Consider the following 72,089-nt stretch of genomic DNA (forward strand, 5'->3'; position numbering starts at 1 on the left):
GTTTATGTCTATGTATTAGGTAGAACTGCTGGTCTCCCAGTCTTGATAGAGTGGCCTTATGTCATAGGTTTTCTGTGTTTCCTGTGGGGCCCAGTGGTGCGGTCTCCCTAATCACCTGAGCCAGGTGCTCCAGGTATGACCCTTGTGTGGGATATATGTGCCCTCGTGTCATAGTTGAGGGATTGCTGTTGGCATGTCAATGGGAGGGGTTGACCCTCAGGATGATTGCTTGTGAGAACTGGCTTCCGTGGAGTAGCTGTTGTGCAGGGACTGACTACAGAGCAGGATTTGCCGTAGCGGAGCTCTAGTACCTGCCAAGTCTGCCTTTTGAACGTACTGTTTGTGGAGGTGGTTGAGTGGCACTAGTGTGGTCTGAAGCTGGCCATCAGGTATATTGGTTCAGGGGAGGTACAGGCCAAGGTCAGAAACTGCCTGTGCCGGGCTCAGGGTCCCTTGGTGCCACTTGTGCTGGGCTGCAGATGCCGGGAGAGAACTGAGACTGGCCACCTCTAGTGCCAGGCTTGGGCTGCTTAGCGAGAGGTACAGGGCACCTCACCAAGGCCCGATGCTGCTAGTTTGGGGTTTGTGAACCTCTGAGTGATTTTAGGAAAGTTCACAGTATGAACCAAGACAGGCTGTTTGTATGGAAAAGCCACTGGAATTGGCTTGAGTGGGCCCAAAAGTTAGGCGGCCTTGGTGAACAGTGTTAGCCAGGTTGATGGAGACTCGGATATGGCACCTGCCTGCCGGCTCTGTGCAGGGGAAGGTAGCTACGCAAAGGAACAACGGCCTCTGCCAGCACTTGTGTCTGGGAGGAAGCTGCTGGTCTAGCTGCCCCTGATGCCGGACTCCTCAGTTTCTTCCTGTAGGTCCTTTTGTGCTGCTGTCTGTGTTGAGCTGAGAGCCAGTGAGTCTGTGGGTGGGCTTTTAAGAATGCCTGGGACTCCGGCATCCCTCTGTCCCACTCAGCCACAATTCCCTCTGGCTTTCACAGCCAGGAGTTATGGCGACTTCTCTTCCCAGCACTGGAAGCTGGGCTGGGGGAGGGGGGTGGGGGTGGGATGGGGTTGGGAATCGTTGCTCCTCAGCGGGGACCTATGCAGCTGAGATATCCTCCCGGTTTTTAATGGCCACATGTGGGTGTGGGACCAGCCCGTCATGCGTCTCTGCCCCTCCTACCAGCCTGGAAGTGGCTTATGTATATCCTTAGTTTTACATAATCTGTTCATCTAGATTTCAGATGGTTTTCAATGTTGGTTGTTCTGCACTTTAGTTGTCATTTTGATGTCGCTGTGGGGTGGGAGGAGGTGAGTATAGTGTTTTCCTACTCTGCCATCTTGACCAGAAGCCCAGACTGTTTAAAATAACGATCTCAAGTGATTTAGTGTTCATAAAAATTTTAATAAAATACCAATTTCATCTCCTTATGTACCTCTTTGCAAATGTAAGACAAAGCAGAGTGTTATAATCTTTTAATAACTTGTGAACAACTGTGGTATTGGTGTATTTCAGAGGTGGAATTCTTTTAAATTATAAAGGATTTTGAGTGCTTGAAATCCTATGAAAAGAAAGAAAAACCAAGTTTAAATATACAGTATTAATTTATATTTAAAGAAATACATAAATCTTATGTGTATCAGAATCTTATAGGTTCAAACCAGCACAAAGTGAATTAAATCTATTTTATGGTGAATTAAATAAATACTAGGAGACACTGTCTTTGAAACTGTTCCTAAACAGTAAGGCAATAGGAGTGGGAATTGGAGCAGGGTAACTCTTATTTACGAGGGGGGGGTGCTACAGCATCTAGTGGGTAAAGGTCAGGGGTGCTGCTAAGCATTATCCATTGCACAGGGCAGCCTTCCCCCCCAAAAAAATAGAATTATGTGAAATTATAAGAATTCATTATATATGAATTATAACACCCGGCCGGTGTGGCTCAATGCTTGAGCATTGACCTCTGAACTAGGAGGTCACGGTTCGATTTCTGGTCAGGGCACATGCCTGGGTTGCAGGCTCGATCCCCAGTGTGGGATGTGCAGGAGACAGCCAATCAATGATTCTCTCTCATCACTGATGTTTCCATTTCTCTCCCCGTCTCCCTTCCTCTCTGAAATCAATAAAAATAAATTGAAAAGTAAATAAATAAATAATTTAACAGTAAAAAAATCTTTGGATGGAAAAAAACTCTACAGAGCAGTTTGTGGGTGTTCAACATTAGTGTCCAGCAGGATCACCCAAGTGTTTAAAATACTAATGCCCATGCCCCACCCCAAGCTCCAGTGAGAGGAAATGTAAGAGAATCCCTGCCATAGAGGACTAAGGAGTTCAGAGAACCAGTGCTCTATTTCTCTAGAAAGGGCTTAGGCTTCTAAAAGCATTGGAACACACACACACACACACACACACACACACACACACACACACACACACACACTGTGTTCTTGGAAAATAACATGGAGAGTTGAATATACACCCAAAGAGCTACGAAATCTGAGCAATGGATTTACGGCTTTGCTGTTGGGTTTCCAAATGCAGAAGTACACCAGGGTCCAAATGTCTAAATTACGTTCCCTGAGCCATCTCAGTGAGAGGATCATTGCATCTTCTCAAGGATTTCCGAGATTCTCCTTTCAGCAATAGCAGAGGATATTCTACATCCTTAAAATTTCTCAGTGCTTTTCACTAACCCAAGGAGTGTCTTGGGACCACAGCTGTGCGGAAGTGAGCTGCTTGGTCAAGCTGACACACTCGAGGTGCCTGGTTCCCAGCTCAGCCACTGTAATCCTCTGAGAACTTGTGTCTTAATCTCTTCATCTATAAAATGAAGTGGATAATGCCAGCCCTAAGGCTGACTAATAATAGAAAACACCACAAGAAAAAATAATGGTGTGATAAAGTCTCCTTGCTCTACAAATACCAGGCAACTGCATCATGCCACTGCAGACATGGATGGAAGCTAACATTCATTCAGCTCCTTCGAAAGGCCATGGCTGACACTAGTACAAAGTATATTAAAAGTGAAAATCCACCGGTCGGCATGGCTCAGTGGTCAAGCATTGACCTATGAACCAGAGGTCATGGTTCAATTCCCAGTCAGGGCACCTGCCTGGGTTGCGAGCTCGATCCTCAATGTGGGGTCGGGGTTGGGGGTGGAGGGTTTGCAGGAGGCAGCCGATCAATGATTCTCTCATCATTGATGTTTCTATCTCTGTGTCCCTCTCCCTTCCTCTCTGAAATCAATAAAAATATATTAAATAAATAAAGAAATAAAAGTGCAAACCCATTACTTCTATATAATTACTTCCTTCCCTCGCCTTATTCCCTAAACACATCCATTCCATAAATACGCGTTAACAATACTCACATTTTGACCCATTGGAGTGGCTTTAGATGCAGAGTTACTCTTCCTGTTTGTGGAATATAAAAGACGTTTAGTACAACGGTCACTTCCAAGTCTGACACACATACCCTCATTCAGTCAATGTTACCTCCATGCATTTTCTCAATAGGAAGATGAACACTTGTAGCCAGGTACAAGAAAAAGCCAGAAATCCCAACTGAAGTCCTTTATTCATAGGCAGCATCCACAGAGAAAGCCATGCAACACAATATTAGTGTGTGTGTGTGTGTGTGTGTGTGTGAGAGAGAGAGAGAGAGAGAGAGAGAGAGAGAGAAGCCCTGTGTATCTGGTTGTAGCCTAGGGCTAGTATACTAAGGATTTTTGTGGAATATGCAAAACAGAGACTTGCAGACATTTAACATTTTGAAGGCTTGAGATTATAATCTCAAGTTTCATTTTTCCCCAGTAAAGAAAGTTTTTTATGTGGTGACTGTGGTTATGGGGTGACGTGTGTCCCCCCGTTTTGTTCGCTACTGTGTCACCACAAGTCCCTAGGACAGTGTTGGGCAAAGAATCAGTATTTAATTAAATGTAAACATGACTGTTAAATAAAATTTTACATTTTACTTGGAAAATTTCTATTTAGCAAATGACGGCAAATCTATTTTTTATAGTAGTACTATGGAAATGCCTATGCAGTCAAATTAACAAATGTGTTTCGTCTCTAGGTAGTCAAACATCATTGACAAGTAGGCATGAGGTGGGATATATTTCTTGATGAACTTGAGTCACAGTCACTTCCCATAGGATTAAAAACCTTCACAGATTAACTCAACTTTCCACATTTGGCTTTGAACAGATGACTAACAGAAAATTAGTTGGTTTGGAAGAAAAGCATGCATTTTAAGAAAGTATACTTACTGGAAGGTTTCCTCTACAAAAGAATAAGTATATATCATTAGTACAAGAGTTAAAATGGCACGATACAGGTCCATATAAACATTAAGTTTAAGCTTCATTTCTTTTTCTCAATCTTGATTCTCACTTGCTGACATTTGCACCTTCTAAATCAAGAGTTGGCAGACTTTTTCTGTGAAGGGTTACATGCAAATATTTTTGACTTTGTGGGCCAAGAGATGAAATTGAGGTTATCACATAGGTAATTATATAGCAAGAAAAAACAAACTTCCAAAAACTTTTATTGTTTAAAATTTTAAATATAATAATAAATTCTTGTGTTAACAGAATAATGGAATTCTCCTTTGGGGAAGATAACATTTCTCTTAATTAAGGTTCAAAGTTAATGTTCCCTATTTTCAAATAGATTGCCAGTGTTCATCTGTAAAAACCATTCTTAGCTCATGGGCCATAAAAAAACAAGTGGCAGGCCAGAGTTGGTCCACAGGTTGTAGTTTGCCCAACCCTGCCTGAAATGCAAGTTCAAGAAAATGGTTCCCTTAGATTTTCTGCCAGACAAAAATGGAGTAACATTCTTAGTTAATGAACTACCAACTCCCAAATCAATTCTTTAATTCATTATTTTAAGAAAAAATGTTTACCAAATCTTCAAAAAAATACTTATATATTCTTTGCAAGTAGAGATAAAGATGACAAGAATTTTGAGCAATCTTTTGTCTGTTCTTTCACTGGTGACCAGCAGGGGGACTCAGCCGATTCCATTCATAAAGTTACACAGGACTAGTTTGTAGTCACATGCAAAAGAACAAGTATTATTCATTCACAGAACAGTTCTTAACTATAAAAAATATCCTTGAGACCACGTTCATGGAAACATTTTATGACAATATCTACTTATAGGTGTTATTAGAAACCCCTCTTAAATTTAAGTTTTATTTTTGTTTAGAATATTTTTTTTAAACCTAAACTCCAAAATTAATGTTCACTGTGAGACAGTGGATATAAAACTAGTTTATGCTGCTAATTTATGTATTATTCCGTTAAAAATTCTACTTCATACTCTATTCCCAATGGACTTGATGGGGGAGTTCTACAGCTTTTGAGCTCTCGGGTAATTTTAAAGACTAAGGAAAAAGGAAATGCATTAAGAGAATAAAACAGATTCATTTTAAATCTCACACATTTACATCAAACCTATCACCAAATTGGGGTTTAGCATCACCAGAGGTCTAAACACGAAGAACTAAAAACCTTGTTCAGAAGCAACTGCAGTATAACAGGTTGCTAGTTTTTACTGAATAATTCTCTTCTACATACAGTTGTGCTAACTTTGACATTCAACATTCCACTGTTATCCATTGATAAAACAGTTGACAGATTTCAATGAAATATCTCATCATAAAACCAGAAATCAATTTACCGCTTGCGATATACAATTCCTAACTGAAAAGGATCTTCAGTGCATGTAAATGTGTGGTGAACACCCAGGCACGTTGACTATCTCTTGGTATCGCTGCACGAGGCCACGCCAGGAGCCTCCTGCGTGTCCAGTGGTGCCTCCCGGAACGCTTGGCTGAGGCAGCTCTGCCTTTGCTCCCTATGTTTGCCAAGGGGCTTCATGACCCACCTGCAGGTCATCTTGGATATCCTCTACTACAGAAAAAGCAACGAAAAATAGCCTCCAGAAAAATGTTCTCGCTTCTTAAGAGAACGGTGTCGCATAGGAAAACTCTCTCCCCACGGGATTCTGTCTAGTCAAGGGTGAAACCACTTACTTGAAAAGTAGCCTTTCCTCTGGGCATAGCACACACCAAGGCCGCAGATGGAAACCACTAAGGCCACTCCCACCACGGCCGCTATGATGCCACTCACGTTGAGATCATCTGGAATGCAACATGAACCAGGAGTGAATTCATGACCAGTAGGAGGACAGATGCAGTCCTTCAACTGAAAAAGTGCCAACAGCTTCTGTGTGCAGCTGTACCACAGACATGGGTAGTTTCATGCTTTTGAAGTCTGAGCAAATAACTCACTTTTAGGACATGGTTCAAAAGATAATTTGCTGATTACCTATACTTCAGAAAGAACTTCTTTAGAACAGTTCACAGGTTCTGCTTTTGGTTATGTTATTCATCAGGGGTCCTCAAACTTTTTAAACAGGGGGCCAGTTCACTGTCCCTCAGACCGTTGGAAGGCCGGACTATAGTTTAAAAAAAAACTATGAACAAATTCCTATGCACACTGCACATATCTTATTTTGAAGTAAAAAAACAAAACGGGAACAAATACAATATTTGTATTTGCATGTGGCCCGCGGGCCGTAGTTTGAGGGCCCCTGTTATTAATGATAATTCAAAAAGAAAACTGAACATGAGATTTCAGGAATTCTTGTGTATTTCAAATTATATAAATTCCAAACCAAGGGCATGAAATACCTAGGAACAATGGATGAGCATTTAACAAACTAATTTTAACTTTTAAACTAACTTATACCAGAAAGAGTACATATGTGGAAATCATGTGTAACTTAAAGCGGTACTACTAACAAAACACAAACTATTAAATTTATCTGTTATGTATTTTATCTGTTCTGTATCTGCTAGAAAAATGTAACTAGAATGTAAAAACCATAATATCACAGATATTACTTCTTAAGAGGTGGGTAAATTAGGCATTAAGATTAAACACGACCATTTAAAGAAAAAATAAATAGTAATAATATAGGTGGTACAGGTTATGGTAAAAACCTTGAGGACAATATATGAATGAATGAAGTTAGGAAAACACTGGATCGTGTTAATTTTTATAACAGATTGTGATGAAATTTCCTAATGATAACTCCAAAGCAGCATTGAGAGAGATAGTTTCTAATAATTAATCAAATGCTCCTGTTTGACTATCAATATCAACACCTGAATGAATTTGGTGGGTAACATGTATCCCTGAATTAAAAAAAATAAAATAAAAACACTGGAAATTCAAACTTGCTTGTGGAAATTAAAATGTGCTATTGAATATCTTATACTTTAGGATATCCTGAAATCTAACAAGATTATATTTTCTTTAAAAAATAGTGCTGAATTTAACCATACTTAGACAATACACATTACTGCACACATATCTGCATACTCCTAAGCACATTGGAAAAATGAATTTCTGACCCCAAAATGCTGAGGACAAGCTCCTGAACCAAGGGGACCCTCAGTCTTCTGCTTCCGGGTGCAGCCCTCCGGAATGACCTTTAACCCCTTGGGGTACCATCTCAGCTCAGCCCTCTCTATTACACTCCATTTTCAAAACACACAGTTTTCACACAGGAAGAATGAAGCCAAGTTATTAAAACTAAAATGAAAAAACAATATGCTTGTTCTGAAACGCTTACAATCTGAGAAGATTCCTGAGCCCGAATTTTACTGGATTTTAAGAAGCTCATTTTGTGTAACATAATATACAGCAGCTACTTTTTATAGCAACCTGGATCCGTAATTATATTCAACATCTTTTTTGAGAGCCTCCTTTGCAGTAAGTCTAGCAGTATTTCCCAAGATCAACAAAATTAACAACAATAACCTGGTACCAAGTAAAACAGACAACATGCATATAGTGTTCGCGATATGCCAGCGCTGCTCTAACACTTTCAAATATTATTTCCATCTTCATAACAGCCCTGTGAGGATGGCGTATTATTACTTCCATTTTGGGGAGACTGAGGCACAGAGGTCAAATGACTCGCCGCAGAGTGTGTAGCTAGTGCATGGCAGAGCCAGAATTGGATGCAAGGAGCAAAGGTGCTGTTTTTCATCCATCTCCCAAACAAGCCAAGAGTACTTAGCATTGTCTATGGATTTTAAAAAAGCAACTTTGCTCCTTACATCAAGCTGGTTTTAAACTTTCCCTCCAGACTATCCTCCCAACCACTCAGCCCTTTCCCACCCCTTGCTCCTTCCCCCCGACTCCTTACACCTCCTAAGTGCAAGCCATCTGTTCCTCCCAGTAGTTCATGCTTACCTACTTGCATTCGTTTCTCACGGCACCTGCGAAATCCAACAGAGTTACGAGCTTCGCAGTAATACTCTCCGCTGTCCAGTTTTGAAACAGTGTTAAATTGCTGAAATTTTGTGGAAGGGAGAAAAATCAATGTATTTTGTTAAGCAATAAATCTGCGAGTAGGCTCCTAAAATAACCATGTCGCTTGAACTTTTGCGGTAAGTTGGTCTGTCCTTTTCAATGACTTTAAGACTTTGAATTTTTACTATGAACTCAAAAATCTTCCACAGCTTCAAGGAGTAAATAGCTAGGCCTCCTGCTTAATTTGACAGGGAAAGATTTGTGGAGAAGTATCTTTTTGTGTGTGAAACTGGGAAAGTAGTACAGTTAGAAAGCAATGGGCATTTTTTAAAGTTCTTAGTACATTGTATTCTAGGTACTTCTAATTCTCCTAGTTAACCCGCTTTGCAAGGGAAGGCCTTCTTGGCCTGAAAGGGCTGGTACACTCTCCAAAGCCACATTGAGTTCAATGCAGCAGCACATATGAACACTTCTAAAGAGCCAGCTCTACCACCAGGAGGGAATGTGGAGCCTGGGAAAATCATAATCGATGTGGTTCATAGGATTACAAATTCTATCAGTTGTAGAATTTTTGAAAATTCTAAAACCGTGAAGTCCAACCCTTGCTCCTTCCACTCCCTGCTAAAGTAACTGAAAGGTAAGACTTTGATATAGGTTTCATACTTGCTATTGGTAGTTTTATCCCCTTGGGAATTTTAGATAGGGAAGGAGGGAGGGAGAGGAGGAGGGAGAGAGGGAGGGAGGGAGGAAGGAAGGAAGGAAGGAAGAAAGGAAGGAAGGAAGGAAGGAGGGAGGGGGAGAGAGAGGGAGGGAGGGAGAGAGGGTAGAAGGGAAGGAGGGAAGGGAGGAGATAGGGAGGGAGGTAGAAATATAGAAAGGAAGATTTCAAGGAAGAGAGAAAGTCAGGCAGACAGATAGGAAGACAGGAAGGAGGGAAGGTAGGAGGCTGGAAGGAAGAGAGAGTGGGCGGGAGGAAGGAGGGAAGGAAGGAAGGAGGGAAGGAAGGACGGAAAGAAGGAAGGAAGGCAGGAAGGAAGGAAGGAAGGAAGGAAGGCAGGCAGGCAGGCAGGAAGGAAGGAAGGAAAGAAGGAAGGAAGGAAGGAAGGAAGGAAGGAAGAAAGAGGGAGTGAATGTAGTGGTGCCTGGACTCGGTAGAGGACCCCCCAGGTCCAGCACAGAGGGGAAGAGGGTGCTCGGAATCATTCCTTCATGTCACACCTCAGTCCGGCAGTGGTCACTGCTTAGCCATGAGAGCCAAGAACCTTTAAGAAGCACCTGCTCCTGGCCTTTGCTCTTCATGCAACGTATGTTCCTAAAAATAGCCAAGGATCTTATTAACCCTTTTCCTCTCTCACTTTTCTTTACTCACTACCCACCCACTCTCCCTTTCTGTAGACTTCAGCGTGGTGGGATGAAAGTGTTTCCTCGTTTATTTTAACTCTACGGAAGCATCTCTCACTCCCCCTAAAGTCAGACTACTTCAACAATATTCGCCATGAGCTCAAGGCCGAGGGTGCGTCTAAACAATCAGTTAGACTAAAACAATGATCTCCCAACACATGACAACTGGTCATTAAAAGGAAGTCACCATCACCCGTACACTGGTATCTTGCTACTCATTTCTCAAAAACTAAGCCGGTTCTGCCCTTGACATCACAAGATACTTCAAGGGTAACTGAGGAAAGTGAATGTTATCATCTCAGACTCGCCTTGGGGCTTTTATCACCTGCTCTGAGAAAAAATAAACTGGAAAAGTAAATATAGCGAAGTGTGATGGCAAGTTTTCTGCCCAGTTTCACCAGGACCTGCTGACTCACCCTACTGACACCCAGAGGGCCAGAGCATGGCTTTCCTCAAGGGGTAGCCACATCCATTGATATGCTTGTTATTTAGCCAATTTATCGATGTAATTTTTATTTGCCAAGGAGCTAGTTTTTCAATGTTATAATGCACTTGTAGGTTGAAGGCATGAAAGGAAACATTATACCTTCCTTTTAAAATCCATCAAATTATTATTACAGGGCCTTTAAGATTTTTTGATAATGGTTGTGGTGGTAACTCCGCAGTATGGAAAAGCAGACATTTTAAAACTGACAAATTAAATTTTGGGAATGAAAAAGAAAGCTTCAAGCTTAATGATCTTGATTTTGACTTCCCATCTCTACCTTACATGTCAGAGACAAAAAGGTAAAAATACTTTAATTTTTAAATGTCACTAACTTTAAAGAGTTCGTTTGTTAGGTTGCCATTAGTGTTCCTAGAAAGGTGAAATTTTCCATCAATGAGAAAATCTAGTCATAGATTCTTAAATCACTGATACAGATCATACAATTGTTGATGATCTAGTTATGGAAGAGTTTAATGACACAGACATCCTATCATACATAGGTTGGCAATGCTATTCCTACATGACTGGCACTGGGGTAAGGGCACCCCCCCTCCCCACGCCAGAGTTTCTGTGCATCTCCCTGACACTGTAAATACTACCTTTCCAGGCCAGGAAGGCAGCTGGGGTGAGCTACCTGATCCGTCATCATGGATCAACCTGCTCTGTCCCGGCTCACTGTGTGCTCAGCTCCCCGGTCGTCTATTGTCTTCCCATCTCCGGTCCCAGCCCTTCCCCTCCCTTCTCTGGGCATGTACCCCCATCGTTCCTTCCGCCCTCTCCTCTCTCCACTTAACAAGCAATGGTATCAGCCCTCTATTCTACATCATTTTAAGTTCCAATTATTTTTCCCCCTCCAAATGCCAAACAGTTATTGGGCCAAGGCTTGCCATGCCCTCACCAGAGTTCCAGACTTTGTATTCACTGTGTAAGAGCTGTTGGTGATGTGGGCGTCGAGCTTGGGATTCCCAAACAGGCGGGTGCCGTCCTTAAACCACGTGTATGTAGGAGCCGGGTTCCCTTCTTTGTCTTGACAGCGCAGCTCCACCACAGTTCCACTCAGAACAGAATTGGGGACTTCACATGTTGGAACTCCTGGAGCCACTGCGGGACGGGAGTCAAATGGTATTGGTTATTTATAAGCCAAACAAGGATTTTAACTGCCAGGAGATGATTGATCAGACATCTGTGAGCGAGACTGGCTGCTTGTTCAAAAGACCTATGGCCTTTCTTCACGGGCACATTTGCCGGCTTCCTAGCTGCCTGGTGGGGTCATGTGCATGAGTTCTGTGCCATTTCCAGGCCTGCTCCATAAAGGCCTCCTGCATGACTCTCCATTCATTCACTCCCCCACCCCCTCCCACTACCAAGTAGGTGTCAACACACATGGTGACCTCAGAAAGCTGTGTTTTGATAACAGGTCTACATTAGGTTGGGTCTCTAATAATCTCATCAAGTAGAATTATATAACCCCACCACTACAATCTCTGCCCCAACCATTCAAACCATTGACCTCCATGAGAAACTTCTATTATGAGAGTACTTTTCTGTTATAACAGCAAGCATGATGTTAGCTAATACAACTATTCTTCAGATGAACAATCTCTACTTTCTCCCTCACCAATTGTTTTTAATGTTTTGTTACCAACTGTATTCAAAAGAAATGAAACGTGAGTGTATTTTTTCAGGCTCAGTACTCAAACTAATATTCTATTCTGGGCTGGGCTGGTGTGGCTCAGTGGTAGTGTCGACCTCTGAACCAGGAAGTAGGTCATGGTTCAATTCCCAGTCAGTGACAGTGGGGGGCAACCAGGAGGCGGCCAATCAATGATTTTCTCATCACTGATGTTTCTCTCTCCCTTCCTCTCTGAAATCAATAAAAATATATAGTTTTTTTAAAAATCCTACTATACCTAGAACTGGCCAAATTAGAGAATCTGGCCACAGGGATTTGTAAGTAAACCAGACTTTACTAGATAACTTAAACCGAGGAAAACCCAGAATTCTAAGTGGTGAGCAGAATTTTAAGACAGTCCCCTAAATTCCCCAGCCCTGGTATACATATACTTTCTCTCATTTATTCCAGCAAACATTGATCTAGGGATCTAGGAGATGCACTTAAGGTCCAAAATCCACTGTTTCTGACAGGGGCTGACCTAACCAATCACTCTTTTAAACGTGGTTTTCTCTGGCTCATCACAAAAGGGAAAATGAAAGATTCAAAGCACGAGCACAATTAGCCATTCTTTTGTTAGACTGAAGATTTCAACCTTGTAAAACCCTGGGCAGAGAGCCTGTCGGTCGTGCTAGACGTCTGAGCTGCAAAACCGCAAGCTAATTAGTGGGTGGGGTTTTATGCTGCTAAATTTGGGATCACTTGTTATGTAGCAATAGAAGGCCAATACTCCAGCTGATTCCCCTGCAAGGTTTTCTGAATTTCTTCTATACTAGTATGTCACTAGTATTACAGAAAGAGCCTGGGGTATATAGAAAAAAGAAGTGATTTTATTTTATTATTTTATTTTTTATTGATTTCAGAGAGGAAGGAAGAGGGAGAGAGGGATGGAAACATCAATGATGAGAATCACTGATGGGCTGCCTCCTGCACACCCCATCAGGCCCTTTCAAGTCTGGGGATCGAGTCTGCAACCTAGGCATGTGCCCTGACCGGGAATCGAACAATGACCTCCTGGTTTCATAGGTCGACGATCAACCACTGAACTACACCGGCTAGGCAAAAAGAAGTGATTTTATTCCTCTTGCTTGGTATTTTATACTGACATCTATGAAGGAGCAAAGATCGTGTTCCTCTATCAACAGTAATCATAAGCTGTTAATATCCATCAGTGATTTTTACAGTAATTAACCATAAGGCCTTTGTGGTTAGCTCCAAATCCTGACCCTACCAGCTGTGTGGCCTTGGGAAAACCATTAACTTCTATTTCCTCATCTGTGAAACTCAGGTTGTCAGTGACGAAGTAAAATTACATATTTGAAAGGGCCTGATGCATAGCAGCTGCATAATAAATGCTAATTTTTTTTTCTTTACCAAATAATTTCTAATACTTCCCCTGGCCTACCTTTTTGTTTTACTGTTTTTTTATCATCTCATGGGATACTCTCTTGTGTGGTAGGAGAAATACTACATATGCTGAAAGCTATTGCAGGAAAATGCTCCTACGTACAGTGTAGGGCCATTAAGATTTACATCCATCTTGAATGAAGAGAGGTTTCGTGATCACGAGTTACTAATAGTCACAGTTCATCAGCCAATGAGGTGAAGTGAGAAATGGTCGAGACTCTGCAGGAAAGATGGTGCTGGTGGTCTCTGACTGTGCTGCCTGGGCCCTGAGTTGCCCCATTGGCCCCAGGGCTGGGTGATGGGGAGGAGGGCAGGGAGCAGCAATCACACAGACACAAGTACATCACCTAATACTTCTAGAGTGACCGTGTTCTCTTCCAGCCTTTGGCCTTCGTTAGTTGGGGTGCTAACTTCACAACGGTATTTCCCGGCATCATTTCTTGTAACATTTTTGATCCTGATACTGAAATCCATCATCTGAGCTCGATCTTTAAAGTCACCTTTTAGAAAAAGAAGACAACGTTGTTGATAATAATACAAGTCACTGTCTATATACTACCTTCCTCAAGTCACTTCATTCAGTACCCAAAGCAGTTATTTTTCAATCAATAAACTTAACTTAAAAATTGTATACGGGTGCTGCTATTTCAAACTTATTTTCTTTAATCACCCACCTTAGAGCGATCAATGCATGGCCTGTCTTGTTGTATCTGTACTCTAACCACTGAGTTATTGTGCAACAAATCCCAGACATCCTAGCATTTCTTTCATCCATCAACACTTTCAATCAAAAGCTCGTCCCATATTCAATAGGAAGAATAGGGAGTAGAAATGTAAGACAAATAAAAAATAAGAAGAGAAAGCACTGGGTAAAGGTAGTTGCATTTACCCTCCTCTAAGTCTTACTCCCTAAACGTTGCAGTGATGGAGATACTGAAATACAACGAAGTTATTACAACTGAGCAGTGACCCGGCATCCCACCGGCACCATCTTGTCTTCCTTTCTCTCGAGAGGAAGAACAATTGCATTTTACACCCTGGAGGTCTGAGCTGAGCCATGAAGGGTCCAGGGCCCCAGTGGAGTTCGCCTACTTCTGTGCTGTGTTCTCTGTTTCGGGGGCTGTGTGCTAGGTCTCAATCACTCACTGTTGGTTTCATCTCCACATACAAACACATATTTTCAGCAGCCAGCTATGTCCTGTTCTCATGTGTAAACTAAAGGGTAGCAGCTGTGCTTGGTGTTTGTTCTCTTGCTCTCACCCCGAGTCCACAGCTTCTTACCTCTGAGATCCTGGCCATAGTAGACAAAGGAGACACTCTGCCCCAGTTTCTTCCACTCTAATCTGGAGGCTGGGGTCTTCCTTGGGAATTTGCAGGTTAAAATAACCTCTAGAAACAACAACAAAAGAACTTATTTGCTAAATTGTCCCTCTGAAATTATATTTCACTTAATTAGGCAATGAATTTTTAACATCCTTAAGTTATTCCTTTGTATTTCTATTCATTCATTCATTCATTCATTCATTCATTCATTCCATCCATCCATCCATCCATCCATCCATCCATCCATTCATTCATTTCATCCATCGATCCATCTATTTATTCATAAATTACCTTAACACCTACCACATGGCTTAACCTAAAGGTAAACTGAAAGCATTATAGCTCTTCCACATAATAATTGTGTGACACTTTGTTACTCCCCCTAGTTCTTGGGCATCAGTTACTATCTGTAAAATAAGATAACATCTCAAATTCTTGTGAGTCTTCAAATACAATAATGTATGCACAGTAAGTACTTTAAAATGGCAGCAATGATTAATTATCTTATCCGTTCCAGCCTCAGACTTTGAGGATTTTATAGTCTGGAAAAAGAGGCAAATCAGATGATGCCATTTTGGTCCAATGTGCTGAGCGCCAGGGTGGAGGTAAGCTGAGCATGCTTCATAACCAGTGCCCAGCAGAGGCACTAAGTCCAGCCCAGGCCATGCTGTGCACACGCACAAACGTCCCCTCAACTGGCTACATTCCCACTAAGATCCCTTCTTTGGTTACCCTCTCTACGAATGCTTAATACAAACCCAATATTGTCTTCTAACAAGTTGTTGAACCCTACGCCTTACCACAATCCAGATAAATTATGGTAAAACTCTGTCATATGTCTGATTTTGATGGTAAAAAGATTTAATGCCATTAAAAAAGACACCAACAGGATATTACATGATAAGGTAGATTAGAAAGCAATACTTATAATACTATCCTGGTTGTATTAAAAATATTCATATAGGGAGAACCAAGATGGCGGCATAGGTTAACGCCGGAGTTTGCTGCTTTGAACAACTACTTCAAAAGTGAAACCAAAAAACGGAAGGGACATCACCCAGAACCCCAGGAACGCTGGCTGAGTGGAAGTCCTACAACTAGGAGGAAAGAGAAACGCATACGGACACTCAGAGGAGGCGCAGTGCTGAAGTCAAATTCTGAGGTGCGGAGTGCGCGGAGCGGGCTGGCGGCGGAGGGCGAGGTTGGCGTTTTCAATCGGGAGGGAGTCGCAGACTCTGAGCTCCAGATCCCGGCGAGTCTTTAGGGACCCAGACTCAAACGGGAGAAGCGGGACTGTCTGGCTTCCGTCAGAGCGAGTGCAGCTTTCTCTCCGAGCTTTGCAGCAGGGTGCTGGGACTCAGAGAGGCAGAGCCCCTGGGGACAGGACTGAGAGCTGCCATAGCTGCTCTCTCCGGCCCACCCTGTTGATCCTGTGCGACCCGCCCCGCCCAAGCCCTGCACACAGGCATTTGCCGGATAGCCTCAGGCAAAGGCTAGATTAGCACCTCCCTAGAGGACAGAAGTTCTCTCACTGCTGACACAGCTGATTCTCATAGCCACTTGGCCTGGAGGTCAAACCCTCCCTGGAATTAGCTACAACAATCAAGATTTATCTATAAGACTGCGAACAAAGACCACTAGGGGGTGCACCAAGGAAGCATAACAAAATGCGGAGACAAAGAAACAGGACAAAATTGTCAATGGAAGAAATAGAGTTCAGAACCACACTTTTAAGGTCTCTCAAGAACTGTTTAGAAGCTGCCGATAAACTTAATGAGATCTACACGAAAACTAATAAGACCCTCGATCTTATATTGGGGAACCAACTAGAAATTAAGCACACACGGACTGAAATAACGAATATTATACAGACGCCCGACAGCAGACCAGAGGAGCGCAAGAATCAAGTCAATGATTTGAAATGCGAGGAAGCAAAAAACATCCAACCGGAAAAGCAAAATGAAAAAAGAATCCAAAAATGCGAGGATAGTGTAAGGAGCCTCTGGGACAGCTTCAAGCGTACCAACATCAGAATTATAGGGGTGCCAGAAGATGAGAGAGAGCAAGATATTGAAAACCTATTTGAAGAAATAATGACAGAAAACTTCCCCCACCTGGTGAAAGAAATGGACTTACAGGTCCAAGAAGCGCGGAGAACCCCAAACAAAAGGAATCCAAAGAGGACCACACCAAGACACATCATAATTAAAATGCCAAGAGCAAAAGATAAAGAGAGAATCTTAAAAACAGCAAGAGAAAGAAACTCAGTTACCTACAAGGGAATACCCATACGACTGTCAGGTGATTTCTCAACAGAAACTTTGCAGGCCAGAAGGGAGTGGCAAGAAATATTCAAAGTGATGAATGCCAAGAACCTACAACCAAGATTACTTTATCCAGCAAAGCTATCATTCAGAATTGAAGGTCAGATAAAGAGCTTCACAGATAAGGAAAAGCTAAAGGAGTTCATCACCACCAAACCAGGATTATATGAAATGCTGAAAGGTATCCTTTAAGAAGAGGAAGAGGAAGAAAAAGGTAAAGATACAAATTATGAACAACAAATAGGCATCTATCAACAAGTGAATCTAAGAATCAAGTGAATAAATAATCTGATGAACAGAATGAACTGTTGATTATAATAGAATCAGGGACATAGAAAGGGAATGGACTGACTATTCTTGTGGGGGAAAGGGGTGTGGGAGATGTGGGAAGAGACTGGACAAAAATCGTGCACCTATGGATTAGGACAGTGGGTGGGGAGTGAGGGCGGAGGGTGGGGCGGGAACTGGGAGGAGGGGAGTTATGGGGGGAAAAAAGAGGAACAAATGTAATAATCTGAACAATAAAGATTTAATTAAAAAAAAAATAAAAATAAAAATAAAAATATTCATATAGGTATGAACAAAAAGCCTGTGCAAATACATATGAAAATATTAACTCAGTGATGATTTCTGTGTGATAGGTTATTTTTCTTTTTGTTTTATGTAGCTTGCTAAAGTTTTTTTTTAGTTCCACATGTATTGATAGAATTATAGAAATAGAATAAAAGGTAATGGAAAATAGAAAGTAGGTTAAAGAAAGGCAAGGGGAAAAAAAAACCCAAAGTTGTTTTCAAAGATGCCTAAAGATGTAAAAGCAGGTTTTACCTTACAGAGAGCCATCATTTTACAGACATGTTTACAGTTAGACTGCAAAGACAAACGCGTGCTGAGGAACTGGTCTGAGGAAACACAGTTCCATTCTGTTGATTAAGGAGAATGGGTGGGGACTTTCCGGAGTGTTGAGTTTTAGATAGGTTTCCTTCCCGTATTTTGTTGAGTTTCCAACAATTAAACACACACCCACACTCATTTTTAGCCCATATTCCTAGTTCTTAGGAATACGTTTACTTTCAATTGTTTCACATATTTAACTAGACACACGCACACCCCTGTTCCTAATTTCTCTCCTCACTGCTCTATGGGGAACCTTTGCAGAAATTACATTCGAAAACATAACCAAGGATTTTTCCTAAATGCAGTGGACTCCGTTCCAGCCTCATTCGCACTGAGCACGTGAACTGTGGGGAAATGGTCTATGCAACTTGTCTAAAATACACTGAGTACTTAGCGTGCGTCCGATACTGTTCTGGAGCCATGCCAAGGGGCAACACAAAGGTCTCTGTCCTTTTGGATCTTACAATTGGCAAGAGGTCAGAAAATCATGAAGTGAATTATATAGAATACTAGAGGCCCCGTGCACAAAAATTTGTGCACTCGGGGGGGGAGTGGGGGTCCCTCAGCCCGGCCTGTGCCCTCTCGCAGTCTGGGACCCCTCAGGAGATAACGACCTGCTAGCTTAGGCCTGCTCCCGGGTGGCAGAGGGCAGGCCCAATCCCTAGGTGCAGCCCCTGGTCGGGCTCAGAGCAGGGCCGATTGGGGAGTTGGGGCGCCTTCCCCTGTCACGCATAGAGCAGGGCAGATTGGGAGGTTGCGATGCCACCCTCAGTCACGCTCAGGGTAGGGCTGATTGGGGGGTTGGGGCACCGCCCCCTGTCACACTCAAGGCAGGGTCATGGGGAGGTTGTGGCGCCACCCCCTGTCACGCACAGAGCAGGGCCAATCAGGGGGCTTGGGGCTCCATACCCTGTCATGCACAGAGCAGGGCCAATCAGGGGGTTGAGGAGCTCCTCCCTGTCACTCACAGAGTAGGGCCAATAGGGGAGTTGGGGCACCGCCCCCTGTCACACTCAGGGCAGGGCAGATCAGGGGGTTGGGGCACCGCCACTCTTACACTCAGGGCAGGGCCGATGGGGAGGTTATTGCTCTACCCCATCATACACAGAGCAGGGCCTGTGGGGGGGGGGGTGTTGGGGCGCCGCACCCTGTCACACACAGAGCAGGGAGGATAGGGAGGTTGTGGCCCCGCCCCCTGTCACACACAGAGCCGCAGGGTGATCAGAGGGTTTGGGCGCTGCCCCCTGTCACACTGATCCCGGTGCTGGGAGTCATATTACCCTTTTACTATATGTGATAGAGACCTGGTGCATGGGTGGGGCTGGCTGGTTTGCCCTGAAGGGTGTCCTGGATCAGGGTGGGGGTCCCCACTGGGGTGCCTGGCCAGCCTGGGTGAGGGGATGATGGCTGTTTGCAGCTGGTCACACACTCTTCAGGGTGGGGATCCCCACTGGGGTGCCTGGCCAGCCTGGGTGAGGGGATGATGGCTGTTTGCAGCTGGTCACACACTCTTCAGGGTGGGGATCCCCACTGTGGTGCCTGGCCAGTCTGGGTGAGGGGATGAGGGCTGTTTTCAGGCTGGGACTGAAGCTCCCAAATGCTCCTTTTTTCTTTTTCTTTTTTTTATTCTGGGCCAGCTTTAGCTCTGAGGCTCCAGCTCTGAGGCCTCGGCTGCTGCAAGAAGGTATCTGGTTTGTTTGGGTTCTATAATTGAAACTCTGTATCAACTCCAGCTCTGAGATCCCAGGCTCGCTGAAAGCAGGTTTCTGGGGTTTTGTTTAGCTTCTATATTGTTACAATGTTTCTTAAACTGCAAGCTCAGAGGCCGGCAAGGCAGGCGGGGAACGTTGGAGTCCTCTGTCACTGAAGCAAGCAAGCCTCATGTTAGTTTCAAGCTGCCTGGCTGCCAGCGGCCATCTTGGCTGGCAGTTAATTTGCATATCTCGCTGATTAGCCAATGGGAAGGGTAGGGGTCGTATGCCAATTACCATGTTTCTCTTTTATTAGATAGGATTAGCATAAGTGTTATAGAAATAGAGTAGATCAGAGTACAGGAGGCATGGGAATTCTGGGGGACGGGTGCAATTTAAAAAAAGAAAGTAGTCAGAGTTCACCAAGTTTTGAAGGTGACATTTGAACAAACACTTAAAAGATGAAATTCAATCCTGTCTGAATGGCTCCGTGGTTGAGCATGGACCTATGAACCAGGAGGTCACAGTTCGATTCCTGATCAGGGCACATGCTAGGGTTACAATCTTGATCCCCAGTAGGGGGCATGCAGAGACAGCCAATTAATGGCTGTCACATCAATGTTTCTCACATCAATGTTTCTCTCCCTTCCTCTCTGAAGTCAATAAAATAATAATAATAAAATAATAATAATAATAATAATAATAATAAGATGGAATTAGAATTCTAACTAGAATGTCCTAGAACTCCAATTTAGAATTTGCCATGTGGTTCTTTGGGAGTGCTCTAAGCAAGGGATGAGCCAGGGCCCAGATCCTGAGGTGCCAGCACCTTGACCCCCAGACCCGTGAGGAACAGTAAATCTGGGGTCAACATCTGAGTATAAAGAACTAAGTGAACTTAAAAGATAACTACCAGGGATTCTCCTTCTTATTCTTAGCCAAAAGTCAACACTCAAGGCCAGCATCATTCTGCATCTAGCCCTCAGGGTCATTACGTCATCATACAGTCGTTTAGCACAGGCTTTGAAGTTAGATCTTTGCCAAATACCAGCTGTGTGATATTGTGCAAATTACCTAACTTGCACAATAGGTAAAGTTGTTGTAAGGTTTAAATGAGATGATGTATTTATGTACTTGGGTGTACATGGCACTTTTCATATAGTACATGTGCCATAAATGGTCATTATTATTTTCACACATGAGGAGCTTCTCTTAGTTGTAGTGGTAAGACTGCCTCGACATGACAGAAATCCACACGTTATTACCATTACAAATTCACCTAAAAAATCACTTAGATTTGAACTAAAGCGTTACCTTTGAGACAGCAAAGAAAATGATATAGAGATAAATCATATTTTCTCAAAATAAGGCATATTGAAACAAAAAAATGCACCAAGCTTTTCCATTAAAATGCTTATTTCATTTAGAGTGAGAAAATGTAATTCTTTGTTTTTTCTAAAGTTTAGTGCCTGTTTGTTTTTTGATTGCTTTTTTTGAGAGAGGAAGGGAGAGGGAGAGACAGAGAAACATTGATGTGAGATCAAAACATCAATTGGCTAGATCAATGATTTGCTCTCATCATTAGTATTTCTATCTCTCTCCCTCTCCCTTCCTCTCTGAAGGCAATAAAAATATACTGTTAAAAAAAATTGATTGGCTGCCTCCTGCACGCCCCCTCCTGGGGATTGAGCCCACAGCATGGGCATGTGCCCTGACCAGGAATTGAACTGGCAACCTTTTGGTGCACGGGACAATGCCCAATCAACTGAGCCACACCAGCGAGGGCTAATTCTGTGTTCTGATAAAGCATTGGCACAAATATTTTGCTATGCTATGAATTTTAGTTTTTCTAGGATTCTGTACTGTTGACTATCTTCTGGTTTTCTTCTCTGTGCGCAAGTTAAAATCATCAAAATCTTATATAATGCAAGAAGAGAATTGATACTACCAAAGTAATTGTGAAGAATTCAAATTACTTCTGTGGAGAAAAGCATTCTATTAAACCCCAATTTATAGCTCTCGGGGTTGGACACTCTACGTGAGGCTGTTCATATAATTTAAAAGCCTGATAGAGCCACCTTTTTTTCAGCCTTATTCTGTTTTTGGCACCACTGTGGGAAGTGATAGAGGACAGCAGTACTGGAAAGAAGGAATTAATTCAATGATTTACTGGTATTGACATCAGAGTGATAGAGACAAGAAGCTGAATGAATTGGATGGAACACCTCTTAACTAATAATAGACAAACATGTAAATTAACCATCCCTCTGCTATGCTCACCAGCCAATCAGGAGAGTATGCAAATTAACCACCATCTTTTTTGGGTTAATTTGCATATGTAGGGGTGAAGTGGCGGAGCGAAGACTGAAGACTCCGTCCGGAGGAGTGAAGGCCTGGGTTGCGGGTGCGGGAGGAAAAGTGGTGTTGGCAGCCAGGGGAAGGGAAGGCCTATTGCACGAATCTCTTCGTGCAACGGGCCTCTAGTATATACATAAATCATAAAATATTTTAGACTGCAAGTAAAATCAAGTAACTGTATGCAATATCCTAAAACTAAAAAGTAGAAGTAGGAATTTATTTTTGCTTTATGGAGAGCCAAGTTGGAATGATTGGGGCACATATAAAATGGAACCAAAATGTAATTCTTAATTAAAAGGTGCAGAGGTGAAACCAAAAGATAGAAAAATACTTACTTGGGACTAAGACAAACATTTGATTGCAATAAATTATAGAAGAATTTTCTGCAGTAAACATAAAATACACACTAAAAAGTAATGTAGCCCTGGCTGGTGTGGCTCAGTTGGTTGAGCGTCATCCCATGCACCAAGAGGTCACCAGTTCGATTCTCAGCCAGGGCACATGCTCAGATTGTGGGCTTGATGCCCAGCAGGGAGGATGCAGGAGGCAGCCAATTGATGTTTCTCTCTTACATCAATGTTTCTCTCTCTCTCTCCCTCTCCCTTCCTTTCTACCTAAAATCAATAAAAACATATTTTTTAAAAAGTAATTTAAATGGTACAGAGTTTTAGTATGGAGTGATGTTTTGAAACTAGATGGAGGTAGTGGTTGCACAACATTGTGAATGTACAAATGCCACTAAATTGTTTACTTTAACACAGTGTATTTTATGTTATGTGAATTTCGCCTGAATAAGTTTTTTATTTATTATCATTATTATTATTTTGTTAATCCTCACATGAGGGTATTTTTTCCATTGATATTTAGAGAGATTAGAAGGGAGGGAGAGAGAGAAAGATAGAAACACTGATGTGAGAGAGACATATAGATTGGTTGCCTCCTGCATGTGCCCAGACCAGGCCAGGGGAATCGAACCTGTGATCCCTTGGGGGTAGGGGCTGATGCTCTAACCACTGAGCCCATCAACCAGAGCTCAGTAAGTTTTTTAAAAAGGAATGTAAGACTAAAGAATATAACTGGCATTCTAATTCAGATATCATGGCATAGGGCCGAGGAGGCAGGGATGGATGTATATCCATGGTATCCTGTTGCACTCAACTGTTAGAACCTCCAGGAAAGTAAAAAGTAGGAGAAACTAACTTCATTCCTTGTCTCTCATGAGCATCCTGACCCATCTTCCTCTCAATGTGCTCACTGTTTTGGCCTTGACAGTGTCTTTGGTACCTCTTCCAGACCTACTTATCCTTCCTCTACGTATGTTCCATAGTTCCAAATTACTTCCAATCTTTCATTTCCTCTTCCCACCCCTGCCCATTTAAAACTAAGCCATGATAAGAGTATTGTGTTAGCTTACTCATGTAAAATATTAGAACTTTCTAAATACTTAGGTAATTTGTTATTAAGGAATGTTATTTTTGAATGACAGGCTGACTCTTATTATAGCATGTTTTTACTAAATAATCACAGATAACAAAATGTGCCAAGTACTACTGTAAGTACTGGTTAAATACTAATTCATTTAATTCTCCACACCCCAGTCCTCACCTATAATTTTTGCTCTTTCCTTTAAACTATCTCTCTCTACCTCTGGGAACCTAAGACATGCCTAAAGAAGAGGGATCAGACATCAGGACTTGTTTCTTAAATGCTTACCATCTCTGCCTCAACAAAGTATGACATTTAAGAAACAGTCATTCTTCTCTTTTCCTAGGATTATTGTGTTCCAGGCAAAAGAGACTTCAGGAAAGTAGCAGATAGTCAATATTTGAGGTAAACTTATAAAAGCCTTATAAATTGTTGGCTATTAAAACCATTAATATTTTTTTAAATTGTGGTAAATTAGACATAATTTAAATTTAACATCTTGATTTTCTAAAATATATTTTTAATTTCAGAGAAGAAGGAAGAGGGAGAGATAGAAACATCAATGATGAGAGAGAATCATTGATCTGCTGCCTCCAGCACACCCACCCCTGGGGATCAAGCCCACAACCCAGGCATGTGCCCTTGGCTGGAATCGAACCAGGGACCCTTTGGTCCACAGGCCAACGCTCTATCCATTGAGCCAAAACAGCTAGCGCAACATCTTGATTTTTTTTTTTAATATATTTTATTGATTTTTCACAGAGAGGAAGAGAGAGAGACAGAGAGTCAGAAACATCGATGAGAGAGAAACATCGATCAGCCGCCTCCTGCACATCCCCCACTGGGGATGTGTCCGCAACCCAGGTACATGCCCTTGACCGGAATCGAACCTGGGACCTTTCAGTCCGCAGGCCGACGCTCTATCCACTGAGCCAAACCGGTTTTGGCAACATCTTGATTTTTAATTGTACAGTTTGATCACATTCATAAGTATATTCACATTGTTGAGCAACCAATCTCCAGAACTTTTTCATCTCGCAAAACTGAACCTAAAATATTTTGAAGAAGCTAAAATAAACAGCAAAATGGCACCTCAAAATAGGCTATAATCATGCCATTTTAAATACATTAAATAGCATGAGGTTTGCGGTGTTAATCTCCATTTACCACATCTACCTGACTGGAAACTTTCAAGATCTCCATCTCCCCAGTTTCACAAATTAGATTTGCTTTGTTCCAGATAATTTACGCAATAAGAGACCTTCCTTGTACATCAGGTCTTCCATCACATATCCAAAATTTCCATTGAGGAAATGGAAAAAGAGTTCCCAAGGCAGAAATGGCATTTTAGGCAGAAGAATTAGTGTGAGGTGAGGCAGAAGATCTGGACAAACAGAAAGATAACTTCACATGTGCCATACTCTTGGGTCATTTAAACAAAACTGTCTGTGGAAAAGCAGTAAGGTACTCTACCTTGATACTCTATTGCTGTGATTACTTGATGGTCTTTTGGGTCAGACAATCCAAAGGTCTTCGGACCTGGAAGATTAAAACAGATAGGATAATTAAAATAGTGCAAGAGGTCTTTTTGAAATGTTTGAATGGGATGCACGGGATGCCATATTAAAGAAAACAGGCCCCAAGTTTGGTGACAGTTTCATGTAATTCGCAGCACATAAGTTTTAAAGTATCAAAATAAGAAAAACCAAGCCAAACCATTATATGTCTTTTCCGTGTTCTGTATTGTGGTTTTACCTTTTAAGCATTTCCCAAAGCAGAACCCATAAATCTATTAGGGTCCCCTAAAAGACAAGACCCTTTCACAAGCCTGACTGTTAAACAAGAGTGTATGTCCTTAATTCAGCTAATATATAATCTTGTGTCAGAGGATATTGTCCCCCAAGTAAAAACTACTAATTTTTAGCACCTCTTTCAAGGATATAAACTACTTTAGGACCTTATCCCTGACTGTTCCTTCATCATATGAAAATGGGTCATTATGGTAGTTATGGTGGCTAATGTGATCTGAGAGTTATACAGTGATGATGATGATGTTGATATCATCATGCCCATAACCTTATATAAAATTTCACTTTCAAAGTGTTCATACATACTTTACTTTTATTCTATAAAATTCAATATTCAGAGTGACCTGCTGTACTAGACATTACTTTTTTTAAATTTTATTTTATTGTTTAAAATATTACAAATAGTAGTACACATGTCTTCTTTTTCCCCGCCCTGGACCTTCCCCTGGCCTCCCCTCCCCCAGCACATGCCCTCAATACCCCCACTCTCCCAGTGTCTTGTGTCCATTGGTTATGCTTATATGCATGCATACAAGTTCTTCGGTTGATCTCTTACTTTCTTTTAAAGTTTTTAAAATTTATTTTTCAATTACAGTCGACATACAATATTCTATTAGCATCAGGTATACAACATAGTTATTGACTTTCATATACCTTATGAATAGACATACTAAGACTGGAACAACCTAGTAGCAGAACCAGGAATTAAAACTTTCTAATTCAATCTTTGATATGTATCACTTTGTGCTATGGATGTCATTCTACCGTCAGTTTCATGACCATATTTAAAAATAATTTAAATCACTTCCTATAAGTATATATATCTGAAATATAAATGCTACTGCGAAAGATTTTTACCTGTTGTACTCTCTGATATAGCCCGAACACCTAGAATAGTACCTAGCATAAATCAAGGCACAATAAATATTTGTTGAATGCATAAATAATACCCTTCCGCACTGTATACTATTGAGAGGAATCCAGTAAATTGGGTCAGTTCAAACCAACACTAATGAAGGGTTCCTGAAAGCAAGCAATTCACTGGGGAAGGTGTCATAAGTATGCAATACTGGACTGGCATTAATTACTTCAAAGTCAGAATACAAAGTATGCTAGATGGTTAGCTTAAGAAAACAATTTAGGTAAAATGATCCAACTGCTGCTATTCATTATTCACCCCCAACTCATATATGAAATAACCTAAGACCAAATTAAACTGACCATAAAAACCTAAAGGTTATTTCTTGAATATGTTTCTACAATGTACTAGGAGTGCTGTTTTGCTGTTCATGTTATCATCTGCCTCTGTCTTTGTAAGATCTACAAGCCTGTTTTCACCAAGGCAGAAATGACCCCACTGTTGCCTTATCCAATGGACAGTTTTCAGTGTTTATCTTACTTAATCTCTCTCTGACATCCGACTCTGTTGACTTCCCTGGATTGTGTGACATGACTAATCTTCATTCTGTAACCCTTGGTGGGTTCTTCCCATCCATCCATCATCCATCCATCCAGAAATGGCTTTTCTGATTCAACTAACTCCTTTCTATATAATTTCTTATACTCTCATTCATTCAACAACCATTTATTTGCTAAAAAGTCCTAAATCTGTATATCCAACTCTAATTTATCTCCTGAGATTATACAGTGATGGTGATGAGATTAAATCCATAAATGCTCTTTCTATAGGCTATCTATATCTCCATTTCCTATAAGAACCACAAACTCATAGGCAAAAATAAACTCATATGTTTACCCCTAAACGTTGTTTTCTTTCTATAAATCCTATCACAGTGAAAGACACCACAATCCACATGGTCACTCATGCCAGAAATTTAGGTATTGCCCATGATGTAACATCATTCCATCTATTTACTCATCAGTTTCCATCTATAGACTGAGAATTGTGTGCCGTACAAGACAATGTTTTGGAATATTTGTCCTCCCCCACCTCATGCAGCCAAGAGTTCTTTGCCTCAGGAGGGGATGTACAAAGCCAAAACCAGAGAGAGAAAAGCAGTGTATTTCCAGCCTTTCCACATCTGGAAACCTTGACTATGAGGGAAACGGAAATGAATCATAGCTGATGCAAACGTTTAAGAAAAATCATACCTTCTCCCCAGCCTTATGGTAGAAAGGAGGAAGTGAGTTGGAGAACAGGATCTTAATGGGCTCTTAAGAAAGAGCAATAGACCTGGCTGGTGTGGCTCAGTTGGTTGGAAAGTCCCATACATTGAAAGGTCTCAGGTTCAATTCGTGGTCAGGGCACATACCTAGGTTTCGGGCTCAATCCCTGGGCAACCCATCTCGAAAGAAAGGAAAGGAAGGAAGGAAGGAAGGAAGGAAGGAAGGAAGGAAGGAAGGAAGGAAGGAAAATAGATGGCATTTATTAAGTACTTAGATGTTAGGCAACATTCCTAGCACCTTACAAATGTTAACTTATTTGACTCCTACAACAATTCTCTATGGTAGTGTACATTAAAAAAAAATTTTTTTTTAATTGATTTCAGAGAGGAAAGAAGGGGTAGAGAGAGACAGAAACATCAATGATGAGAGAATCATTGACCAACTGCCTCCTGCACCCTCCACACCAGGGATCAAGCCCGCAACCCCGGCATGTGTCCTAACAGGGAATCGAACCAAGACCTCCTGGTTCATAGGCAGGGGTCTAAGCAATCTTTTTAAATATCCTTCTTCTCCTTCCCATATACTTCTGTCCCAAACCAGAATATGTCCCATGTTCCTCTAACTCCCCCCTTCCCCCTGCCCCCATGCCTTTCTTTTCCAGCTTCTCCTCTCCTTCCCCAGTTTTGTTGTGTAGACCATAGTCTGCAGGCGGGGTCCGGATCTTCAGAGAACAGAGGAAGGGAAGTACTAAGCTGGCCAAGCCAGATCCCTCCTAAGTGAGCTGGGGAAGCCAGGGCCTCGTGTATTCTTGTTGCTTTCTACCTACATCTAAATAATAGAATTTTCTTTTTTTTTTGCCAGTGATTCTGATTTCAAACCATTATTCTGTGAAACTTTCAAAGCACACTTTGAAAAAGTCTCTTTTCTCCTTTAGCAACATGCAAATTAGTGCCCTCAGAGAAATTCCAATGAGGACTGGTGTTTGTCATTTTTAAAGGATTTTAGTACTATTTAGACAAAACAATGAAGACTCATATTCCCTTGAAACAAGCTGAAGGAAAAGTCTGGGCAAAATAGGAAAAGATCTTCTGTGTTCCCTTCGCATCATCATATCTTTGAACTTTTCAAACACTGCAGGGCCCACTGAGCGTGTTTATTTTCTTGAGGAGGCTTGGGCCAGCTTTTATTCGAGGTGAACATTCATTCAGTCTGAGGTTAGAAGGTTAGGACTGGGTTAAATCATTTCCCACCTTTTCAATTTTTCCACTTGCTTAACATTCCTTTGAGAAAAGTTTCTTAAATTTTCAAAAATCACTTTAAAAGTTCTGTGGAAAATAACAGCTGTTAACTTCAGATTGGAGGTCCCTCATAATTTTTATATGTATATATTTGAGCAGAAAAAAATAATGTGTCCCAGACACTAAAAAAGTGAGGATTGGTTGAATTGGCAAAACTATAAAGGTAAAAACAAAACAAAAATTAAAATGAGGATTAGTTTTCATGAATTAGTAACTAGGTAGTTGAATATTTATTTATGTGATTTTTAAGCATCTCCTCCTAGCTACCTTCCTTCCTCTAATTCTATTCACTTCAAGGTTTGCTTTTAATTAAGTAAAAAGAATTAAAACGTGTGGTTACTTTTGTTAAACTTATTAAAGACAAAGTTCTAAATCTTTATAAAAAATTTATGTATTATAAGATTTCTATCTTGTTTCAGCTTTCCTACTCTTGGCATTCAGTTTTAATTTTTTAAAACTTGCACTCAATAACTCTTCTTATGAAAACAAAATGTTGGATTTTGTATAAACACATCACTAACAGATGTTAGGGATAGTCTCTGTTGGCTGCTTTCTTGAACTGATTTTCATTTTCCCTTCAATTTTCCAGAACAAGTTAAATAGGAAAACAAATAAAATTGTCTGCTGATTGAGGTCGGCGATTGTTTTAAAGTTAGGTTAGCTACAAAACATCTTTAATAGTTATGGGTGTGTGCCAAAATCCCTGGCAGAAATTCGTAAGATGAGGCTAAGAGATGATTACTTCCATAACTGCTAACAACTCCCAGCCAAGTCAAAAGAAACCTTTGTGCTTCTTCCCCCCCCCCCCCCCGAACTGTAAGGATAAAAGTTCTTACATTGTTTATCACTTACCTCAAATAATCTGGTTTGACTAAAAATAAACACTCATTTGACAGTATCACAGTTTTAAAATTTATTATAAAAGTGTTGTTTAAATGAATGCTTTTAACTAAAAACATACTTAGCAAAAATTGATATGTTACAGAGATTACCATGCACACAAGCAAGCTATAAAAACTGGATATAAATTATTTCATAAATTATCCAAAGTAAAAATTAATAGCCTTGTGGTTTTTTTTTTTTTTTTTTTTTTTTTTTTTTTTGCCTTGTGGTTTTGATAATGATACGGAATCTTTGGACTGGAACCCGGATTCTTTGTCCGTGGAGTCGAAGAATGAATCCACGGACAGAAAGTGGTATAGCAAAGGTGGAGATTTATTGAAGAACAAGTACAGACTCCCACGTGGGGAGAGGAAAAGAGCCCCATAGAACAGACCCCCACATGGGGAGGGGGAAAGGGTCCCACTGACTTCCTGTTTCCATGGTTTATAAAGGCTGCAGTTTCTGTGTCCTGATATCTCCTCTGATTGGTCAATATTCCCTTTTGAATTGGTTACTATAGTGACTTTTGAGGCCCTCCTCCCTCCTTGTCCTCCTATTCCTTTTGGGCTTTTTTCCTTCTTTATTTTGTAAATATAAACCTTTTTTTTTTTTTGGCTACTCCCAGTTCCCTTGTCTTATGGAAATGTCTCTGTTGCTGCTCCCTTGTCTTATGGAGATGTAACTGCACCTGGCTTCCTTGTGTTATGGAATGTACCTTCTCCATGGACCCCAATTCTGAAAAATCCCTAAGCCTGCCTATATTTCCCTAAAATTCCTGTCTCAATAATCACTGATATACAATTACATTAGCAACTATAAGAAAGATGCACAGGGTTAGCAGTAACAAAATAATACCACCCAGTATTTATTACGGATAATATTTATATGTTAAAATTTATAAATTGAGGTAGGAATTAGGAGTTAGATAAGATACTCATGTATCTCTTCATTTAAGTATAGTAGATCTAAAGCAGGGGTCCTCAAACTTTTTAAACAGGGGGCCAGTTCACTGTCCCTCAGACCGTTGGAGGGCTGGACTATAGTTTAAAAAAAAACTATGAACAAATTCCTATGCACACTGCACATATCTTATTTTGAAGTAAAAAAACAAAACGGGAACAAATACAATATGTTTGCATGTGGTCCGAGGGCTGTAGTTTGAGGACCCCTGGTCCAAAAAGTGGGGTGGGGATGGAGAAGAGGGAAACAGGCATACAGACATATCCTCTTCTAACCTCTCAAACTGGACATTCTGGCCCTCTTTTTTTTTTTTTTAATGGGTGTATCCTCCTTTATTTATTTATTCATTTTATTGTTTAAAGTATTACATATGTCTCCTTTTCCCCCCATTGGCCTGTCCCTAGCCACTCCCACCCCCCAGCACATGCCCTCACCCTCCTAGTGTCTGTGTCCATTGGTTATGCTTATATGCATGCATATAAGTCCTTTGGTTGATCTTTATATATATATATATATATATATATATATATATATATATATATATATATATATATATATTGATTTCAGAGAGGAAGGGAGGAGAGATAGAAACATCAATGATGAGAGAGAATCATTGATCGGCTACCTCCTGCACCCCTCCCTCCCCCCCGCCACTGGGGATCGAGCCCACAACCCAGGCATGTGCCCTTGGCAAGAATTGAACCTGGGACCCTTCCGTTCACAGGCTAATGCTCTATCCACTGAGCCAAGCTGGCTAGGGCATGGTTAATCTTTTAAACCCCCCACCTTCTCCTTCCTTCCCTCTGAGGTTTGATGGTCTGTTCAATGCTTCTGTGTCTCTGGATCTATTTTTGTTCATCAGTTTATGTTGTTGTTATATTCCACAAATGAGTGAGATCATGTGATATGTATCTTTCTCTGACTGGCTTATTTTGCTTAGCATAATGCTCTCCATGTCCATCCATGGCCCTTCCTCTTAATGAGACATTGATACCCTATTTTCAGAGAAAGGGAAGCCACATCAAAGTGTAAGGAAAACTAAAAGATGTGCTTAACTTTTAGAGCTGATGTCCTGGTGAGTTAATGATGGCCTAAAGAATTTAAGGGTGATTTGACTATGAATAAATTTTCCCCTTAAGAACCTAACATCTAAGTAAAATGTGACTCCACTGTGTTAATATCCTCATTTGACAGATGTGAGGACTAAGAGAGATATTAAGTAGCTCTTGCTCAAGGTCACAATGCTATGAAGCAGGGAAGCCAAGATATACATCTATATCTAGCTCTACTGGCTCCACAGGGCATCCCCTCCTCCTCCCCAGCCATTCTCAAATTAGTGGCTTTGTGAGAAAGTACTGGTACTAAACACAATACTGCCAGATACTCTGCAGATGGCTTCACGTCCATTTTCAAGCCTTAGGGCTGCAACGATATCATTCAGAGTGTATATAACCGATTGCCATTTTTAGCAGAGAAAATGTTCGTGGGAGGATGTTTACTGTGAATGAAGTAAATTGAATTAAACTTGTATGTTTATTACATGCTGCACAGAAGTTTTATGTCCCCTCCCCTTTTCTGTTTTAAAAACCATTTGAGGACAAGAAAGACGATTCGTGTTTTAGAACGGAATATAAAGTTGTTTTCATATAAGTTGCATGCATTCGTAAATTTAGAGAAATTTTCATGGCATTCTGCTACCCAAACAACTGGATAATTAAAGTTTTGGAGTAATATTAGATAAAGATGAAGTAAATAAATTAACTTCTTACAGTAAAACAAGTTCTCAAAAGTGTCAAAGAAAAGTCCGTCAGCACATCTTCACTTGTTTAATGGTGGCCAATAGCATTGGAAGGCCAGCAATGGTTGAACCTCACCAGGTAGTTAGTCCCCAGTAGGAAATAAAAGAAGCTATTTAAATTTTCTGAGGACTTTCATTGATATTCTCCAAGTGACAATCTCAGCCAAATGCAATTATTTTACCAATGCTATGAACCACATGTTTTATTTTACTTTTTAAATATTTTAAAATTGATTTTTAGAGAGAGAGGAAGGGAGAGGGAGAGAGAGAGAAACACCCATGAGAGAGAAACATCTATCTGCTGCCTCCTACATGCCCCCTACCAGTGATCCAGCCAGAAACCCGGCATGTGCCCTGACTGGGAATTGAACTGGCAACCTCTTGGTGCAGGGGTCCTCAAACTACGGCCCATAGGCCACATGCAAATATAAATACTGTATTTGTTCCCGTTTTGTTTTTTTACTTCAAAATAAGATATGTGCAGTGTGCATAGGAATTTGTTCATAGTTTTTTTTTTAACTATAGTCCGGCCCTTCAACGGTCTGAGGGACAGTGAACTGGCCCCCTGTTTAAAAAGTTTGAGGACCCCTGTCCTGGTGCATGGGATAATGCCCAACCAAGCGAGCCACACCAGCCAGGACCGACCTCTAGATTTTAAATAGATGATAACAGTCAACTCAAATCCAGTAGACTCTCAAGACAAAATGAAGAAATGTCATTGTACCAATCTGATGCCAATAAGAATCACATACTCCGTGGAAGGCATGCCAATCATTCTGTGTTCTAACTGATTTCCCCTAAGATTAAGATACCAAGAAACAATAGCATGAGAACTTCATTAGTGTAAAATAAGAAACTGATATTAAAGATGTCAGATGTAAAATAGACACGTGATACAATGGCGAAGAGCACTAAAATGGGAGAGGGTCTCTCTTCACTGTCTCATGTGGTCTGAGCTGTGTCTCAGGCGCATCCTTACAGTGGAGGTGGGGCATCCGGCTTTGAGCGCTTGATGACATTTTAGTTTAACATCATTCACTGCCCTTGGTTCTGAAACTTTCATTACTAACTCACTATAGTTTTTCAAGACTTAAAGTCCAGAACCACCAGTATTTGATAGTTATAATTCTCAGCAGAAATGAACATATTAATATACTTGTCACATAAATACTGTTTCAGAGCAGGCACTATAAATCATTTCTCCAGAATTTTTTGTGTTTGTTTGTTTGTTTGAAGCCTCAACTAAGGATATTTTTCCAATGATTTTTAGAGAGAGTGGAAGAGCCAGGGAAAGACAGAGAGAAACATAGATGTGAGAGCAACACATCGATTGGTTTGTTGCCTCCTGCACGCCCCCCAACCAGGGCCCGGGCTGGGGAAGAGCCTGCAACGGAGGTAGAGGTACGTGCCCTTGACTGGAATTGAACCTGGGACCCTTTGGTCCACAGGCCAACGCTCTATCCACGGAAACAAACCAGCTAGGGCTCTCCAGAGTTTTCATCAGCTCTGGGCAAAGTGTTAAAACTGAGTTTCTGAATTCTGGGTTCGGAACTCTGGTTCTGAATCACCAGCATGTGGGAATCTGGGAATCCCTGCACAAACTGTCCTCTGACAGCTGATACACAGACTGCTCAGTGGCTGTCTAGCTCAAGGGAGAGTGAAATGGTTATTCCGCAGTCAGTTGATATTTATAAATCCACTAAAGCAACACATGTGAGAAAACAGCACTCTATCATCCACTCAGCTCTCTGCACCCCCCACAGGACAAAGACATTTGTTTTAAACTGTCTTTATACCTTTATGCCCAGCCTTACTAAGTGAATTTTGGGAATTGCAACAATTTAATGCATCAAAAGTTTTTACTTTTTGAAGGCATGAGCATGCAGTTATGAATACAAATTGTGTATTATAGAGATTAGCATAAAAAGTATCAAGAAGATTCTCTAATATCACCAATTTGTTAAATTTATAACCTGCAAATGAAGTTATCTTTGCATTTCTTTTTTTTTAAAAAAAATGTTTTTAAATTGATTGTAGAGAAAGAGGATGGGAGAAGGGGAGGGAGGGAGGGAGGGAGGGGGAGAGAGGGAGAGAGGGAGAGAGGGAGAGAGGGAGAGAGAGAGAGAGAGAGAGAGAGAGAGAGAGAGAGAGAGAGAGAGAGACATCAATGTGTTGCTCCACTTATTTGTGCATTCATTTGTTGATTCTTGTATGTGCCTTAATGAGGGATCAAACCCCCAACCTTGGCATATCAGGACAATGCTCTAACCAATTGAACTACCAGGTCAGGGTGTTCTTTGCATTTCTTTAATGAAGATAGAGCACTGCTAATGTTTTCAATTTTTTTCTGAATTAAAAGTGTTATAGATATAATGAATAGACACATAAAGGCAGGCAGGCTGACCAGGAATTTAATGAGGCTTAAGCTTTGGGGTTCTCACTTGCACAGGCACCTCCCAAGGCCCTGTGGTAAGGTGGGGAGGGCCTAGCAATGTAAACACATTTTGTAAAATCTGAAAAATTGAAATGGAAAAAAAAAAAATTCTTAGTGAGAGCTGCAATAATCCATCTCTGCACACCGTTATGGACTTCTCCTTATTAATGAGTTCATTTAGCTTTCTAGATTTGACCACCCACAATAAAGGAAGCAGTCTGCAGAGTCCATTATCTGATAGTTCAACCTTTAAAATACTAAAGATTTTATAGACCAACAACTCAGCGCTCACCTGCTCACGTACACTACCTCTCTCTCAAACTTCAATTCTTAAAATAGGAGAGTTGGATCAATTTTATTTTTCTACTCTCCTGTTTGATGAAGATTCATAGAAACGTTAGCTCTTACATTGCATACATGTGATATATTAATGAACTTTTATTAGCAGCAATGCCTCCAGAAGAGATGTGGAAACAAAGGGGAATCCTCCAGCTTATTGTTGCTTCATGTTTCCTTTAATTAGTCTTCAGGAAGCCAAAGGAACAAGAAGCATTTATTTTGAAGTACAGACCATAGAAACAATGGCTTGGCACTGCTCAACAGTTGCATTTTACAACTGTCAGGGAAGACTGCTCAGAATTAGTTACCCTGATTTCTTGAGTGGTCTAAATCCAAGGACTATCATCGCCCCCTCTTTAAAATTCTTTATTGTTGAAAGTTTTACATATGTCTCCTTTTCCCCCCATTGGCCTCTCTCTGGCCATTCCCACCCTCCAGCACATGCCCCCACTCCCATTGTCTGTGTCCATTGGTCATGCTCATATGCATGGATACAAGTCCTTTGTTTGATCTCTCACTCCCACCCCCCAGCCCTACCCTGCTTTCCCTCTGAGGTTTGATGGTCTTTTCAATGCTTCTGTCTCTGGATCTATTTTATTTTTCATCAGTTTATGTTGTTTATTATATTCCTCAAATGAGTGAGATCATGTGATATTTATCTTTCTCCAGCTGGCTTATTTTGCTTAGCATAATGCTCTCCAGGTCCATCCATGCTGTTGCAAATGGTAAGAGTTCTTCTTTTTTTTTTATAGCAGCATAGTATTCTATTGTGTAGATGTACCACTGTTTTTTAAACCATTCATCTGCTGATGGGCACTTAGGCAGTTTCCAAATCTTGGCTATTGTAAATTGTGCTGCTATGAACGTAGGGGTGCATATATCCTTTCTGATAGGTGTTTCTGGTTTCTTGGAATATAGTTCTAGACATGGTATTACTGGGTCAAATGGGAGTTCTATTTTTAATTTTTTTGAGGAAACTCCATACTCTTTTCCACAGTGGCTGCACCAGTCTGCGTTCCCACCAGCAGTGCACGAGGGTTCCTTTTTCTTCGCATCCTCACCAGCGCTTGTTGTTGGTTGATTTGTTGATGATAGCCATTCTTGTTGTTGTGTTGATGGTTTCTTTTGTGGCACAGAAGCTTTTTATTTTGATGTAGTCCCATGTGTTCATTTTCGTGGCTGACCTGCTGCTCTCCCATCCTGCTGGCAGGACTGGAATAAACGCTCATATATGAATCCACCCTGTCTCTGCTGAATTGGCTGAAGAAGTGACAGGCAATCTGGACCCATTGGTTGTCCGGTTTCAGAATCATGCTGGGTTTTATTCACTCATAAAATTGTAGAGACTTGAGCATTCTCCAGCCTGTGATCAGAGAGGTAGTGATGAAGAGAAGTTGAAGATAAGATGAGAGAGAGGATAAACTTCTGCAGCAAAGGACCCACAGAAACTGGAGGAAGAGCATCAGGAGCACCGGTAAGAAATTAGCTTTCAAAGGGGGGGCTCCTCTTCCTTGGGATCAGGAGGCCAACAGCTAAGAACCAAGACAGATGTGGACAAGTCTGCAATGCAGTCTCACTCGGACATGAGTGAGCTTCTTAAAGTACAATCTGATCATATTTAGCTTCCTTCCAAGGCTTCCCCTGGCATTCAGGATGAAATCCAAATTCCTTCCAATGGCCTTTCAGACCTGGCTCCCGTCTTTCCAGCCTCCCTTCAGGTACTGCCCCCCACAAAGCCTATGCTCAGGTCACCCATGATGTACCAGGTGCCCACTGTAATTTGCATTCCACAGTCCTTTATTTTTATTTTATTAATTTTTTAATATTTTTATTGATTTCACAGAGGAAGGGAGAAGGGGGAGGGATAGAAACATCAGTGATGAGAATCATTGATTGGCTGCCTCCTGCACATCCCCCTACTGCGGGTCAAACCCACAACCCAGGCATGTGCCCTTGACCAGAAACGAACCCAAGACCCTGTAGTCTGCAGGCTGATTCTCTATCCACTGAGCCAAACCAGGTAGGGTGGCAATAAATTTTTGATGCCCACTTCACTCTACTAAACCAAAATTGATAGGTAATATGTCATTTTACATGTTTATATCTCTCTATATAAAACCCTAATATGCAAATAGACTGAACAGTGAAACTGGTCGCTATGATGTGTGCTCACCACCAGGGGCCATGTGTGGAACATGGTGGGCGTTGGCAGCAGGCGGCAGAGCACAGAACATGGCAGGTGTTGGCCACGGTGGGATGGTGGAGCAGGTGAGTGGGGGTGCCAGACCAAGGTGGGGTGCTGGTCGCTGTTATCGGGGTGAGCCTCTGGTGGTTACTGAAAATTCTTTACTCCCATGTGCCACAGTTCTGCCTGGCACTTGCATCTGCTGCCAGCACTGGCCCCACTTGCACCCACTGCCGGCGTCGGAGCCTCCACTCGCACCCACTGCTGGCGCCGGAGCCGCTGCTCGCACCCACTGCCGATGCCCAGTGCTGGTCCCAATCACTCGGCACCGTCAGTGAGTGCAGTTCTGGCCCCGATCACTCAGCGCTGTCAGTGAGTGTGAGTGGTGGCTGCCGGCCCCGATCACCTCTGAGGGTTTCTCCACCTCCCCCTGTTCCTGGGGGCAATCGGGGCAGCAGCCACCGCTTGCACCTGCTGACTGAACACCCTGCTTGCACCCACTACTGGTGCCAGCCCCTATTGCTCCGCGTTGTCAGTGGGTGCGAGCGGGGCTGGCACCATCAGCACGTGGGAGCAGCAGTGGTGGGAGCAGGGGGCTGCTGGCAGAGAGGGGACTGGGGGCCGCGGTGGGAAGGGCCAGGCAGGGGCGCGGAGGATGGGCCGAGACCGGCCCCTGTGACCACCGTAGCCTCGCAGCCCACAGTTCCTTTCAAGGTGCACAAATTTGTGCACTGGGCCCCTAGTATGTATATATGTGTGTATGTATATAGATATGAAACTAGGAAAACTAAATAGAATGCTCCTTTAATATTAAATAGAGATAAAAGGAATACTATTTATAGTGAAATAAAATATATTTTAATTTATAAATGCTTATACATGAGAGTACACTAGAAGACACAATAAAAAAAAATCAAATATTAGCCTGTACAGATAATGTTAACGAGATTTAAGAGGAAAAGACCAGGAGCCATTCCAAACAGTATGGGAAATAAAGAACGGAGCTACTGTAGCCATTCGATGGAAACTTGCATATTCAGTTATATGTTAAGGCTGTGCAGGGGGAAAAAATGTGTTTATAAGTAAAATAGTGTAGTTATAGGCTAAGATACTAGTTATAAAGTTTTCATTTACATGAACATGCAGTGGCGCTTGGGAAAGGATGAAGGATGAGGGACACAGGGCAAGTCTTTATCTTACAATGTCATCTGGCACACAGAAACTTATCAGCACTGGTCCCTGCCTAGAAAATGAATAGACCCACCAATCAGATCAATGTGACCATCAAATAAGTCCACCAGAACTCCACAGCGCCCCCTGGGGCAGCAACAACCCTCCTGTTGGGAGTTCCCTATTGAATTACTAGAACACACTCTCAGCTAAAAGACACTTGAAAGCTTTGTTTATAAACTTGAGAGCGGTCTCCACTTAGACAATCTTTGTAATGTGAGCATAAAGGTAATTTTTGAAATATGTTTTTATTGTTTTTTTCTGTTGTTTTTTTTTTAGAGACAGAGGAAGGGAGAGGGAGAGAGAGAGAAAAAAAATCCATGAGAGAGAGACATTGATCGCTGCCTAGAAATTGAGCCCACAACTCAGGCATGTGCCCTGACCGGGAATTAAACTGTGACCTCTTGGTTTATGGATCAATGCTCAACCACTGAGCCATGCTGGCGAAGTGCATAAAAGTAAATTTTTAAGAGTAAAACCTATGATGTACATTATAGTCCACTGGTCGCACTTGTTCTCACTTATGTGGATGAAAAAGGGGCCACAAGTTAATAAACCTGACAAGTTCTGCAGAGGCCAGTATGGCAGGCCTGCCACATAGGATGGTCTGAACATAAGTCCTAAGGAAGCGTGGGTTATGTCTTGGCCTGTAGCCTCCTTGCCGAAGGTCAGTCTTGTTCTTAAGTGGACCTTTCTCTTGTCTTTTTGCATCTAAGACAGCATACCCTTGAAATGTCAAAGTAATCTCTTCTCAACCCCTTAGGGCACAATCTCCCACCACTCAGAGCAGAATTCCTTGTTATTTTGTTGCCTACAGACGTCTCTATGTGCTGTAAATGTTCATTATCCAGTCCCTGCCAGTGTAAAAAAATATGTGTCTCTGTTTTACTCTTTATCCAATCCAAGAGATTTCCTCCTTTGCTGTCTTCCACCCTTTCAATCTACCATCCATGATTTCATGTAATCCCTTCTCTCCCCTAATGTCTAAAATAAGCTGTAGCCCTAGCCGGTTTGGCTCAGTGGATAAAGCGTCAGCCTGCAGGCCAAAAGGTCCTGGGTTCGATTCCGCTCAAGGACACATACCTCGGATGCAGGCTCTTCCCCAGCCAGGGTCTTGGTTGGGGTACGTTCAGGAGGCAACCAATCGATGTGTTTCTCTCACATCGGTATTTTTCTCTGTCTTTCCCTCTTTCACTCTCTCTAAAACTCAATGGAAAAATATCCTCGGGTGAGGATTAAAATAAACATAAATAAAATAAGCTGCAAAACTGCCATTCTCGGGGAGCATATTTTCAGTCCATTGAGATTTTGCTCCATCGCAACTGACCTCGGTTAGGCTCAAATAAACTCATAAAAATTCCCTACAGGTTTGGACATTTCTTATGTGGACACAACAAAACTACCTAAGAGGACACAGGATTTATTCAAGACCTTTTTTGTACAGTTTGGAGGCTTTTCAATGCTGTTATTTTCTGTCTTACCTCGCTTGACTTTTAATTACTTAACTGCTCTAAATTGCAGCCCAGTAAAATTCTTCCTACTCACAATACGCTGTATTTCAAAAGGTAACATTTTCAGCTAAGAAACGTTTAACCAACGTTGATGAGTTTAACTGTGATAACTGGTGTCTCTTAAGTTTCCTTATCTGTCAAGAGCAGTATGCCTAAATATACTTTGTTTTGTTCAAGCGTGTTCTACAACACTTAAATGATTTTAAAGTTCTCTGATCCAAATCTTTGATTAAAATATTTGAAAATGCAAACCTATCATGAAATTATAACCCAGTTGTCTACACCTTCAAAGATGTAACACAGAGACTCATATTAACTCAGCCATAAGTGCCTGAAGCCTAATTAGGAACCCTTGACACCACATTCTGAATGAGTCCCAAATACGGTCTGACTGATGCCGTTCCCATGGAAACTAAAGTTGTGAAATAGTAAAAGACAAAAGAAATTACAAAATGGTACCAAAGAAGTGAGCTAAAAGACAAAACATCCTTGTGTTCCACTATCAGATAACACATAGCAACTTAAAAAATAATACATATGCAAAATCTAGGAAATACATGATCTATAACAATCTTTATTTTTACTTAAGACAAATAAATGTGTTTCTTTTGACATTTACTTTTAGAAAAAAGGCCAGGAAATTATGAGGACTCTTATATTTTCCTTTTAAATGATCTGTGATGCTCTTATGGTGACTAAATTTGATGATAAATCCCATGGATGTGCTCATGTTCAATATTTTTTCCATTTATTTTAACAATATTTTCAGATCATGCAATATTTATTACAGGCTTATGGCTTACCCTTTGGGTTAATATTGTTTTTGTTGTTGTTAATCCTCACCCGAGGATAGTTTTCCATTGATTTTTAGAAAGAGTGGAAGGGAGGGTGGAAAAAGAGAGAGAGAAACATTGATGTGAGAGAGACATATTGATTGGTTGCCTCCTGCACCACTCCAACCAGAGATAGGGATCGAGCCTGAAACCAAGGTACGTGCCCTTGACCAGAATTGAACCAGGACCCTTCAGTTCTCGGGTTGGCTATCCACTGAGCCAAACTGGCTAGGGCCAGTGTAATATTACTTTGATTTCAATTTGAGTTGTGAATGTGGAAGGCATTTATGCAGGGTGTGGCAAAAGTGGGTTTACAGTTGTGAGTACATGAAACAATTTATTCTTATATTCTTATTTATTAACACATTGTATGCGGGAAACGTATTTATATGTTCTACCAGTGTAGTAGAGCGCGGGACACGTATTAATACGTTTTTTATAGACTAGTGGTAGAATGCGGGTAACGTATAAATACGTAAACTAAAGTTATCGTTATTTTACTGAACATTGCCATTTGCGCAAAAAATTAGCAAAAATGGCCCGCGCCACCTGTTAGCGCGCGATAAAAACTACCCGCAAACAATGTGTTAATTACAAAAGGCTTGGTGCAAGAATTTGTGCATGGGTAGGGTACAGCAGGCCCACCCCATCAGGGCTGAGGGAAGGGACTGCGGGTGGTTGGCTGGCCGTCCCCATCCCCCAGTCGAACTCCCGGTCGAGGGGACAATCTGCATATTAGCCTTTTATTATATACTAGAGGCCCGGTGCACAAAAATTTGTGCACTTGGGGAGGGGGGAGGGTCCCCTCAGCCCGGCCTGTGCTCTCTCACAGTCTGGGACCCCTCGGAGGGTGACCACCTGCTGGCTTAGGCCTGCTCCCCCAGGGGATTGGGCCTAAGCTGGCAATCAGACATTCCTCTGGCAGCCTGGCAGCCCTCGGGGGATGTCCATTTGCCAGCAGGGAGCAGGCTTAAGCTGCAGTCAAACATCCTTAGCGCTGCTGAGGAGGCAGGAGAGGCTCCCACCACCACTGCTGGACTGGCAGCCATCAGCCTGGCTTGTGGCTGAGCAGAGCTCCCCCATGTGGGAGTCCACTGACCACTAGAGGGCAGCTCCTGCATTGAGCACCTGCCCCCTGGTGGTCAGTGTGTGTCATAGTGACCAGTCATTCCCTGTCTTTCTGCTGTTAGGGTCAGTTTGCATATTACCCTTTTACTATATAGGATAGAGGCCTGGTGCACGGGTGGGGGCTGGCTGGTTTGCCCTGAAGGGTGTCCCAGATCAGGGTGGGGGTCCCGCTTGGGTGCCTGGCCAGCCTGGGTGAGGGGCTGATGGCTGTTTGCAGCTGGTCACACCCCCTTCAGGGTGGGGATCCCCACTGGGGTGCCTGGCCAGTCTGGGTGAGGGGCTGAGGGCAGTTTTCAGGTTGGCCTGTGACTGAAGCTCCCAGCCTCTCCTTTGTTTTCTTTTTTTATTCTGGGATTTATTTACCTTCTATAATTTAAACTTTGTTGCCGTCCTGCTCGCTCCAGCTCTGAGGCCACGGCCTGCTGAAAGCAGGTATCTGGGGTTTGTTTGGCTTCTATAATTAAAACTTTGTTGCTTTTGGAGCTATTGCTTTGGGAGCTTAGATCCGGGCCATGGCAGGCAGGGAAGCTTGGCTTCCTCCATCACTGGAGCAAGCAAACCTCCTGCTCGCTTCAGCTGCATGGCTGCCGGTCGCCATCTTTGTTGGCAGTTAATTTGCATATCTCGCTGATTAGCCAATGGGAAGCATAGTGGAGGTACAGTTAATTACCCTTTTTGTCTTTTATTAGCTAGGAGGATTTTGTTATTTTCCATACGAACTGTAGACCTACTTTTGCCCCACCCTGTATAGGAGACAACCACACTGCAAATACACTAAATTTCAAAGTCATTTAATAACACATTAAGATAATTAAAACCTTATCCACATTCTAGCCAGAACATTTGCATTATTTTCTTACTATTACAGAGAGGTCGTCCTCACTGCACGCTGATTCCAAATCTGTAACGAGACAGAGGCCCCCTCTCCTCTCCTCCGGCCTTCTTCCGTCTGCCAGAGTGAGCACCAACCAGAAAATGCCTTCATGTGCCCTAAAATCTCCTCTGCCTCCTTCCTTTCCTGGCACTTTCCAAGTACCCTTGTCTCCCATGGAGGAGAAAAATGGGATTTAGAGTCAGCACTTGTAAATTCTTCAAATCTTGCCACTGTACATCCCTACAAACATCCTAAGACTGTTTCTCATTTTATGAAATGATAATAAAAATAGCTCTAGGTACTGCACAGGGATGTTAACATGAGAGTTAAGGAATATAATTCCTGTAAATGTGAATCATAAAGTCCATCTTCAAAATAAAGATACTTAGAAATATAGTTTATAAAACTAACCATTTAAAAAGTGAAGGTGGTTCTTCCCACCATCCCAGTCAGTGTGAACATGCCCGAGTCACCATGTCAGGAAGACGTAATTAACTCTGCTATTGTTTTAGGTAAAAGAGTATCAGTCTGTTGTCCTCTGAAAAGAAACATTTGTTTGTAGCACACTCATGGGTGAGACAGCTTTGCTCTATAAAGGAAATATTTCTGTGTCCCACTCCCAAAATTATTTGTCCTTTATTTTTCTAACTAGAGGCCTGGGGCACAGATTTGTGCACCAGTGGGGTCTCTTGGCCTGGTCTGCAGGCATTGGGCCAAAACCAGCTCTCCGACATCCCCCAAGGGGTCCCGGATTGCGAGAGGGCACAGGCCAGGCCGAGGGACCCCACCGGTGCACAATCGGGGCCAGGGAGGGACCGCAGGAGGGCTCTAGGGCATGTCCAGCCCATCTCACCCAGTCCCAATTGGCCAGACCCCAGAAGCAAGCTAAACTACCAGTCAGAGTGTCTGCCCCCTGGTGGTCAGTGTGTATCATAGCAACTGGTCGAATGGTTGAACAGTTGGACACTTTGCATATTAGGCTTTTATTATATAAGATAATCAGAAATATATTTCCTCAGACAATGTAGCCACATGATGAAAGAGGCTAGTCTTGATGGTCTCATTGTCACCCAGCAGATCTTGGTATCTCACTGTGAAAGGTAAATAGTTGAATGTATGAAATAGTACAATCGAGAGAGATCCAACTTATTTATTAAAATAATCAGTACTCTGCCTGGCCTGTGTGACTCAGGGGTTGAGCATCGACCTATGAACCAGGAGGTCACAATTCAATTCCCGGTCGGGGCACGTGCCCGGGTTATGGGCTCCATCCCCAGTGTGTGTGTGTGTGTGTGTGGGGGGGGGGGGGGGTGCAGGAGGAGGCCTATCAATGATTCTCATCATTGCTGTTTCTATCTCTCTCTCCCCTCTCCTCTAAAATCAATTGTATATATATATTCTAAATATAAATTCTATTAGGGGGTTCTAATACAATCTTTCTTCCACTTGAAAACTGAGTGGTAATGGAATGGGAGGTGAAGTGAAACTCCTTCCTCTAGTGACATCACATTCCCTTGCTCATAAATTCATAGTGTATTTGGGGAAAATGCAACCCAGCATGGAAACTGCTCCTGACATAAATGACGGCATTGACGGTGGCATGAGCTGCTGACATGGGCACTAGGCTGCTTCCAATGGGCAGAGAACTGCCTCTAGTTCCTCCATTCTTTCCCAATATCCACACTCTTCTCTAGAACCCTGACAGCCTTAAGATCTTCAGGGTTAAAGGGACCATGGGAAATTAAATCTGGGAAATTAAATCATATTAAAAACTCATTCAGTACTTGATTTAAGTTATTAATGACATGGATTTGAACATTAAATGAATAATGGATAAAGTATGATTAATTTTGAAATGTGTTTGAGTTGATATGTCCAATGCTGGATACACCCTTACCCTGTAGGAAGCCTGCAAGTATTCTCTTTTATTGTTTACAAGAGCCAGAGGGTGGACCAAAAGGGTTTGATTGAACCAGTTTCTATTAAATAAATACAGAGAAAAAAAATTTCAATGGGAATTTAATCAACTCTCTTTTGCATTTACCTTTTCTTGCCATCAGTTCATGAATATAACATGCACTAACCTAATAGTTACTTTTACATTTTAGGAAATAAAATATTAAAGTCCCTTTCAAGTGAAATGAACTGAAAGGTCTACACTACATCATGAATAAAAATGTAGCTGTTACGTTAATACAGTGGATTTACTAACAAACTCTGCTGTATAACCTGGTGTCTTGGAGTTCCAGCTAATGACAGGGTATGTGTTTGTTTAAGGCATTTTATTTTTCTACTAGTGTGAAATAGACTGCATAGATTAAAAAGAGAGCTGTTCAAATAAAATTTGGTTAAAGTGAAGAGTTTAGGAAAACATATTTCAGATATTTCGAGTAGACTCACTTTGGTCTATTTATTTTTTCTGTAAACCAGTAGACTCTAAGGTGGGGCATACAAGAAAATCCAGAGGAGTGAAGAAGGAATATTAGAATTTCTATTCTATATATATCATGCTCTTCTCTTTTTTGTTTTTATGGGCTTAACATTTTTTTATTATGAATAATTTCAAATATCCACCAAAGCAGAGAGAACAGAACAACAAACCCCCATATCCTGTATTTATTATCGGAATTCAACAGTTATAAAGATTCTGTCACATTTATTTCATATATTCTTTTTGTTGTTGAGGAATTTTAAAGTAAACCCTATACATCAATTTTCTTTACTATTTGAGTAGGTATCAATTCAAACTAAAGACATCTACCAGAAGCTAATTTCATTCACTTGATATTTATTTATGTATGTTTTGATAATTAATGTATTATATCGATACAGAAATACATGTATATAATTTATAACCAGAAACTTATGTTCTTTGTATAAGAAGTAGGGTATGGATCAAAAAAGTTAGAAGACAGTGCTGCCAACAGGGTTGCTGGAAGATTCCAGCATCTTCAGAAAGCTTTTCTGGGGGAGTAGCTCAATAAAGCCGAGATTCTTAGGATGTGCCTATTCTAAGCATTTGTCGAATGCTGAACTCTGAGATGACACCCTTGGAATGAGATGATGAGTCCCCTGGATCCAGGGAGAATTTTTCAGGCTAATGACCAGGTATCAAGATCCCACAAGAAGATGCTATGATGACTAGACAAGAACGCCTAGGGAACCATCTTCAGTTTGAAAATAAAGATCACTTTGTCAGGCCCTGTCCTCCCATCTCTCTATAAACTTTTTCCTGGTATAAGTCATGGACTGCTGTGACATCAACAAGTGTCAGAAAAGATGGGGAAGTCTGCAGGTCCCTGCTCCAGAGAGCACCTTTCCAACTTTCCAACATCGCATGCTGTGCTATATCTCAGGCAACTTGTGAGGAGGTACTATTTTTAATCACTGCTTACCAACTCAAGGAAGCAGCAGGCAATCGGAAAAATGTCTCAGCACCCTAAAAGGCAGACCACTCTCCTTATTTCCTTGTAACTCTAAGGAGGCCACAATTAATCAGGAAGGAGGGAGTGCTAAGAAAAGAGTAAAATTATGCATTCACTAGGGACTGTTAAATTTACATGTGTCCTGGGATTCTTAATATTAAAAAGTTATGGCCTGGCCAGCATGGCTCAGTGGTTTAGCATTAAATTATGAACCAGGAGGTCACGGTTTGATTCCCGGTCAGGGCACATGCCTAGGTTGCAGCCTTGGTCCCCAGTGTGGGACGTGCAGGAGGCAGCCGATCAATCATTGTCTCATCATTGATGTTTTTATCTCTCTCTCCCTCTCCCTTTTTCTCTGAAATCAGTAAAAATATATATATTAAAAAAATAAGTTATGTAATTTTATGAAGCCAAGAAACAAACCAACATTACATACCCAGTTACTCACTTCTATCCATAATAATAAAAGCATTATATTCTAATTAGACTGGACAGCCGAACGACCTTCTGGATGTCCTTCTGGACGACCTTCTGGATGAAGCTGGGGCTGCGAGGGCCGAGCTCCTTGCATGAATTTCATGCATTGGGCCTCTACTTTATTTTTTTATTTTTTTTGGGGGGGGGCCTCTACTTTAACTATAAAGAATCACTAAGTGCAAGGCACTACACTAGGTGCTAGAGACACAAAGGTGTGTTGTCTCTGCCCTCAGCAAACTCAAAACACAGAGAGATGCACATGTAAGAAGTGCCATAAAGAACCAGGAATATACCCAAAGCACCGGGATCCAATATGCAGGTGACTGGCTTTGAAGAACAAATGAGTTGGGAAGGCTTCTAAGAAGAGGCAAGGGATTTTGGAGTTAGGCCTTCAGAGAGAAATAGTATTTGACCACGTGGAGAACATTGCAACAATGACAACAACGTAGAGATGATGGCGGTTAGAGAGGAGAAACATATTGTGGTAAATGGCATAGGTTCACTTCCCCCTCCCTCTTGCCCTCCCTGCCACCCCCCCCCCCCGCCCCCCACTCACACACGGGGCACAAAAGCACCTGACTAGTTCTGGGACCAAAAGCATGATATGGAGCCAAAGTATTATGATCTCATGAGTCCAATGAGCTTATGTAGATTTTTTATCATATATTTTTTGACATGCTCACTGCATGTTTACCTTATTGTATTAAATAATAGACTAATGAATATTGGATTAAATAGATTACTGTCTATTTACACTTGAGTTCTTGTTTATGCCATTGTGTCAGTTCTACTTCTGATTAGAATCCCATCCTATTTTAAAGTGTCTCGAGAGCGTTTCTTAGAACATTAGCACCATTCTCCCTTTTCAAACTTAGCACTTTCCGGTAGATCAACATGTTCCCTTTTTATTTGTGGCCATTACTTCTCCCTTGGTCTCCTTTAAAAATAGCCCAGCCTGCACTTGTGTGTCGGTCTCAGCTGGTGCTGGCGTCTCAGTCCGCCCTGGGCGTTGGTCCTTACCCCTTCTTTGGCCTTGTCCATCAGGTCTGGGTTGGGATCGTCCCTTCCCAGATTTGGTCACTGTTTTGGGGAGTGTATTTTCCTCTGTTTTGTTTTATCACGTTGTTTCATGACTTATTTTTGGTGGTTTTAACTAGAAGGTAGCCCCTACTGCTGTTTGCCTTAGGATTTTAAAGGCCTCTAAGATGGGATCATGAGTCCTATTTGTGAGCCCTAGTCTTGGGTTGCCGGTTCATTAGTAGTAAATGTTTGCAGGGAGGTGAAGAATACTACACATAATATGACTTGACTCATTGAAAGGTGACGAGAATAAGCAGAGTACATTTTTATTTTAAATTTTAAAGAAACTATATCATATATGCTGCAGCTATATTTCACTGCCCCCTCCCCCCGATTTTTCTGGATCTCCATGCAAGAAACCTATGAGTGGGTTCCTTGTGGTAGAAGTCGGAGGGCTAGAAAGGAACTGTATTTTTCATTTTATATCCTTTCTGTGCAGTGTCAATTTACCATGTACATATTTTTAAACATGTAAGTAAAGGCATTTGACAATGATCTATTTTTTGTCTTTGGTTATGTCCATAATAAAGTAGTTGCCACGTTTTTACAGTGTGAGCGGCGGTAAAATTAAAAACAGCAGGTGACTGCTGTGACAAAATGAGAACGAGCAAACGGAAAATGCCTCACACAGAGAAAGGCCCGCGGGCTTGTCTACTCCGTACAAATATAAAGACAAATCTGTCCCAAACCGTCCCTCTGCAAAATCTGGAAAACTCAAACAAAGCAAAATGCAACAAAACAAATAAAAACTTGAGAGAAAGGCAAGACTCTAGTTGGGAGCTAAAACTCCTGTCTGTTAAGCTCACAAGCACACCGCTCAAGACTTTTTGGGCCAACACAGTGGAGAGCAGAGTGTAGGTCTTGCAACTTTCACAGGATGAAGGCCAGCAGAGTTTTCTGTGTATAAAATTTAAGAACAGCCCGGCCAGTGTGTCTCGGTGGTTGAGCATTGACCTATGAACCAGGAGGTCACGGTTCGATTCCCAGTCAGGGCACATGCAAGAATCAACCAGTGAGTGCACAAATATGTGGAACAACAAATCAACTTCTCCCTCCCCCTCTCTCAAATCCTATATAATAAAAGCCTAGTCCTAGCCGGTTTGGCTCAGTGGATAGAGCATTGGCCTGTGAACTGAAGGGTCCCAGGTTCGATTCTAGTCAAGGGCACATGCCCAGGTTGTGGGCTCAATTCCCAGTGGGGGACTTGCAGGAGGCAGCTGATCAGTGATTCTCTCTCATCATGGATGTTTCTATCTCACTCTCCCTCTTCCTTCCTCTCTGAAATCAATAAAAAAATATATATTAAAAAAAAGCCTACTACGCAAATAGACCAAACAGCGGAACAACTGTTGGAACGACCGGTTGTTATGACACATACTGGCCACTAGGGGGCAGGTGGTCAATGCAGGAGCTGTCCCCAGCCCGCACGCCCCAGGCTGGCCAAGGTGGATGCCAGCGGGGGAGGGGGGGCCCCCGATTACCCTGCCTGTCGCCCCACAGATGGGCCCTGATCGCGGCCAGGCCTATGGACCCTACCTGTGCACAAAATTTCGTGCACCGGGTCTCTAGTCAATAAATAAAAAATAAAAAAATAAAATAAAATGTAAGAACAATTCAAACCGGAGAACAGTTCTGATCTGCTCACTGACCTGAAACCTGAAGGTGCTGAGAATAGGGTTTTGTGGTCCTGTCAGCAGAAATTCATTTGAGCACACTCATATTCTCTTTCTCTCTCTCTCTCATGCATTCACACACTTAATATCACAGATGGCACTCTTCTCTCCATCAAAGCAAATCATATAACCCACCTAAGGGTGCACCAACACTGGGCAACACTTCATATAAACGAAAGACGAACCCAGCAGTGGGAAAGAGAACAAAACTGAGTGAAGATAAAAAGAGTTACTGTTTCATGTTCATATGTTGGGAACTGAAGAGAAAGAAACACAGTGACATGATTTTAGAATTCCTCAAATTCCTGATTTTATTTAATTCATACTGCATTTCAAATATAAAACAACTGTCTGTGGGTATATGTTTAATTGTATATGTGTGTACATATATTTTAATAAGCTGTATGGAAATACTTATAAATTGCTGGACCATTCCAATGGCACCTCTCCCCACTTCAACTGCCCACCCACCCCATCCTGCACATTCTCCATCTCCCATCCACTGTGTTCTCTTTTTGAAATGCAAATCTGACTCATATTCAATGCTGAACCGCCTTCAATGGTTTCTCTTTGCTTTCAAGATAAATGCAAAATCCTAACTGTGTCCCACAAGGCCCTCCAGCACCTCACCTGGGTGCTGCGCTTTGCCCTCCCCTGTCCTCAGGCCTGGCAGCAAGGAGCTTTCATTCCCTCACACTCTTCAGGCTTGCTCATGCCCTTGGACGTCTGTGAGTGCTATTGCCTCCAGTTGAACTGGCTCTTTACCTAGTTAGCATATTCTTTTCATAGATAGACTTGGATATCAATGTAGATGGTATATTTAGTAATAACACTTTAAAAAATACATTTTAAGTCCTCGCCACTGTTGCTCAGTGGTTAGAGCATCTGCCTGCACATTGAAGGGTCATGGGTTTGATTCCTAGTCAAGGGCACATACCTGGGTTGTAGGTTCGATCCCTGGCCCCTTGTGTGGGAGGTAACTGATCAATGTGTCTTTCTCTCTTTCTCTCTCCTATCCTTCCTTTCCACTCTCTTTAAAAATCAATGGAAAAATATCCTATCGTAAGGATTAACAACAACAATAAAAAAACAAAACAAAATAAAACCACATTTTAAAATAAATTCTTAAAATAATAAAAGTAAATAAAATAAGCAATTTAAATGAGTATAATATTATGAAACAACCCCATTATATGTCTTTGGATATGACCCCCATAAATGGAGGAAACCCATTAAGTGAGAATGTGAATGTTTAATTACAATGCCCCAAATTTTAACAATAATATCAGTACCAGTTGTCTAAATGTGCTATATACATGTACACACATTTAGTTCTTCCTAAACCACCATAAGAAAAGAAATTTCTTGATGTGTGTTCACCACTGTATGTCCAGTGGTTGAGCAAAGTGCCTGGCTAGTAGCAGGTGTAAATATATGCCTGTTGATTAGATGGGAAGGGGGTGAGGAGTGGAGTGGGTGGAGGAAACATGCTGGGATTCCCACCATTACCCGTGGGTAAACTGACTGGCACACCCGCACACAAGTCAAATGACCTGTACAAGGTCACATAGCTAGAAATTGAGCACAGAGTCCAGCATCAGAGGACATGCTCTTTACCACTAGACCATGCAATCTGAAACACAACTCACTATATATATATATTACTAAAAGTCTAGGTGGTTCTCGTGTGTGATGTTGCCACAAGATGGCCACATGCTAGCAGAGGAGGGGCCCGGCGGCTGCTCCATGCAGTGAGGGAGGTCCCACAGCTCCACGCAGGGTGGAGGAGGCTGGTCCCAGCATCTCCACTGCCTTACACAGAGGAGGCAGGTCCTGGTGGAGGATGCGGGTTGTGGCAGGGGAGGGCAGTTGGGGGCCATCGGGATGGCAGGGGAGCAGTTAGGTGTCAATCAGGCTGTTAGGGGAGTGGTTAGGGGCAATCAGGCAGGCAGGCAGGGGAGGGGTTAGGAGCCAGCCGTCCTGGATTGTGAGAGGGATGTCCAACTGCCAGTTTAGGCCCAATCCCTGCAGGCCAGGCTGAGGGATACCCCCCCACCCCGGGTACGAATTTCGTGCACCGAGCCTCTAGTATATATATAAACCTATGACTTATAACTTAAAGGTAAAAGTTACCATTGCTCCGTGGGATCTAGAATATTCTTGGCCACAATATTGATGACACGGTGGCTGTGCATATCCTCATTTGGGTTGGTGTGGTAGGCAGAATAATGGTCCCTCAAAGATGTCCACATCTTACTCCCAGGAACCTGTGAGTATGTTACCTTACACGGTAAGTAGGAATTAAGGCTGTAGACAGAATTAAAGTTGCTAACCAGCTGACCTGAGATGAGCAAACTATCCAGGATGACCTTGGTGGGCCCATGTAACTACCAAGGGTTCTTCTGGAAGAGGGAGGCGGAAGAGAGAGAACCAGGGTTATGGAGCCTGGCATTGCTGGCTTTGAGTCTGGAGGAAAAGGACCAGGAACAGGTGGCCACAAGAAGCTGGAAAAGGCACGAAAAGTCTCTCTAGAGCAGCGGTTCTCAACCTGTGGGTCGCAATCGCTTTGGGCGTCGAACGACCCTTTCACAGGGGTCGCCTAAGACCATCGGAAAACACATATATAATTACATACTGTTTTTGTGATTAATCATTATGCTTTAATTGTGTTCAATTTGTAACAATGAAAATACATCCTGCATATCAGATATTTACATTACGATTCATAACAGTAGCAAAATTACAGTTGTGAAGTAGCCACGAAAATAATTTTATGGTGGGGGTCACCACAACTTGAGGAACTGTATGAAAGGGTCGCGGCATGAGGAAGGTTGAGAACCGCTGCTCTAGAGGCTCCAGAAGAAAAGCTGCCCTTCCCATACCTTGACGCTAGCCTATTTTGGACTTCTGACCTCTAGACCTTTAAGATAATAAATTTGTGTTGTAGTACATTTTTAATAATTTGTTACTACAGCAATAAGAAACTAATACGGCTGGGTTGTTCTTCTGAGTTCTTGCCTGGTTAGCAGTAACACCTTCCAAGAAAACATTGCCTAGCTTTAAGTTGTTTAAAGTTTATTTTTTCTGCTTTTGCTAAAAAAAGCACTTGACTCCAATTCCGAGTCTCCCTTTCCATCCTCACCCTCATCTTCCTCAAAACATCAATCTGGCAATACAACTATACCAAAGTACTGACTCATAATTAGTGCCCTTATTGGATATGAGATGAAAAGAATTGATATTTTAAATGATGGCCTTTACTGTTTTCTGCCAGTCTGCTTGCCAACAATAGAAACTGCTTCTAGTGTCTATGGTCCAAGACATCTTCTGCACCCAAAAGATCCCCAGGAGAGCACCAAAGCGATGGAAAGCATGGGTAGAGCAAGCACATGTAAATTCACATGCGCTCCTCTCATTAAACTACTCATGTGGAGGAATAATGAGTCTTTTCAGCCTTAGGAAACTCCAGGTTCTATTTATGCTGATGTTTTTGTTTTGCCATTTTAAAAAAAGTTTTTATTGAATTTAGAGAGAGAGAGGAAGGGGGAGGGAGGGAGAGAGAGAGAGAAACATTGATGTGAAAGAGTAACAGCAATTGGTGGCCTCCACACACACACACCCCGACCAGGGATCAAACCCACAACCTGGGTATGTTGCCCTGACTGGGAATCGAACTGGTGACCTTTCAGTGCACGGGATGACATTCAAACCAACTGATCCACACTGGCCAGGACGTGGCTTTTTTAAAAGGTCATTTCTGTTGCTGTCTGGAAATGGTTATCGGGTCTACCAGCAAGCCCAGCTTGACCTTTATGTTCATCAGATAAGATGTCCATGGCAGGATGGAACCAGTTCTCTTCAGCAAATTCACTATAAAGCTTTGTTCTTAACAATGTTTACAGGGGGCAGAACTCTCCTAGTTGCTATTTTGGGTCAGTTCCACCACAGAGGAGGAACCTTGTAATTTTACAGAAGAGCCAGACTCCCGCCCACCCTCACCCCACAGTCCTTATCAGCTGCTGAGAGATTACAGATGACTCAGGCCAAGTTGACTGGCTTAGGTTCCAGTCCAATCAAAGGACCAGCTACTGCCAGTCATGCAGAGTCAACAACAGCACACTGCTCTCATTCACATGCAACTCCTTGGGCTTGAAAGATACCAGAATGCATGGACATCTTCTCCCCCGTCCTCCTACCCCTCATACTAAACATTCACTTCTTTTGTTTTTTGAGGTATCAGCTTAAATATCACCTTAGAGAAAACTGACATCCCACCTACTTAGGGCTTCATGATTTAGAATATAATCATTATTTTCTCCTATTTCTTCCACCCACTCTAACTCATCCCCAAACCAACACGCATTTATTTATACCAGACACTTTGCTCAGCCCGGGACCTCCTCCAGTGGTGAGCAAGTGTCAAGAAATTCTCTACCTTGTGCAGCTTCCATTTTGGTGAGAAATAAAAATATAATTCAACTAAACACACAAATAAATGTCCATATATCAACAGATACACTGAAAGCATAGTTTAAATAACAGCAACAGGAACAAAAATAACCTTCCAGACTACAAAGGAAGACACACAGAAATAAAAAATGGAATACGCATGGTATTATACATGATAAGATTGAGACAGAAGAGTGGTACAGTTATATTTGGATGAATGTTAAAAATGTAAGTATGTAATTAGAACATAAGAAAGCCACTAATTCCACTAAGTCTACTCCACTCTTTTCTTGAATAAAGATGGCAAAAGGGTTAAACACTCAGATAGAAAGATAAGAAGTCCAGCTATCCATAAAAAAAAAAATTCTCAGGTCTTTAAATTCCAGTTCTATCTCTTTTCAGCCTCGATAAGTGGGCTTAGACAAGCAACTTAGCTTTCCTGAGCCTTGGGGTCACTATGTGTAGAAGATATACGTTCCTTCTCATGAGTTGGTTGAGACCTTAAAAAGAGATAGACAAGAAAGTCCTTAGAAAAGTGTCTGATATACATGGGAGCTTTCAACACACTGTTTCTGGATCTGGACATGAGTGGATAGTTCACAAATAGGATTGTAGAGTGAAACAGCAACATTCCTGTTTTTCAACAACACCCTACCAGCGATGAGTATACCTCCTGCCCAGATTTCGGTTTCTAATACCATTTGACAATGGAAGAAATCAGGGATTCTTTGGAGTTATGGCTGATTCTGGGACCAGAGCAGAAAATATACAAGATCAGTGTGGAACACTTTGTGATGTGAGAAAGAAAAGTAATGTTGAAAACGGGTGTGTGTGTGTGTGTGTGTGTGTGTGTGTGTGTGTGTGGTGGGGATATCTCAAAGGGACATAAGGAACCAACTGAAAAAATTCAATGGCAAAGCTGAAATAACCTGAGCACTAAAATAAATAAAGTAGTATTGGACTATAATCCAAAGTATAAAATAAATGTTCATGAGTGCATACTGATATAAAAAATGAATGAATGAATGTGGAAGGGATAGACACATCTCCCAAGGAGAATTCTAATAATTTATGGAGATACTCCATCCTCAAGGATGTGGACCATAACTCTTCTTCCTTAAAGTGTGATTTGTACCTAATGACTTTCCTTTAAAAAAAAATACAGTGTGAAAGGGGAAAAAAAAGAAATAACCTGTGGACAAAGCTGCTATATATTACCTCATCCAGGTGATGAAGGTTAACAATAACAATGATAAGTCATATTCATGGTATAGGGTGTCCCAAAAAATGTATACACGTTTGTTTATTTTTTGCTAGCTCAATTGATGTTTATTTCTTTTCAGATTTAACCCATAGAATGAATAATTATTCAAAGTGTGTATACATTTCTTGAGGACACCCTATTATATGTACCCTTAGGGTAATATGATGAAAATGCCACTATACATCTGTGACCTTTCTCCAAAACAACAACACAACCCAAAACCCCCACAACCATTAAGTCTAGTTCTAAGAAAAACAACAGAGAAATACCAACTGAGGGACATTTTACAAAATACTTCACATAAGAAACAAGGGAAGTCTGAGCCTGTCACAGCTAAGAGGAGCCTAAGGAGACATGACTACTGCATGCAATATGGTATCCTGGATGAAATCCTGGAACAACAACAAAAAGACATTAGGTAAGAATATAGGAAATATAGGCGTGCACTTTAGTTAATAATGATATATTAATATTGGTTCATTAATTGTGACAAATGTATCATACTAATGTAAAATGTTAGCAATAGGGGAAAGTGGGTGTCGTATAATAGGAATTCTCTATACTATCGTAGCAACTTCTCTTTAAACCTAAATTGTTATAAATTTTAAAAGTGTATTTTAAAAAGACAAAGAAAAGAAGACATTCTTGCAATGCCAGGCCTTTGGGCGTCCCAGGAACAAGATAGAAAAGACCCCACACACCTCCACATTCATTCCCTGTAGGAATCAGCGTTAAAGGGGCCAAAGTGTGAGATTTACCCAGCGCTTGAGGAGGAGGTAACCCTGCTCATCCACCCAAGCCTGTGTTGGTTGTTTCTTGGCTACAATCGCAGACTTGGGGTGTATCCTTTCCATTCTGATGACTGAATAAGAATAGCACATGGAAACCGTTTTCTCTGATGTTAACTAGTGACAATTCTACACTGAAGTCACAGTCTGTTTTCTTTGAAATTTAGGATGGTCCACGGATACACAACTTTCTCAGCAGTCTTGTTACAGTTCCTCCAGCCTGACTCTGCTGCCTTTCAGCATTAGTGCATTTTGTTTCTCTGTGTGTTCAAAGTAACACCACTTGATATTGCAAAAATGATATCCTGGTTTGATTGTGAGGCTTGGCTTCCCCGGTGTGACTTCTATCATATAGGTCAGCATGGGCCCCCTTTACTGAGACCACCTGCACCTTCTCCCTCTCTAAGGGCCAGAGCTCCCATCACACTCAGCTGAGCAATACTCACTTCGGCAATAAGAGCGTGAGAAAAAGTCATCACATTATGGTATTAGACGCTCATCTGGCAGGTTATTTTAAATAGTCTCTTACCAGAACTTGAATAGCAACAATAATTTATTCTATTTAAAAAAAAAAAAAAGAAAAAGAAAAAAGAAAAGGAAAGACAAATGACCAAAAGGAAAAAAAAAACACGAAAGAAAAAGGACTTCATTGCTGAAGTGCTTAAGATCCAGTGTCATTTCCTCCATTTTCCTAAAAAGTTAACGGGAAGAAAACAAAATAGGAAACGTCCCCAGGGCTTAAAATCTCATGAACCTAGAATCCTTGAAAATCCTGTTTAGAACCATCCCATGAAAGCGGCTTTGGGACACGTCCCTCCCGTCTACCCGCCACTCAACCAACCCTTCAGCCCTGCTCAGCCTCTTTTTTTCTTTTCTTTCTTTCTTTTTTTTTTTTATTGCTTAAAGTATTACAAAGAGTATTACATATGTCGCCTTCTCTCCCCCCCCCCCCGCCCCCACCCCACTTGACATTCGGCCTCTTTCTAACAACCGTCCCCTCCGACGTCCCCTGGAGGGCGCAGAGCTGGCGGGGCCCCCAGCCCAGACCCGCACTGAATGGAGATGTGCAGGTGCAGAGGACACAAGTAATTGGGGCGCAGCAGCCGGGAGCTCCCCTCACCCCAGCCCCACGCGTGCCCCGCACATCCCGGCACGGAGCGGACCCTCGGGAGCCCCGGACACGCTCTCACGGCCCCCTCCTCCCAGACTTGGTGTGGCCGGCGCCTGCCTGCGAGCGATGCCATCTTGGGATCCCAGCATCTTACAAGTAGCTGCCGAGCTCTGCATTCCGACCACGTCCCGGGGGCTGGGAAAACTCAACCCAACTTTGCCAGAGGGGAGAGAACCGGCTGGGGCGGACCCTCACGTTCCCTAACGAGAAAGGACTGCATCGGATGCTACTGACCGTAAGCCCAAGTCCTCCGGCCCCCGCGCCCGCCCGCCCGCCCGCACCCCCGATTCCAGGCCCGCAGGGTGCCCAGCCCGATGCCCCGCGGCGCCCCCGCGCCCCGAGTCGGAGACGGCCCTGCACCGGCGCCGCGTCCCGGGCGGGAGGGTTCGAGGGCGAGTGCAGGCGCCCGAGTCACTCACAGCCCAGGGCGACCACCAGGTAGCGCAGCAGCAGCAGGAGGCAGCGGCGGCTCCTCCTCGCCATGTTCGCGGGGACCGAGGTGGCTGCTCCCGGAGGCGGAGGGTCCCGGCGGCCGGAGCGCGGGAGGCCGAGCGGGGACCCCTGAACTTCTGGGGCGGGAGAGGAGAGGCTCCCGGAGCCGTGGGAGGGGCGGGGAGGGGAAGGGATGGGAGGGAGGGGCCAACGCAGATGCGACGTCAGTTTCTCCCAGCCTGGGGCGCCCTCTGCGCTGGCTGCCCCTGGCCGGTCTTCCCAGCCCTGGGATGGGGGATCTGGGCCTTTCTTTCTTGGGGGGTTAGCGGGTGGGTGAGAGGGGTGGGCCGTGGAAGCCGGAGGAGGTGTGGGCCGGGTCCTAAGGAGGGAGCGGGAGGAGGCGAGGAGCGGAGGGGAAGCGGCGGAGGGTCGCCCCCACCCCGCCGCGGGGATTGATCGGCTTTGTGTCTGGTCCTGCGCCCACGGCCAGCTGTCCCGCAGGCGGGAGCGCGGGCGGGAGGTGCGGGCCCCGGGGCGGGTGGGGCACGCCGGCCTGGCTCCGTCTCCTCTCTTGCCCCCTTTGCCGCAAAACTTTTGGGGTTTGCAGCCTAGAGGTGGAGAGATTTGGGAGATTTCTGGCGTGGAGAGAAGCAGCCGAAGAGGCGCTCCGGGGAGATGGGGTTCGCCTGCCCCGCCTGGGACGCGAGGGTTAAAAAAAAAAAAAGCAATCAAGATAGGAAGGTAAAAAAGCAATAAGATAGGAGGGTAAAAAAGCAATCAAGGGTGGTGCTGGAAGGCCGGTCTCCGATTTGAGCAATAGCTCTGGCCCCTGCTCAGTGGGAGCCGTTTGCTCCTCGGAGAGCTCAGGTGTGTTTTGTGTCCTTAGCTTTTCACGTGTCGGAGTTGGAAGTTCATCCAAAAGTGTGAAAGAGTTAGCATGTTCCTTGTTACATAACGGCCGCCTGTGGAGTTTTCCACATGTTCGAACTCCACAGCTGCCCTTTCTCAGGTTTATTTTTGGTCTACCGTGATTTTAAAAAGGGAAATCCATTATGCATGCTCTGTTGCATGCTTTAAAATGGACCCTCCCTTATATTGCCCACGCCACAAGGCTAAACAGGCAATTTTTATATTTGCTCCTAAGGCACCAAAAAATGTCTGGTCCGTTTAAGATTACCGACAGGTCTGGAAAAAGGCCATTGCCAGGAAGAAATGGGTAGGCATCTACTTTTTTGGGACACATTTTTTTTTAAAAGGTAAAATAATGGGCAAAGTTCTGTGTAGAGGACGGTTGACTTAGGGGTGTGCACACAAAGAATGTAGCTAGCTCTGTGGACAAAGGCAACCAGAGTGTAGCTGTGCAGAGCTGTGAGGAAGGAGGCATCACTGCTGTTTCCTTGGTGACAGTGACTGAAGCTTAGTGCCCAGAAAGGAAAGTCAAAGGGGCCAAAAAGGCCCTGGCCAGTGTGGCTCAGTTGGTTGGAGCGTGGTCCCAGGCACCAAAAGGTGGAGGGTTCGATTCCGGTCTGGGCACATACCCAGGTTTTGGGTTCGATCCCCAGTCAGGCATGTGCAGGAGGCAACAGATCAATGTTTCTCACACACTGATGTTTTTATTTTTCTCTCTCTCTCCCTCCCATCCTCCCTAATAATCTATATGCATAAAAGACTAATATGCAAAGTGTCCCCTCGGGAGTTCAATCTGGAGACTGGGAGTTGGATCGCTCACTATGATGTGATCTGACCACCAGGGGGTGGACAGAATGAAGGAAGGCCCTGATGGGCCCTGATCGCCAGCCAGGCCTAGGGACCCTACCCGTGCACAAATTTTGTGCACCAGGCCTCTAGTAGTAGTAGTAGTAGTAGTAGTAGTAGTAGTAATAATAATAATGATAATGATAATAATAAAAAGCAAGAAAACCTATCAATAAAAATTTTTTTTAAATGGCAAAAATGTTAGAGTTCATACTGCAGTCAAGTAAAGAGAAGGGGCACAGATCTAACCAGAGACTCACTCCAGTTTTACTCCAGTTTTTCTGGGCAATAACAAGAAATGTGGTAGGCAGTTAGAGAGACATGCGCAGAGCAAGGACGATGGGCCAAGTACAGAAGGCCACCAGGGTGGAAAGCCCTGGGTGACTAGCTAAGGGCACTTGTAGGGTGGGGCCTGGCCCCAAGGGTGACCTTTTCTCCCCTAGCCTATAGGTGGTCATGCCGTCTGGACTCCCTGACCTTTCCTCCCTAGAGATAGCATCTAGGCCTCAGCTGTATTTCAGCTCCAGACCCAGAAAAGCAGCAAAACCAGACAAGTGACCCCATGGCTGCCCTCAGGACCAGCTGCATTGACTAATGACCCCTGCCCTGGTGCTGACCAATCAGTGGAGACCTAGACCCTGAAAGGACACACCTGGAAAGCTGCTGAACATTCCATTGCAATCTTCCCCTGGGATCTCCCCTAAAAGCTCCACCCTCAAAACCCTTAGGACCCAGTGCACTCTGCCTTCTGGGAGAACCCTCACCCCTAAGGCTTTCTCTTCCCCTTCCCCTGAACTTCTGGGGGTGCCAAGCTCCAAGGGCCCTTGCTTTACCTCTATAACTTGTTTCCTAAACCCATTTCTTCAACAGATTACTTCTTCTGTCTCTGAGATTGTCCAAATAAATGTTCTCTTATAGTTTGAGTCTTGGTTCTGAATTCTTTCCTAGCCAGAACTCAAGTACAGAGGTTGCTGAACCCAGGTCCTGCCTGACCCCACCCGTCTAACACCTGGTGCCCTTCCACCATCCACAATAGAAAGATGCTATGTCTCGTAAGAAAAGTTGTTGGCATCCTCTTTTCTTATTCTTGCCACAACTCTATATCTTTTTTGTTCCTCCCTACACACACACACACACACACACACACACACACACACACACACAAAGACGTATTTTAAAATATTCTGTGACGAACTGTGTGAATAACTGATTCGCTTGGTTATGTATTTGTCACCCAGTCAAGGCATTTGTCAAATGGCTACCATGTGCCGGATGCTGGTGGACAATGATGAACAAGACCGTGTCTTTGCTGCTAACAAGCTCATAGTCTTGAGGAGAGAGAGAGCACCATCTGGGAAGACGTCTCTTACCACATGGTAAGTGCTACAGGAAGACAGAAAATAATGACAGCTGTTTTTTATTGAGTGCTTTTTCAATGGGGGAGTCAGAATAGTGCAATACACAATGCCCCAACAACTCAGGAAGGGAGAAAATGTTATCATTCTCACTTTGCAGAAGAGAAAGCTGGGCTGAGAGATGCTAAATTTGTAACTGCACAGAAACCTTATTTTCTTTCATTGGGCCTTTTATTTTGATTTTTTCCTTTGACTCAAACTGGCCTCACCCAGCTCCCTGACTCACCCAGCTCCCTCTCCCTTGCTTAATCGTTAAGCCTTCAGGACAGTGAGGTTATGGTCAGCCTCCAGTAGTCTTAGAAACAAGGACCTGGGTCTATTGCCTACAGAGACAGAGTTTCAGTCAAACTAAAGACAATATCTTGGCCTCAGTTGTGTTTTAGCTCTGGACAGGAAATCGGAATGATGCCACAGAATAAATCCTTGTGAAATTGGACAGAGCAACTCCATGGCTGACACCAGGACCATATGCAATGATCAATTACTCCCTACCCTAGCACCAACCAATCAATAGAGACCACCACCCTAACTCCTTTAGTCACCATAATTAATTATTTTTTCCCTATATAGTCCATCCCTGGAAGCCATGGGGAAGCCAGGTCTTTGAGCATGAGTTATCTGTGACTGGGCTTGGTGCCATCCCTTAATAAATCCTTACTTTCTTGTCTGCAAATTCCTGTTCATGTCTTATTGGGCTTTGTGCATGCAGCAAATGGACCCTTTTAGTCCTCTTTAGTCCTGTAACAATGGCCTGTTCAATGTCAAGGATAAGAGTGTGTCTTTATGTTGGGGTTTAGGAAACCCTTAGGATTGACTAAAGAAATAAGTGTGAATATCATCAGCATCTCCTAGAACAGTGATCACCAAGGTTTTCCGCTCCTCAGAATCGCCTACAATCCTTAAATATGATTCCCTGCTTAAAATTATGTTAAAATTCTGAGTCCCAGAAGTTTCAATCTCGGGGGCACCTATGAAGCTGTATATCTAATAAACACCCTGACTGATTCTGATGCTGCTAGTCCATGGACTGGTATTTGAGGACTTTTCTAGAAGACAGGAGAGTGAATAAATGAGAGCAATCAGGATAAAAGTAAATATTTAGTTAGAGATAAATCTAAGGAAATAAATGCAGTAAGAGGTAGGAAAAAGACCTCTTGGGCGGATGGAGGAAAATTTAGACACAGTCCTTACACACTTCACAAAACTGAACTCAAATGGATCACAGATCCAGAACTAAAAAAAAATCCTATATAAAAATCCTAGAAGATAACAGAGGAGAAAAATCTAGGTGACCTTGGGTTTGTTGATAACTTTTTAAAAAAATTATTTATTTATTTTAAAATCCTCACCTGAGGATGTTTTTATTGATCTTTAGGAGAGAGAGAGAGGGAGAGAGAGAGAGAGAGGATGGGATGACCCCCACAACTGATCCCTACCAGGCAGGGCTACAAAGAAGTCTTAAAACTCTACAATAAGGAAAAAAACAACCTGTTTAAATAATAGGTCAAAGATCCTAACAGACACTTTACCAAAGAATATGGCAAATAAGCACATGAAAAGATGCTCCATATGTCATCAGGAAAATGCAAATTAAAACAACATTGAGCCCTGGCCCATGTGGCTCAGTTGGTTGAGCCTTGTTCCACGCACCAAGAGATCTCCAGTTTGATTACTGGTCAGGGCACATGTGGAGGCAGGGAGAATATGGGAAATCTTTGTACCTTCTGCTTAATTTTGCTGTGAACCTAAAACTGCTCTAACAATTAAAGCCGCGGTTCTTAACCTGTGGGTTGCGACCCTTTGGGGGTTGAACGATCCTTTCACAGGGGTTGCCTAAGACCATCGGAAAATACATATATAATTATATATTGTTTTTGTGATTAATCACTATGCTTTAATTATGTTCAATTTGTAACAATGAAGTTGGGGGTCACCACAACATGAGGAACTGTATTAAAGGGTCGCGGCATTAGGAACGTTGAGAACCACTGAATTAAAATCTAATAACACAATTGAAACAAATAAAAAAGAAGACCTATAGAAAGAACACAAGAAAGAGCAGTTTAAAAAGTATGAGAGGAACTGGGGAAGAATCAGGAACCAAATGTGTAGGTCTTTATAGTGTCAAATGCTAAAAGAAAAAAGGATTGAGAATTATCTTCTGCATTTAATCATTGTGAGGGCATTGACCACTTGTCTTAGACAATAGAGAAAGCAAGCCTTAAATCAACTTGCAGAAAGAATTCAGACTTGTGTTGTTTAGTTAATAAAGTATAAAACTAGTGCAAAAGATAAAAATAATGAAATGATGACAAACAGCAGCAGGACGGTGAGGAGAACAGCAATAGTTGATTCTGCTTCATGAATGAATGGTTGGAAGTGGGTTTCACTACTGTTCTGCTTCTAAGAATCCCTAGCCTGGGAGCCTGGGATAAGTTTGTCCTGGTCTCCATGATGATGCTGTGCTTCCCCCACCTGCACATGTCATACTCGCTTTCCTCTGACACTAAAAGTGGTTTTGTCAGGTGAATATAAACAGGGACTTGGTGCTTTAGGACATCTTACCATTATTTATTCTTTCCACCCATTCTAATTCTGAATTTGCAGTTATGTTCCAGGCACCTTGCCTCAAAGAAGCAACACAGAGAAGGGCTGGGTTTAAATTAAGTGACTCCTCGCAGCATTTTAGATTTGGTATTTCTGGGTTGGATGGGTTATTTTTTCTCATGGGTGTGGAGAAAAAGTGTGCCCACACACTGCAATTTAGAGACAAGGGGGAAAAAAATCTTCCATTTTCAAAACCACATAATTCCCAAGTGTCTCTCATGTAAATTTTTAACTCCTATGGATAGAACTTAAGGTCTTTAACTAATGAGATCCTCATTACTCACTTATCCCTCATCATTACTTCCTCCGAACATTTTCTGGAATAAGCCTGGTTTCAACATTCCATTCCGATGTGCCCACACGCACATTTCTGCTTGCGCTCAAACTACAGTTCTTTCCAGATAAGTAAACCTCTTCAGAGAAGCTCACGGTGTCCCCAGCCTGTAGCCTTTGCTACTCTCCCAAAGGGACATCTTTCTTCGAGCACATTATAACAATTCTGTGCTCAAAACTTTCTTCCAAGAAGAAGAAAAGAAAACAAGCTTTGCCCAGCCGTGGCTCAGTGATTGAACGTTGACCTATGAACCAGTAGGTCATGGTTTAATTCTCGGTCAGGGCACATGCCCAGGTTGCAGGCTCATCCCCAGTGGGGGGCATGCAGGAGGCAGCCAATCAATAATTCTCTCTCATCATTGATGTTTCTATGTCTCCCTCTCCCTTCTTCTCTGAAATCAATAAAATATTGAAAAAACAAAAGGAAAGAAAATTAGCCTCACCTGGTTCTAATTACTACAAGCAGGAACTTACCTCCTTTCACGTTCTCTTTGTCTAGATTACTCAACATCACTAAGGTGATTCTACCTGCCAATTAAGTGACGTTCACCAGTGATCAATAAATTAATTGTTAATGTTTTCTTTATTTTTTAAAGTGCAGTTACTATTGACTTAATAGTTGTTGTTTTTTTGTTGAATGACAATTAGAAATTTCATAGGGATTTAGATAATATGAAAATGATTTTTAAAATGGAATTTACTTGGGGGAGGAGCTAGCATTTAACGAACATTTGCCAGGAGCAAACAAAGGATGGACAGGCACCAATTAGTCTACCAGCATAGAATCATAACAACGGAAATGTGGAGAGAACTTGGAGGCAATCTCTAACTCCATGCCCTTCTTATATAACCCCACCGATCATTTCAGAGTTAAGGATGATAAGGCCAAAATGGGGAAATGACTTACTCAAGATCACACAGCAAGATAAGAAAAGCGCAGGCCTGGAATGAACACTAGCTATGTCTTTCCTGTGCAGTCCCCAGGGTAGATCTCTCTACATTGTCTCGGAATGGATTTGCCATCTCATATAGAACTTGACCCAAGTTAGAATTATCCTCCCTGTCCCTCCAGAGATCCCTTGCCAAGGACAACTACATTTAATAAATGCCCTTAATTCTGGAGGGAGTGAGGAGAGCAAGAATGCTCTGTTGGGTTGCAGGGAGTTCTGCCATCGAACTCAACATCTTGGATCTGGGGTGCTATCACCTGGATGAGAAGATGCTGAAAGATTTGCGATTATGTGATTCTTCCATTGGGTCTCTGTTCCTCAGAACACTCCTAAAGATAGTGATGATATTAAACATGAACACTTATTAAGTACTATATGCCTGGCACTGTGCACAGCACTTACAGGCATTATCTAAAAAACAACTTTGTGAGGTGAGGTGGTGCTATTGATTATCTTACAGATTAGAACAAAGGCTTCGAAAAGCTCAGTCCCTGACCCAGGACTAGGCATTTATATAATAACTGAGCCAGGTTTAAATGCAGGTTTGTCCGATTTCCAAGACTCACTGAGGTATCAGAAAAGACAGAGTCCCATGAAATGTTTCTTTTCTTTCTAGGAAGAAGAAAAAGCCACCCTGAATGTTGGCAGTTGATCTCTATAATGGCAAAGTCATACTCATTTGTTTGACACTTGATGTTTTGACAATCTCTCCACATGCATTTTATCTTTGGATCTCTGCAACAACCCAGTGAGGAAGCCTGGGAAAGGTGAGAGGATGCATGTTTTAATAACCCTATCTATGACTGACAGATATCGCTAAGTACTTGATAAACTCCAGATGCCAAATCAAGAATCTCATTTCTGCATGATCAATATTCAGTTGTTCTGAGTGGCCAGCTGGGTATAAAGCAGCCTGGGGATACGGGAAGCCGGTTTTGGGAGTCTGGCTGGCTGCGACTGGATCATATGTCTCTGTCTGGGTTTAAAGGCGACTCAGACTTGGTAACCTGTCCACATTGACAGCTAGTGATCCCAAACCACCGGGGATCATAGGTCAACGCTCAACCACTGAGCCACTCCAGCCTGCTGTGATCTGCCTTTCTTTAAACTTCAAATCCCTTTTCCCTGTTTTTAGAACATCTGTTCCTAGATGTACCACTCAAAATCAATGAAATTTGATTTTTAAAATTTTAAATTAAAACCAAGTCTAAATTGAACTGATATCATCACCTCTCCACAATGCCCCCCCTCAATTTCTCCACTTTTCCCCCTTCCCTCCTTCTCTTCCATCCTTTCTGTCTTCCATTAGCCAATATGAAATAAGCACCTACTATAGACCAGCCACTGGTTGGAGACATAATTGTGTGCAATCATAGGTAATGTCTCAACCTGGGGAGATGTAGGTGGGGGAGACAGACACCGATCAGACACAGCGAACATGTGTACCAAGGGAGGTATTCATAAGGTGCTTATCTAGTTGAGACCAGGGAAGGCTTCTCTGAGGGAGTGTCACTTAAGCTGAAATATAAAGGAACTAGGAGGCCCTAGCTGGTTTTGCTCAGTGGGTAGAGCGTCTTCCTGTGGACTGAAGGGTCCCCGGTTTGATTCCCATCAAGGGCACATGCCCAGGTTGTGGGCTCGATCCCCAGTGGGGGGTGTTCAGGAAGCAGCCTATCAATGATTCTCTCTCATCATTGATGTTTCTATCTGTCTCCCTCTCCCTTCCTCTCTGAAATCAATAAAAATACTTTAAAAATAAAGAAAGGAACAAGGAGGACATAGGTGGAAAGAACAGTCTATGAAAAGGGAACATTATGTGAAGGCCTGTTGACAAGTACTAGAGAGCCCGAGTGGGCGAGTGGGGCTGTCGCACAAAGGTGGGGAGGGAGAATGACGGGGACTTTGGAATATAACCTTCAATGGCTTCCAGCAGCATTTAGAATAAAAACAGAATATACAGTAGTTTCCACTTATCCACAACCTTTCCCGCCATATTTTCAGCTACCCTCAGTCCGCTGTGGCCTGAAAATAGTAAATGGAAAATCCCAGAAATAAACAATTCGTACGTTTTATATTGTGTGCTGTTCTGAGTAATGTGGCGAAATCTCTCAGGATGTGAATCATCCCCTTGCCCAGAGTATCCAAACTGTATACACAACCCACCTGTTCGTTAGCCACTTCATAGCCACCTGGGGTATCAGATCAGCTGTCTCAGGATGGCAGTGCTTGTGTCCAAGCGACTCTTACGTTACGTAATAATGGCCCCAAAGTGCAAGAGCATCGACGCTAGCGATTCAGATGTGCCAAAGAGAAGCCATAGGTGCTCCCTTTAAGTGAAAAGGAATATCTGTATAGGAAAAAGCATAGCATATATACAAGGTGTCCCCCCAAAATTGTGTACACACTCTAACAGCTCAGTTTTGAAAAAGAAATATAGTTTAACAACATTGCCTTTATAATTATTCAAAGTGTGTGTATACATTTTTGGGATATATATATATATGGTTTGGTACTATCTGAGGTATCAGGCATTCACTAGGGGTCTTGGGACATATCCCCCGTGGATAAGGGGAGACTACTGTACATCAGGACTTCATTTCTTTTTGTTTATCATTACACTCTCCTGGGGCCTTGGCATACACTGTTCCCTCTTTGCACTTGGATCTCTATTCTTTTTTCCCCCCCTTAAGTGCTATCTAGCACTTATTGAATATTTGCTATATATTAGGTACTATGCTAAGCACTTCTCATATTATCTCATTCACTCCCCATAACAATCATTAAATATATATGTATTTTCATTTTACAGGCGAAGCTGATGGGACAGAGGGATTGTGTGACAGGCCTAGAATCACAGGTGAGCGGCAGAAGGCGGTTTGGAAGGGCACTTGGCTGACTCCAGACTCAATGCTTAGCTTGTGCACTGAACCTCTTCACCCCCATCTCATCTGGTCAAGGCCGACTTATCCTTCCGTCTTTGCTCAACTGCCATTTCTTTAGGAAATATCCCTGCTCTTCTGAATGGATCAAATCCTGCTATTGTCCGTTTTCACTACCCCCTTCCTCTCTGGCATCATCACTAGGATTTTACACTCAATTAATCACAATCAGTAATCAGTTGTTGACTGTTGACTCCAGGAAGTCAGGGCCCATTGAATTTTTAGCTCATTATTATATTTCTCTTTGCCTAATGAAGTGCTTGTCAGTTAGTAAATGCTCAATAATTATTTAGCTACTAATGAATATATAGATCTGTATATCTTTGACAAGAGTGTGATTATTCTGTACCTCTGCTGCTTCCTGCACAGCCCCCACTTGGGACTGAGCCCACAATCTGGGCATGTGCCCTGAGCGGGAATTGGACCATAACCCTTTGGTTCATAGGTTGACGGTCAACCATTGAGCCATGCTAGTGGGTGGGAATAAAAGCTTTATACTACTCTGACTAACCCATGAAATGGAATTAGAATAAAATACACGAATGAACTGGTGAAGGAACTCATATTGACAGTTTCCTTATAAGCATGTTACAGGCAGCAGCAGTTCCAGTTCCCCTTTTGCTGGCCTCGACCATAGGAGTATAGCAGGTGCCAATGGCTGGCCAGGCCTGCAACATCCTGTACCCAGAGATCATCACTGAAACTGGCAGAGAGAAAAACAAACAAACAAACAAAAAACAAACACCAGATGCTGACACACACTGAAGAGAATATCAAAACCACCTGATAGCTGGAATTCGAAACTGCATACCACCAGAATTCCTTAGTTCCCCTCTCCCCACAAACCCCCTATTAAAGCCTTTTGCCTGCCCTGAGATGTGAAGGCATGAGCCTGCCAGCTTTTCAGGTGGTTACCTGAAGAAATCACTTTCCTTCCATCAGCACCTGTGTCCTGTGTTTGGCTTCACAGAAGCAGGCAAAAAAGCCCTGAGGGTCACTGGGGCTGGTTTCAATCCCATTCATTTTTTTTTTTTTTTGCACAATTCTTTTTTTTTTTTTTTTTAATTGCTTAAAGTATTACAAAGGGTATTACATATGTATCCATTTTATCCCCCCGCCCTAGACAGTCCCCTAACCTCCCCTATCCCCAGTGTCTTATGTCCATTGGTTATGCTTATATGCATGCATACAAGTCCTTTAGTTGATCTCTTACCCCCCTACCTCCTGCCCCCCAACCCTCCCCGGCCTTCCCGCTGCAGTTTGACAATCTGTTTGAGGCAGCTCTGCCTCTGTATCTATTATTGTTCAAAAGTTTATAATGGTCTCTATTGTCCATGAATGAGTGAGATCATGTGGTATTTTTCCTTTATTGACTGGCTTATTTCACTTAGCATAATGCTCTCCAGTTCCATCCATGCCGTTGCAAATGGTAAGAGTTCCTTCCTTTTTACAGCAGCATAGTATTCCATCGTGTAGATGTACCACAGTTTTCTAATCCATTCATCTACTGATGGGCACTTAGGCTGTTTCCAGATCTTAGCTATGGTGAATTGTGCTGCTATGAACATAGGGGTGCATATATCCTTTCTGATTGGTGTTTCTGGTTTCTTGGGATATATTCCTAGAAGTGGGATCACAGGGTCAAATGGGAGTTCCATTTTCAGTTTTTTAAGGAAACTCCATACTGTCTTCCATAGTGGCTGCACCAGTCTGCATTCCCACCAGCAGTGCACAAGTGTTCCTTTTTCTCCACATCCTCTCCAGCACTTGTCGTTTGTTGTTTTGTTGATGATAGCCAGTCTGACAGGTGTGAGATGGTACCTCATTGCTGTTTTGATTTGCATCTCTCGGATGATTAGTGACTTTGAGCATGTTTTCATATGTCTCTTGGCTTTCTGGATGTCCTCTTTTGAAAGGTGTCTATTTAGGTCCTTTGCCCATTTTTTGATTGGATTGTTTATCTTTCTTTTGTTAAGTTGTATGAGTTCCCTATAAATTTTGGAGATTAGGCCCTTATCAGATATGTCATTGGCAAATATGTTTTCCCACACAGTGGGTTTTCTCGTTGTTTTGTTGATGGTTTCTTTTGCTGTGCAGAAGCTTTTTATTTTGATGTAGTCCCATTTGTTCATTTTTTCTTTAGTTTCAAGTGCCCTAGGAGCTGTATCAGTGAAGAAATTGCTTCGGCATATGTCTGAGATTTTGTTGCCTTTGGATTCTTCTAGAATTTTTATGGTTTCCTGTCGTACATTTAAGTCCTTTATCCATTTTGAGTTTATTTTTGTGTATGGTGTAAGTTGGTGGTCTAGTTTCATTTTCTTGCATATATCTGTCCAATTTTCCCAGCACCATTTATTGAAGAGACTATCTTGGCTCCATTGTATGTTCTTGCCTCCTTTGTCAAATATTAATTGAGCATATTGGTTCGGGCCGATTTCTGGGGTCTCTATTCTATTCCATTGATCTATATGCCTATTCTTGTGCCAGTACCAGGCAGTTTTGAGAACAGTGGCTTTGTAATACAACTTGATATCTGGTATTGAGATCCCACCTACTTTGTTCTTTTTCAGGATTGCTGCAGCTATTCGGGGTCTTTTTTTATTCCAGATGAATTTTTGGAAAGTTCGTTCTAGATCTCTGAAGAATGCTGTTGGTACTTTAATGGGAAGTGCGTTGAATTTATAGATTGTTTTGGGTAGTATGGACATTTTGATGATGTTGATTCTACCAATCCATGAACACGGTATGTTCTTCCATCTGTTTATGTCTTCCTCTATGTCTTTTTTCAACGTCCTGTAGTTTTCTGAGTAGAGGTCTTTTACCTCTTTAGTTAAGTTTATTCCTAGGTAGCTTAGTTTTTTCGGTGCAATGGTAAAGGGGATTGTTTTTATAATCTCTCTTTCTGAAAGTTCACTATTGGTGTATAGAAATGCCTCAGATTTCTTGGGGTTAATTTTGTATCCTGCTACATTGCCAAATTCATGTATTAAGTCTAGTAGCTTTTGGATGGAATCTCTAGGGTTTTGTATGTATAATATCATGTCGTCTGCAAATAAGGACAGTTTTACTTCCTCTTTTCCAATTTGGATGCCTTTTATTTCTTCTTCTTGCCGAATTGCAATGGCTAACACTTCCAGTACTATGTTGAACAGGAGTGGTGAGAGGGGGCATCCCTGTCTTGTTCCTGTTCTTAGGGGAAATGGTGTTAGTTTTTGACCATTGAGTATGATGTTGGCTGTGGGCCTGTCATATATGGCTTTTATTATGTTGAGGTATGATCCTTCTACTCCCACCTTGCTGAGAGTTTTTATCAAAAATGGGTGTTGAATTTTGTCAAATGCTTTTTCTGCATCAATTGATATGACCATGTGGTTTTTTTCTTTCAATTTGTTTATGTGATGTATCACGTTTATTGATTTGCGGATATTGTACCATCCTTGCATCCCTGGGATAAATCCTACTTGGTCATGGTGTATGATCTTTCTGATGTACTGCTGGATCCGATTTGCTAAGATTTTGTTGAGGATTTTGGCATCTATGTTCATGAGGGATATTGGCCTGTAATTCTCTTTCATTGTGTTGTCTTTACCTGGTTTTGGTATTAGGGTGATGCTGGCTTCATAGAATGAGCTTGGAAGTGTTCCTTCCTCTTGAATTTTTTGTAGTAGTCTGAGGAGGATAGGTTTTAGTTCTTCCTTGAATGTTTGGTAAAACTCCCCTGTGAAGCCGTCTGGGAGGTTGTGGCCCCGCCCCCTGTCACACACAGAGCCTCAGGGTGATCAGGGGGTTTGTAGCTGCCCCCTGTCACGCTGATCCCAGTGCTGGGAGGCATATTACCCTTTTACTATATAGGATAGAGGCCTGGTGCATGGGTGTGGGCTGGTTGGTTTGCCCTGAAGGGTGTCCTGGATCAGGGTGGGGGTCCCCACTGGGGTGCCTGGCCAGCCTGGATGAGGGGATGATGGCTGTTTGCAGCTGGTCACACACCCTTCAGGGTGGGGGTCCCCACTGGGGTGCCTGGCCAGTCTGGGTGAGGGGCTGAGGGCTGTTTTTAGGCTGGTGGGTGACTGAAGCTCCCAATCACTCCTTTTTTTTCTTTTTTTTTTTTTTTTTTATTCTGGGCCAGCTTTAGCTCTGAGGCTTGGCTCCAGCTCTTAGGCCTCAGCTGCTGAAAGTAGGTATCTGGTTTGTTTGGGTTTTATAATCGAAACACTGTTTCAACTCCAGCTCTGAGATCCCGGCTGGCTGAAAGCAGGTTTCTGGGGTTTTGTTTAGCTTCTATATTTGTAACAATGTTTCAAACTGCAAGCTCAGAGGCCGGCAAGGCAGGCGGGGAACATTGGTTTCCTCTGTCACTGAAGCAAGCAAGCCCCATGTTCGCTTCAAGCTGCCTGGCTGCCGGTCCCCATCTTGGCTGGCAGTTAATTTGCATATCGCCCTGATCAGCCAATGGGAAGGGTAGCGGAGGTATGCCTAATTACCATGTTTCTCTTTTATTAGATAGGAGATATATATATATATATATATATATATATATATATATATATATATGAAAAACTTATACAACTCAACAACAACAAAACAAACAGTCCAATTAAAATATAGAGAGAAAA

General features: G+C 42.5%; 1 protein-coding gene and 1 long non-coding RNA gene across 2 annotated transcripts; one reads left to right on the plus strand and one right to left on the minus strand.

Annotated features, from left to right (window-relative positions):
• Nucleotides 1-1,457: 1,457 nt before the first annotated feature.
• JAM2 (junctional adhesion molecule 2) lies at nucleotides 1,458-57,665 on the minus strand. Its single transcript, XM_059686795.1, has 10 exons — nucleotides 57,465-57,665; nucleotides 24,785-24,850; nucleotides 14,578-14,685; nucleotides 13,644-13,796; nucleotides 11,116-11,318; nucleotides 8,270-8,369; nucleotides 6,037-6,144; nucleotides 4,265-4,277; nucleotides 3,368-3,410; nucleotides 1,458-1,558 (listed from the first exon to the last, which is right to left on the minus strand). The coding sequence occupies exons 1-10, from the start codon at nucleotides 57,526-57,528 to the stop codon at nucleotides 1,526-1,528; spliced, it is 891 nt and encodes a 296-aa protein (XP_059542778.1). The 5' UTR covers nucleotides 57,529-57,665; the 3' UTR covers nucleotides 1,458-1,525.
• Nucleotides 57,666-60,365: 2,700 nt separating this feature from the next.
• Nucleotides 60,366-68,398, plus strand: LOC132229206 (uncharacterized). Its single transcript, XR_009451652.1, has 3 exons — nucleotides 60,366-60,608; nucleotides 65,154-65,304; nucleotides 67,347-68,398. It is a non-coding gene; the product is annotated as an uncharacterized LOC132229206 (long non-coding RNA).
• Nucleotides 68,399-72,089: the final 3,691 nt, after the last annotated feature.

The sequence above is a fragment of the Myotis daubentonii genome, chromosome 3 (genome assembly GCF_963259705.1).
Source record: "Myotis daubentonii chromosome 3, mMyoDau2.1, whole genome shotgun sequence".
Classification (NCBI taxonomy): Eukaryota; Metazoa; Chordata; class Mammalia; order Chiroptera; family Vespertilionidae; genus Myotis; species Myotis daubentonii.

Excerpts from the sequence above, each read along its gene's own strand:
- JAM2 (XM_059686795.1), bottom strand. The coding sequence starts at position 57,528 with ATGGCGAGGAGGAGCCGCCGCTGCCTCCTGCTGCTGCTGCGCTACCTG. Across the intron at positions 11,319-13,643 it reads GGTCACTCTAGAAGTATTAG|TGGCTCCAGGAGTTCCAACA; the intron begins GTGATGTACTTG and ends CCCGTCCCGCAG. Across the intron at positions 6,145-8,269 it reads TGAGAAACGAATGCAAGTAG|ATGATCTCAACGTGAGTGGC; the intron begins GTAAGCATGAAC and ends GTTGCATTCCAG.